Source organism: Mustela lutreola, chromosome 7, assembly GCF_030435805.1.
Source record: "Mustela lutreola isolate mMusLut2 chromosome 7, mMusLut2.pri, whole genome shotgun sequence".
Taxonomy (NCBI): domain Eukaryota; kingdom Metazoa; phylum Chordata; class Mammalia; order Carnivora; family Mustelidae; genus Mustela; species Mustela lutreola.
In genome coordinates, this window is record NC_081296.1 from 101,562,567 (window position 1) to 101,634,655 (window position 72,089).

At 35.3% G+C, this 72,089-nt stretch overlaps 1 protein-coding gene across 1 annotated transcript; it reads right to left on the minus strand.

Annotated features, from left to right (window-relative positions):
- Positions 1–28,937: 28,937 nt before the first annotated feature.
- RPL10L (ribosomal protein L10 like) lies at positions 28,938–29,729 on the minus strand. The gene has a single exon (XM_059179690.1). It carries the CDS (start codon positions 29,646–29,648, stop codon positions 29,004–29,006), a length of 645 nt encoding a protein of 214 aa, XP_059035673.1. The 5' UTR covers positions 29,649–29,729; the 3' UTR covers positions 28,938–29,003.
- Between the last annotated feature and the right edge of the window lie 42,360 nt (positions 29,730–72,089).

The window sequence follows — 72,089 nt, forward strand, 5'->3', positions numbered from 1 at the left end:
CATATAATTCTTAGAGTTGACCAAGAGACCTCGTTAATATTGACACAAACTGCGGTACAGTGCTGAGGTGATTGGTTGGTTGGACTTCAGTTTGGCACATTTGGATCAAATGTGCTGCTTATTAAAAATTGTTTAACAAGAAATATTCTTTCTAATCCCTGGTTATTTACTAATGCCCTAATCCTCAGTTACCTCATTTGTAAAACCAAGAATAATGGTAATAAGTAGCTCATTGGGTTCTGAGGAGCTTAAGTGACATGGTACATAAAAAAATTCTTAATGTGTTAAACGTGCAACCAATGTTAACTAGTTAAAAAATGTTAACTACTAATGATAGTAGTAATAAGTCACACAATCCTATTGTTTTACCTTGCAATATCTTTTATAATGAAGCACTTTCTTTTTATTTCATATTGGTGCCATGTCTGTGAAGATGTATACCTTTTTGTTTAAGAAAATAGAGGCTACATCAGACATTGGAACACCCTACACCATGGTGCATATCTGACTTAGTCTGACTTTGTGAATCAGCTCTTACTCTGACAGAGCCATGCCCATCTGTTTTTGTATTATCTCTGACTGCTTTCCCACTATAATATCCAGTACCTGCAGCAGAGACCATTTGGCTGACAAAGCTTAAAATATTTATCTCTAGCCCTTACAGAAAAGTTTGCCAACTCCTGGTCTATATCATGTTAAACATATGAATTTTTTAAAGCCTATTTCTGAAGAAAATTTTGATTTATATCTTGTACTCCCACCTCCACCCTATCTAATACATCATCATGTTTATAGAACTTAGTTCCAAAGAAATTTCCCCATATTCTTGACTTCTCTTTATACCCCTGCCCCTATTCTAACACAAGCCATTTTAATTAGATTCCTATTGCTGCTATAATAAACTAGTACACATTTACTGGCCTAAAATAATGCAAATATATTATCTGCTAGTTCTGGAGGTCAGAAATCTAAACTGGACCTCATGAGGGTAAAATCGACTCAAGAGAGTGGATTAGTGGTTTTCTAAGGCTGGGGGTTAGCAGCTGGCGTTATGTTCCCAAATCCATGAGGTAATCCATTTTCTAGAACTTTCAAGCTTCGAGAGACCCCCTTATTTCTTCAAAGCTAGCAATGGCCAGTTAATCTTTCTCATGGAAACACTGTCTCTTTCATTTTGACTCTCCTGCTTCCTTCTTCCTCACTTATGGACCATGTAAGAATCCTGAATAACTCAGGATAAACTCCCAATCTTAAGTTCAAATGTTAGCAGTCTTATTCTATCTGAACTTTATCTTCTTCTTCCCATTTAACATAAACTATGTGTTAAATACTTTAAAATTTGCTAATAAGGTAGATCTTATGTTTAGCGTTCTTATCCCAAAATAATAATAATAATAATAATAATAAAAGGATGAGAGGAAACTTTTTGGAGGTAGTGGACAGTTTTGTGGCATAAACTATTATTATAGTTTCATGGGTGTACACTTACCTCCAAATTCATCAAGCTGTATACAGTAGTTATGCATAGTTTTGGGGTGGTGTCAACAAATTTTAATAAAGCATAAAAGATTATATATAGATTTATCATATTACCCAGAAATTCTATTCCTAGGTATATACCTAGTGGAAATGAAAACGTGTGACCACAAAAAGCTTGTATACAAATATTCATTGCAGCATTTTTATTCATAACAGCTAGAAATTGAAACAAACGTCCATGAGCTAAAATGTAAATAAACAAAATGTGGTATACCTCTATCGTGAAATAATACTCATTAATAAAAAAAAAAATGAAGGGGCACCTGGCTGGTTCAGTTGGTTAAGCATCTGCCTTTAGCTCAGGTCATGATCCCAGGGTCCTGGGGTCAAGCCCCATATCTGGCACCCTGCTCAGTGAGGAGTCTGCTTCCCCCCTCTCTCTGCTGCTCCCCCTGCTTGTGTTCTCTCTCCCTCTTTCAAATAAATAAAATCTTATAAAAAGAGAGAAATGAAGTACTGATATATGCTACAACATGCATGAACCTTGAAAATATTATTCTAGGTAAAAGGAACAGGACACAAAAAACCACATATTATATGATTTCATTTATATGCAATGTCCAAAGTAGGTAAATCTATATAAAGAGGGAGTAGATTAGTGGTTGCCTAGCACTGGGGATTAGGGACAACTGCTGAGTATGAAGTTTTGGGGGGTTATGAAAACGTTGGAGAGTTGATGTTGGTAATGGTGGCATAGCTCCGAATTGTATTTTGAATGTGTGTGTTGTATGGTATATGAATTATATCCCAAGTTGTTATTTTAAAAAGATTAAATTAGCTTTTTTTTTAATTTTTAATTTTTTATAAACATGTATTTTTATCCCCAGGGGTACAGGTCTGTGAATCGCCAGGTTTACACACTTCACAGCACTCACCAAAGCACATACCCTCCTCAATGTCCATAACCCCACCCCCCTTCTCACAACCCCCCTCCCCCAGCAACCCTCAGTTCGTTTTGTGAGATTAAGAGTCACTTATGGTTTGTCTCCCTCCCAATCCTATCTTGTTTCATTGATTCTTCTCCTACCCACTTAAGCCCCCATGTTGCATCACCACTTCCTCATATCAGGGAGAACATATGATAGTTGTCTTTCTCTGCTTGACTTATTTCGCTAAGCATGATAGGCACTAGTTCCATCCATGTTGTCGCAAATGGCAAGATTTCATTTCTTTTGATGGCTGCATAGTATTCCATTGTGTATATATACCACATCTTCTTGATCCATTCATCTGATGGACATTTAGTTTCTTTCCATAGTTTGGCTATTGTGGACATTGCTGCTATAAACATTCGGGTGCACGTGCCCCTTTGGATCACTATGTTTGTATCTTTAGGATAAATACCCAGTAGTGTAATTGCTGGGTCATAGGGCAGTTCTATTTTCAACATTTTGAGGAACCTCCATGCTGTTTTCCAGAGTGGCTGCACCAGCTTGCATTCCCACCAATAGTGTAGGAGGGTTCCCCTTTCTCCGCATCCTCGCCAGCATCTGTCATTTCCTGACTTGTTGATTTTAGCCATTCTGACTGGTGTGAGGTGATATCTCATTGTGGTTTTGATTTGTATTTCCCTGATGCCGAGTGATATGGAGCACTTTTTCATGTGTCTGTTGGCCATCTGGATGTCTTCTTTGCAGAAATGTCGGTTCATGTCCTCTCCCCATTTCTTGATTGGATTATTTTTTCTTTGAGTTTGCTAAGTTCTTTATAGATTTTGGACACTAGTCATTAGCTTTTTTAGTCAGGGAAGAAATTTCCATTTAGAGACATAAAAATAATAATTTGTGTGTTGAATTATGTATAGTTAATTCTCAGTAAATACCAGCTATTATTACATTACTATTATTTTCTCCGAAAGTACTAGTCTTCTAATTTTATATTCAAGGATATAGAGGGCCCAGGAGCAAGGGAAAGGAGTGAGCAGGCATTGTGATATAATAATGGCTAATAATTATTTAGTTTTTATTATTTAATGATCACTGTATGAAGCACTTTACAGGGACTATCCCGTAGCTTTGTTTCCAATTTGACAGAAAAAGCTAACACGAGGGCACCTTGCGGGCTCAGTCAGAAAAGCATGTGGGTCATGAATTCCAGCCATGTTGGGTGTAGAAATTACTTAAAAATAAAATCTTTTTTTAAAAAAGAAGAAACTAACACTTCAAGAATCTGCAGTTACAAAGCGGTAGAGATGAGAAGGAAAATCCATGCTTTCTCTCAATCTCTGCATTATCCAACAGCATGTAGAAGCCCACAAGCTCTGTGTAAATGACTTCAGTAGCCACTTAGGGGGAAAAAATGGATTTTGAATTTTTAAGACAAACAAATAAATAACCCAAACCACCTAAAATATGAGGAAATTAACTCAGGGAGAAGAGTATTAGATGGATGGTGATTAGGTAGTGGAACCTGCTCGTATACAGTACTAAAATAAATTAGTAAACCTGGTATTCTCGGTTAACAATGACTTAAAATAAAATTCAGAAGTGGTCCATAAATGCTTTCACAAAAACCTTCCCCTGAAATAAAATTAAAATGGCTTCATCTCTGAAAAGGGCTTTCAAATAATGATAAACAAGAGGAGTAATGAAACAGGAGCCCTACGATTGTAGCAAGAAGGTATGTCAACCTTTAAAACAAAACAAAACAAAAAACAAACAAAAAAGCACCTCTAAATGCCCAAGTTACAAATTCACATAGTAGTCATTCAATAATGGATTTCATGTCTGTTCTTGAACTACATCATTTGTCAAGCAAAGAGGGTCTTTCTCTGCCTCTCTCGCTCTGAGCTACTGAAGCACTACAAAGTCTTAACTTGCGGGAAGAAACGTCAAGTGTGAACAGGTTTATGAGAAAAAAGAATTAAATGAGGTTGGACATGCTGCACAGTGAGTGGAACATAAAATGTAATAGAGAAAGGCTAATACGGACATTCTCATGATTTGAAAGGAGACCTAATAGCAAAAAGGAAGAAAAATAACATTGCAGTGTTCATCACGCATAGTCATTTGTTGTGTTAAATGTGACAATATTGATCTTCTAAGTGAACAGGACAAAAAGACTGATGTCACTATAGGAAAAATTACCATTTCAATGAAAAACCATGCATTGTCTATAGGACAACATTCGGCTTTATGAGATTTGCTTTTATGGATGCAATTATATAAATCTATAATTTGTAGATATCCAAGAGCATGGAAAAATAGACATGCAAATTCTGCCTTGTCAAGCAGCAGTTCAGTTGACTTCCCTTTCCCACTGTGGAAGAAGTTCATTTTGTCTCCATTTATACATTCATTTTAATATTTCTGATCTATAAATATTTCTATTCCTTAGATTCTCTTTCGAACCCATGATAACATTTCTTGGCTTCCTCATTAAGAATTAAAAATATATCTAGCATGCATTCATATTTATATCTGATGATAATCTATTTATATCTGATGGGAGTCATAAGCTTTACCTTCTTTGAAAACTATCTTTTTTTAAATTTAAATTCAATTAATATACAATGTATTATTTGTTTCAGGGGTGCAGGTCTGTGATTCATCAGTCTTATATAATACCCAGTGCTCATTACAACACATACCCTCCCCAATGTCCATCACCCAGATACCCCATCCTTCTACCCTCCTTCCCTCTAGCAACCCTCAGTTTGTCTTTTATGGCTAAGAGTCTCTTATGGTTTGTCTCCCTCTCTGGTTTCATCTTGTTTCATTTCTTCCTCTCTTCCCCTATGATCCTCTGCCTTGTTTCTTAAATTCCACATAACATTGAAATCATACTGAAAGATATCTCTTAACACTGATGTCACATAACCATACAAAACTATTATTGGTATAGCTAAATCTACTTGTTTTTTTCTTGTTCAAAGCATTTCCTCTCCCCTCATCCTCTAAGATGTGTGTGTATTATGTGTGTGTTGTGGAGGACAAAATGCATTAAGGAGATGATTTTATTCAGGTTTTTGCAGGATAGGGGGAACATTCTTTAATAAGAAACAACTCAAGGAAAAGAAAGGGGCCTGTGGTTTTATGGCAGCTAGTAAATAATGGAATCATCAAGTTATTTGCATAAAGTGAGAATAGACAAGTCTGTGTAGTTTAATGATTTTAGATAGAAACCTTGGTAGAAAACTTAAAAGGAAAGGAATTATTGTAATGATCAGGATGGGGAGGGGCCTGGGTGGCTCAGTTGTTAAGTGTCTGCCTTTAGCTCAGGTCATGGTCCCAGGGTCCTGGGATCAAACCCCGCATCTAGCTCCCTGCTCAGTGAGGAGACTGGTTTTCCCTCTCCCTCTGCCTTCTACCTTTGATTGTTCTCTCTCTCTCTCTCTGTCAAAGAAGTAAATAAAATATTAAAAAAACCAAAGGGGGTCCCTTTAAGGATGAAGGAAAAGATAGAATCAGTTAATGGTACATAGGTTGTTTCTAAGACACGGGCGGTGTTTATTTCTTGGGGTGATACTTCCTTCTTGCAATTAGTCTTCAGATTCTGTATATTTTTTTTAAACCTCTATGAATAAGCCCCAATTTTAAAAAGTTAATTTCATTTTTAAACTATGCACTATTAATCATTCAGTACCAGGTATTGAATAGTCCATCACTTATTCAGTGATGTCACTTTTGTAATATATCTAGTATTTATATAATCGAAAGTAGATGCTAAATTCAAATGGTAAACTTGATAGCAGATGACTATTTAGCACATATGTAGAACTACCCCAAATAAGTAAATATTTTACAATTAGCACTAGGAAAAAATGACAAAAGACAAAAACAGTTGTTTCACAGAGGAAGAAAAACAAGTGCCCCCAAATAATATGTATGTAATGTAATTTTAATCTGATAAAATCCAACATTCATTTCTTAGGAAACTGTTTCTCTAGAGCAATTTTAGGTTGACAGAAAAAAATGGAGCAGAAAGTACAAACATTTCCCATGTTCCTCCTGCCCCCTCACGCACACCTTCCCCCATTACCAACCACTGGAGTAGTATAGTTGTTAACAATTGATGACTCTGCATTGACACATCTGCATTGACAATAGCCTAAAGTCCATAGTTTACATGATGGTTCACTCTTGGTCTTATATATTCTATGAGTCTGAGCAAACATAAAATGGCATTTGTCCATCACTGTAATATCATACAGAGAATTTTCACTGCCATAAAAATCCTCTGTGTTTTGACCCCAAAAACCAAGGCAAACAAAGATTTTTTTACTGTCTCCATATTTTTTACTTTTTAGAATGTCATATATTTGGAATCATACAGTATGTAGACACTTCATATTGGCTTCTTTCACTTAGTATTAAGCATTTAAGTTGACTCCATATCTTTTCATGGCTCAATAGCTCATTTCTTTTTAGTGTTGAATAATATTTCAATGCCTGGGTGTACTGCAGTTTTATTTATCCATTTACCTACTGAAGGATATCTTGGTTGCTTCCAAGTTTTGATAATTACTAATAAGGCTGCTGTAAACATTCATGTTCAATCTCTTGTGCAAACATATGTTTTTAACTCCTTTAGGTAAATATCATGAAATACAATTGCTAGAAGTTATGATAAGAGTATGCTCAGTTTTGTAAGAAACCACCAAACTGACTTCCAAACTGACTGTATGACTTTGCATTCCCACCAGCAATGAATGATGATTCATTCCTATTGCTCCACATCTTCACTAGCATTTGGTGTTAGTGTTCCAGAGTTTGGCCATTCTAATAGGTGTGTAATAGTATCTCTGTTTTGTTTTAATTTATATTTTCCTGATGATATATGATATGGAGTATATTTTTATATGCCTAACTGGCATCTTTATATCTTATAACATTGATTCTTGATGAAAACTCTATCTTAGAATAGAAAGGAATATCTTTAATCTGATATGATGTATCTATTGAATCATATAGCAAATATAAAGCCAAAGATAAATATTTAAGTCAGACCATAAAATAAAGGACAGAATAAAGATGTTGACTTTATTGAGTTACAAGTCTGTGGGACTTCTCAGATTCCCTGACCCTCTTCTTCCCACTTGGTTAATATACCTCCATTTTCAGACTTAGGAAAAATACCACATAACTTTTGGCATGGGATCTGGCTTCCAGAGCAGTCACCAGATTATATAAACCAGGAGTTCAATCGTTAATGGATCTTGCCCAATGAAAAGTGGGTGGGGGGTGGCAGAAAGGAGCTAGATAAATTCTCCTCTTTCTCCTGGAGAAGATCCTGAAATGTTCTTGAACAGACCCACTTGCCAAGCTAACACATGTAAGGAACAATCTTCTAGGTCTCGTTGTGGCTCACTGTAATACATTATGCTTATTTATTATTATTATTTTCGGGGGTTAACATCTTACTTGCTTCACTTCCTTTTACTTGTCACTCTTCCTTTGTGAGCTTTAACCTTACATAAGGAATACCCTTTCAAGTTTACTTTCTGCAGAACCTGAGCTAAAGTATCTCCTCTCTCAGCCTCTATTTAATGTCATGTTGGAGACTCTAGTAAGCATACTCAGAATAGGAAAAAAAAAAAAATATATATATATATATATATATATATATGAAGACTGGATTGTCTATAAAACTATCATAATTTGCAGAAGACATGACTGACTATGTAAAAAACACAAAAGAATCAAAGGATAAATCATTAGAATAAACAGAAGACTTTAAAAAAGGTTACCTTTTAAAAGATAAATGTATAAAATTCAGTTGTGTTTCTCCATATCAGTAGTAAAAGATTAGAAAATGAAAACTAAAAGACATAGTTTATAATAGTAATACAAGCATGTTTTCTTGAAATATGTTTTTTTCTTTCTATTCTGAGTATGTAATGTATGTAATACAATACATACATTTGCAAACTGCGACACTGTGGCACCATTTTGGAAGGGCTCCTGCTAAGGGCGTGTTGGAGGGGGCATGTCAGCAGAAGACCATGGCATTGGGTATATTCTTAACAAATTAGGTAGGAAGTATTTGTACTCATTCCCGAATGTGTCCCTATATCTAGTTTGATGGGGGTTGGGAGGGTTGTCAGGGAGGTAGGTGGGGAAGGAAATGGGCTTGCTAGCTCTTTTGTTCTTGGCGAAGTTTCCTAAAGATCCCCAACCCTCCAGCACAGGCTCTAAGATTAATAAACAAATTTCCCTCCCATATACCCCAGGAATTTTGGAACTCCTGCTTTTATGCTGTATCTCCGCAAAGCTGTCTCATAAGGACATGGAATCCGTTTCTCATTGCCCTCTAGTTCTCACAGAGTCTGTTGATTTTTCAGTTTCTAGGTATTAAGCCCCACTGACTGTAAGAACTCAGAAGTTAAACCCCATCTGATTTTCAAAGGCAAATATAAAGGGGATTCATCTTCCCAGTGCAGATTCCCATGCCTGGGGTGCCTGGGGTGCCTAGGGTAGAGTCTTTTCCTCTTCTTTCTCCATGCCTGCGACGTTCTTCCCATAGACAGTCCCATTGGTCAGTTTGTCTCCTGACTGCATCTCTTTTCAGTGTGGGACTCCTCTGCATTTAGCTGTGGAGAGTCTGTTCTGCCAGTCATTTGGGTCATTTTCTGTGTCATTTGCACTGATGAGGGTGTTATCTAGGTTGTTATCAGTACGAAGAAGTGAGTTTAGGATCCTCCTACTCTGCTATTTTCCCCAGAAATCTATTCCATACAATTCTATCCCAAGATATTTTCTTTAAAAACATTCTTGCATTTGTATAACCAGGAAGTCTGTGCAATATACGTTATCTAAGGCACATGAAGTAGGGCAAAGATCTCTATTTATCCAAGTTTAAGGGCAGGAATAAATTCCATGATCATCAACCACATTTTGATCATTTATACCATTACCTGATCTGTTGCTCAACCACTATTGATACCAGTCTATTACTTTTTTTCTAGACCTGATGGTTTCCTCTTAGTCTTGATAATACTTTCAGGAGTTGAGATCCTGTGGTTGGCTCCAATTCTCAGGACTTGTGTCCTAATACCTGTTGATAAATGTTTCTTGCACTGAAATTACTATATCTCACTGGTCTTGAAATTTCCATAGCCTCTCTCCACCAGCCTATAAAGATGCTTGGAACTTTCTTAAAATTCTGTCAATTATAATGCCTGCTTCCTAAGTGTTGCCTGTCTCCATATTCTCTATAGTGTTCTACTTTTCAAATGGAATTGGAACCCCATTCCTGTGATTCTATTTCCAGATTTCATTCTGTCTCAGTCTGCCACTTCCCCCGAAAGGTATTCAAAATATGCATGTTTGCCTAATAAATTGAACATATTTGGTCTAACAGCACACCCGTCTTAAGACAGAATACAACTTACCTTCCATGTATCTACTTCATATTTGCATGAAGTTTTAACATGCATTAGTTTTTGGTTGGTAAAAATGAGCCTCGTTATATTATTCAGACTGTATTTTGTTACAGGACTCCTCAAGGGCATTATTGTAATCAGTTAGGAGTAAGCCTAACCAGGTCTTCTATAAATAAATTCTAATTCCTTTTTATTATAAGGTAACATTTTAGCAGTATAGTAATTCTTGTTCTCAAAGTTCAAAACATAATGCTTAATTTGTCAAATATTATAAATGCTTAAACAAATGGTTTATATGTAAAAGGTTTTGTTCCAGGAGAAGTGATTCTTTTTTTCTAACTCTCTTAGTTGATTGGAATATGATTAGATTGGATGAAATATAAAACTACTAAATTTGCAAAACTGGTGACTTGCTGAAAATCTCAAGTGTATGTGTGTGTGTGTTTGTGTATGCACAGAATGACAGAAAGGAAAAGACATTGACAAATAAGAATCTAGCATGAAGACTTATTGTAATTTTGTGTGTTAGTTGCATTGGTGGGGTTGAGTCCAAAATGAAAGATAGTGCTTAGGCTAGCACTCTTTATGATCTTATGAATGGACTCTATGTTTTTCTGTGGCTTTATTTATATAATCCATTCTTACATTTTAATATACCTCTTAAAATGCATGATCATGAATAAAAATGCTTTCCCTAACTTAATCATAACTTTCCATGATTCATTAAATCTAAAATAATATACATAATATGCTGCTATAACTTTTAAGTTGGAAATAGTAAATTATTTTTTTATCTCTTATACTGTAATAAAAATAATTACTTTTTAATATTCCTTTTCTAATACATACAAATAATCACTTATATCATTAAAATTACATCTAAATGTTTCAAACAATATATTAACAAGTAGTAAAGAGTTAAAATATGGCCAAATGACATAAATTGCTATAGTTACTTCACAGAAATTATATGTGTCTTCAGTAGAAAATCAGAATAAACATACCAGAGCATATTGAATGCGATGGCTATTAAACATTTTCACACTTGGATTCAAATACTTCATCATAGTTGGGCTTAGATAGAAAAAATAGGTACCAGGTATATTTTAAACATGAATTTTAAAGTTAATATCAAGAAATTTTGAGATTCTGCAATTAAATACAGGTCTAATCTAGATTCACTTTATTGCTAGAGTCATTAGTGAATATAGCTGGTAATACAGTGAACTCCTTTTGGGTTCTAATAAATTAATAATAAATGATGATAATAATAAGTAACATTCATTCAGGGTGTACTATGTCCCAGAAATTGTGCTAAGTGCATGTTCTCATAATTTTCATAGTACCATTTTGTAGTTGGGATTGTTTTGAAGTTTAGGCAGCTAAGCCTCCAAAAGTTTTAATAAATTGCTCAAGGTTAAAGGGAAGGTAGAGAGCAGAACCAGGATCCAAACACAAGTATATATTTCAAAACATTTGCTTTTCTTGACAACGACACCAAACTAATCTTCAATGTTTTCCTGATTTTAATCATTTCTATATTAGCTAGAGCTTGCTCAGGGAAGCAGAAGCACTAAGAGGAACAGAATAAGAAATGTATTATAGGTATTAGACTTTGCAGGATAATAAGAATGGGTGGGAAAATAGTTCTGAAGGAGACAGTGGGTGATCAGATAAAACTCAGCAAAGTCACCAATCAACGGCAACAAAGAAATTTACTGAAGGCTGTTGTCTCTTTCCTTGTGGTGGGCCTGAAGTCATAATAAGCCAGAAAGTTGAACATTTGGGGAAAAATCAAAATGCAGAGTGAAGAGAAGTATGAATAGTTACTAGAAAGAAATAAATAATAAATATTGGATGGGAAATATATGAAATAAAGACTAAAAACCCCATGGCAAAGATCAAAGAAACCAAGAGGTGGCTCTTCAAAAAGATAAACAAAATTGGTAAATCTTTAGCCAGATTCATCAAGAAAAGAGAGAACGGACTAAATCAATAAAATCAGAAATGAAAGGGGAGAGGTAATAGCCAACACCATAGAAAAATAAAGGATTATAAAAGACTCTTATGAAAAAGTATACATATTGGACAACTTAGAAGCAAGAGAGAAGTATGGATAACCTCGATCCCACAGGACAATAGAAGCAATGTGGACAAACTGAATCCTACAAGGACAATCTGGAATCCAGGTCTATCAGTGCATCAGACTCTAACAATGTGACTGAACAAAAGCCTGTGCCCTTCAGCACAGCTATTTACGTGCCCGGGCTGGGTGTCAGAGAAAGTAAAAAACAAGATCTAGCAGAAACAAAAGGGGCTGATATTAGGTTGTGCCATCCTTCAATGAGGTGAGTCCGCAGATCAATCTCAACATTAATGACCTGCAGTGATGCCTGGGGCACTGCACCAACTTTGTGATTATAATTGTTGTTGCTTCACTTCTGTCTTTCAGATTCCATGCAAATTTCCCTTATGATCAAGCACCCTATGAAGGAAGGAATTCTGGGAAACATTTTCAGCTTATGTGAGAAAATGCAGTAAAAAGCCATCAGGTTGCACACAGTATTTTAGATCAATATTTTGGAAGCAGGCAATGCAATGAGAGAGACTGATATTTATAAAGTCTGTACATATTAATATGATTAGAAGGTAAAGTTACTGTGGTATATTTCAAGGCACATAGACCAGATCAAAAAATGTCACAAGACTTCCACTTAAGTAAGGAAGACTATGTCCTTTAAGTGACCCTCCCACTAAAATATAACTAGATTTTGCCTATATTCTTTTTTTTTTTTAGTTATTATTATTTTTTTATTTTATTTTTTTATTAATTTTTTATTTTTTATAAACATATATTTTTATCCCCAGGGGTACAGGTCTGTGAATCACCAGGTTTACACACTTCACAGCACTCACCCAAGCACATACCCTCCCCAATGTCCATAATCCCACCCCCTTCTCCCAAACCCCCTCCCCCCAGCAACCCTCAGTTTGTTTTGTGAGATTAAGAGTCACTTATGGTTTGTCTCCCTCCCAATCCCATCTTGTTTCATTGATTCTTCTCCTACCCACTTAAGCCCCCATGTTGCATCAGCACTTCCTCATATCAGGGAGATAATATGATAGTTGTCTTTCTCCGCTTGACTTATTTCGCTAAGCATGATACGCTCTAGTTCCATCCATGTTGTTGCAAATGGCAAGATTTCATTTCTTTTGATGGCTGCATAGTATTCCATTGTGTATATATACCACATCTTCTTGATCCATTCATCTGTTGATGGACATCTAGGTTCTTTCCATAGTTTGGCTATTGTGGACATTGCTGCTATAACATTCGGGTGCACGTGCCCCTTTGGATCACTACGTTTGTATCTTTAGGGTAAATACCCAATAGTGCAATTGCTGGGTCATAGAGCAGTTCTATTTTCAACATTTTGAGGAACCTCCATGTTGTTTTCCAGAGTGGCTGCACCAGCTTGCATTCCCACCAACAGTGTAGGAGGGTTCCCCTTTCTCCGCATCCTCGCCAGCATCTGTCATTTCCTGACTTGTTGATTTTAGCCATTCTGACTGGTGTGAGGTGATACCGCATTGTGGTTTTGATTTGTATTTCCCTGATGCCGAGTGATATGGAGCACTTTTTCAATGTGTCTGTTGGCCATCTGGATGTCTTCTTTGCAGAAATGTCTGCTCATGTCCTCTGCCCATTTCTTGATTGGATTATTTGTTCTCTGGGTGTTGAGTTTGCTAAGTTCTTTATAGATTCTGGACACTAGTCCTTTATCTGATATGTCGTTGCAAATATCTTCTCCCATTCTGTCAGTTGTCTTTTGATTTTGTTAACTGTTTCCTTTGCTGTGCAAAAGCTTTTGATCTTGATGAAGTCCCAATAGTTCATTTTTTCCCTTGCTTCCCTTGCCTTTTGCGTTGTTCCAAGGAAGATGTTGCTGCAGCAGAGGTCGAAGAGGTTGCTGCCTGTGTTCTCCTCAAGGATTTTGATGGATTCCTTTCGCACATTGAGGTCCTTCATCCATTTTGAGTCTATTTTTGTGTGTGGTGTAAGGAAATGGTCCAATTTCATTTTTCTGCATGTGGCTGTCCAATTTTCCCAGCACCATTTATTGAAGAGGCTGTCTTTTTTCCATTGGACATTCTTTCCTGCTTTGTCGAAGATTAGTTGACTGTAGAGTTGATTTAACAATTTTAAATATCTATGCCCCCAACGTGGGAGCAGCCAACTATATAAACCAATTAATAACAAAATCAAAGAAACACATCAACAATAATACAATAATAGTAGGGGACTTTAACACTCCCCTCACTGAAATGGATAGATCATCCAAGCAAAAGATCAGCAAGGAAATAAAGGCCTTAAACGACACACTGGACCAGATGGACATCACAGATATATTCAGAATATTTCATCCCCAAGCAACAGAATACACATTCTTCTCTAGTGCACATGGAACATTCTCCAGAATAGATCACATCCTCGGTCCTAAATCAGGACTCAACCGGTATCAAAAGATTGGGATCATTCCCTGCATATTTTTAGACCACAATGCTCTAAACCTAGAACTCAACCACAAAAGGAAGTTTGGAAAGAACCCAAATACATGGAGACTAAACAGTATCCTTCTAAAGAATGAATGGGTCAACCGGGAAATTAAAGAAGAATTGAAAAAAATCATGGAAACAAATGATAATGAAAATACAACGGTTCAAAATCTCTGGGACACAACAAAGGCAGTCCTGAGAGAAAAATATATAGAGGTACAAGCCTTTCTCAAGAAACAAGAAAGGTCTCAGGTACACAACCTAACCCTACACCTAAAGGAGCTGGAGAAAGAACAAGAAAGAAACCCTAAGCCCAGCAGGAGAAGAGAAATCATAAAGATCAGAGCAGAAATCAATGAAATAGAAAACAAAAAACAATAGTACAAATCAACGAAACTAGGTGCTGGTTCTTTGAAAGAATTAATAAAATTGATAAACCCCTGGCCAGACTTATCAAAAAGAAAAGAGAAAGGACCCAAATAAATAAAATCATGAATGAAAGAGGAGAGATCACAACTAACACCAAAGAAATACAAACTATTATAAGAACATACTATGAGCAACTCTACGCCAACAAATTTGACAATCTGGAAGAAATGGATGCATTCCTAGAAACATATAAACTACCACAACTGAACCAGGAAGAAATAGAAAGCCTGAACAGGCTCATAACCAGTAAGGAGATTGAAACAGTCATTAAAAATCTCCAAACAAACAAAAGCCCAGGGCCAGACGGCTTCCCGGGGGAATTCTACCAAACATTTAAAGAAGAACTAATTCCTATTCTCCTGAAACTGTTCCAAAAAATAGAAATGGAAGGAAAATTTCCAAACTCATTTTATGAGGCCAGCATCACCTTGATCCCAAAACCAGACAAGGATCCCACCAAAAAAGAGAGCTATAGACCAATATCCTTGATGAACACAGATGCGAAAATACTCAACAAAATACTAGCCAATAGGATTCAACAGTACATTAAAAGGTTTATTCACCACGACCAAGTGGGATTTATTCCAGGGCTACAAGGTTGGTTCAACATCCGCAAATCAGTCAATGTGATACAACACATCAATAAAAGAAAGAACAAGAACCATATGATACTCTCAATAGATGCTGAAAAAGCATTTGACAAAGTACACCATCCCTTCCTGATCAAAACTCTTCAAAGTGTAGGGATAGAGGGCACATACCTCAATATCATCAAAGCCATCTATGAAAAACCCACCGCAAATATCATTCTCAATGGAGAAAAACTGAAAGCTTTTCCGCTAAGGTCAGGAACACGGCAGGGATGTCCATTATCACCACTGCTATTCAACATCGTACTAGAGGTCCTAGCCTCAGCAATCAGACAACAAAAGGAAGTTAAAGGCATCCAAATCGGCAAAGAAGAAGTCAAATTATCACTCTTCGCAGATGATATGATACTGTATGTGGAAAACCCAAAAGACTCCACTCCAAAACTGCTAGAACTTATACAGGAATTCAGTAAAGTGTCAGGATATAAAATCAATGCACAGAAATCAGTTGCATTTCTCTACACCAACAGCAAGACAGAAGAAAGAGAAGTTAAGGAGTCAATCCCATTTACAATTGCACCCCAAACCATAAGATACCTAGGAATAAACCTAACCAAAGAGACACAGAATCTATACTCAGAAAACTATAAAGTACTCATGAAAGAAATTGAGGAAGACACAAAGAAATGGAAAAATGTTCCATGCTCCTGGATTGGAAGAATAAACATTGTGAAAATGTCTATCCTACCTAAAGCAATCTACACATTTAACGCAATTCCTATCAAAGTACCATCCATCTTTTTCAAAGAAATGGAACAAATAATGCTAAAATTTATATGGAACCAGAAAAGACCTCGAATAGCCAAAGGGATATTGAAAAAGAAAGCCAACGTTGTTGGCATCACAATTCCGGACTTCAAGCTCTATTACAAAGCTGTCATCATCAAGACAGCATGGTACTGGCACAAAAACAGACACATAGATCAATGGAACAGAATAGAGAGCCCAGAAATAGATTCTGCCTATATTCTTACCTTTAATTACATTCCTAAGTTCAGTAGAAAATAAAGAAGTCTCCATGGACCAAAAACAGAAGGAAACAAATAACAGCAAGTTGAAATTGGAGCAGAGAACTGTGAATGGTTAGCACATGCAAAGGGAGTATATTTTCCAGGAATACACAACAGCGTATAAGCCTTACAAAATTAAGGGCACAGCAAACACAGAAATCTCAGCCATCAAACTCCATGTTCTTGATTCCTCATGACAAGAGAAATTGCTTTCAGGATAGTAACATCTCAAGGAACAGGCAAATCCCATTATAAATTCTCTCCGGTAGAAAAAATACCCAACATATGCTTTTGTATCCCACATAATAATTCAAGCAAAATATAGCTCAACAATAAAAATAAATGTTAAAAAATGAAAAAGGAAATAAGCCACAATGAAATAGGAAAGCAAAACCACAAATAATAAATAATAAATTTAGATCTACCCATGATCTCAGATTCTGTGAAATTATTATTATAAAATATGAAGTAATAATATATAAAAATCATGAGGAAATTATGAAATAAAGAAAAAGACCAATGAAGGGCATGTGGGTGGCTCAGCTGGTTAAGCATCCAATTCTTGGTTTTGGCTCAAGTCATGATCTCAGGGTTGAGGGATCAAGCCCCACATCTGCCTCTGCATTTGGCGTGGAGCTTGTTTGAGATTCTCTCTCTCCCTTTGCCCCTCCCCTGCCTTTCTCTCTCTCTCTCTCTCAGAAATAAAGAAAGAAAGGTCAAAATCAATAAGAAAATCAATTCTTTTTTTTTTTTAAAGATTTTATTTATTTATTTGACAGACAGAGATCACAAGTAGGCAGAGAAGCAGGCAGAGAGAGAGGAAGGGAAACAGGCCCCCTGCGGAGCAGAGAGCCCGATGTGGGACTCGATCCCAGGACCCTGAGATCATGACCTGAGCCGAAGGCAGCGGCTTAACCCACTGAGCCACCCAGGTGCCCGAAAATCAATTCTTTAAAGAAGAAACTAAGTATAGCTTCTGAAAATAAAAATGCAATTGCAGAAATTAAAATCTCCATGGGTGGGTTAAATAACAACCCAAATCAGCTAAAGAAACAATAATGAACAGGAAAATAGATATGCAGAAACTATTCAAATGTCATGCAAAGAAACAGATATGGAAACATGAAAAGAAGGTTAAGAGACATGGGGGATACAATGAGTTCGACCATATATTTAATCTGAGTTCCAGAAAAAGAGAACAGAAATTAGAAATTAGAATAGAAATAGAATATAGAAAAATATAGAATATAGAAAAGTAGAGATTAGAACAATAATATCAGCAGAAATTATAGATGAAAAATTTCCAGATTTGACAAAAGAGCAGAATCTCACAATCACCAATATAGAAAGGTAATCTCAGCAACCAGGATTATATAACAAAGAAATAAACACAGCCCTGAGACAGTGGTAACAGAAGACAAGGGATGCACTGACATCTGTACCTGATGCTCATTTAGGTCTGAAAACTCCCAAGTGGCTGTAAGCTGGTGGTGGGAAGCAAGCCCCAGTGCTGGGCTGAAGGATGCTGCCCCCTCTTTGATGACTCTTTCTGCCTACTGCAGTCCATGACGATTTAGGAGAGGATGGCCCACGAGTGGTTTTCATGGCGGATTTGGGACATCCATATGTTGCAGCGGCCAAACAGCAGGCCCTGGATTTCATCTCTGCTCCAGGATGACAGGAAACATTTCCCATTCTACAGTCATTAAGAGTGGCACAGAATCAGCCTGGGCAGACTGGGAAGCTCCAGCCCCACCTGTGTTATGATTCTATGCTCGGAAACTTGACTCAATGGAGAGGTCTATTTGGGATTTTTATATCAGTGTTTTTATTTGAGTGTGGCTTTCCTTTGGTTATTAGTTTCTGTAAATGGAAGATTTTCAACTTCTATTTCCTTAGCTATTTTTTTCTTCCAATCCTTTGTTTCTGCATTTCTTCCTGACTAATAGTGCATTACTTTGCTCTATTGTGACAAGAGCGTTGGTACCTCTGTAATCTATGTCACGCTGCTTACTTGGTATTTTCAGTTCTCTGAAGAGTAGCCAAATGGTTAAAAATAAAAATTAAAATTAAGAATACCACAAAATATACAAGAAGTCAGAATATTTCCATAATCACTAAATAAATTAAATCAACAGTTAAAATCTTCTCCCAACACACAGAAAACAACAATCATCAGGGCCAAATCATTACAAAGGATTTCTAATAAACATTCGAGGAAAATGATTTCAGTATCCTAAGTTTCTTCTAAAATAGAAAAGAGAGAATCATATTAACCTATATATGAGACAAGACTATCCTTGAAAGTAATATGATAATAATAGTAAAATGACAAACATTTCAACCAAGCATAAAAAAATTACACAACCAAATTAGATTTATTCCAAGAATGCAAAGGAGCTTATCATGACCAAAAAAACAAACAAACAAAAAAAAAAACGCATATCACTTTTTTTTTTTTTTAAAGAGAGAGCACACAAGTGGGGAGGTGGGGGAGGCAGGGGGAAAGGAAGAAGCAAATATCCTGCTGAGCAGGGAGCTTGATGCTGGACTCAAAATCACAGGACCTTCAGGTTATGACCTGAGCTAAAGGCAGACACTTAACCAACTGAGCCACCCAGGTGCCTGTAATATGTATCATTCAGATATTACTATAGAAAAACTTAATGTCATAAGATACACAAAGACTTTCCATATATTCAACTTCTAGATTTGAAAGAAAAAAAGAAGAAAACAAATTTTTAAAATAAACTATTTTGCCAAAAAGAATGTTGGTGAAGCTTCCGTTAGTCTGTAAAGAGTAACAGTTAAATAAACCGGGAATATCATCTTTACACATTGAGAAATTAGAGGCAGTTCTTTGAAATTCAGTATTAATGTAAGAATTTTGTTTGATCCAAGAAGACATCCAGATGTCCAACAGACACATGAAAAAGTGCTCCACATCACTAGGCATAGGGAAATACAAATCAAAACCACAATGAGATACTACCTCACACTAGTCAGAATGGCTAAAATTAACAAGTGAGGAAATGATGGATGCTGGCGAAGATGTGGAGAAAGGGGAACCCTCCTACACTGTTGGTGGGAATGCAAGCTGGTGCAACCACTCTGGAAAACAATATGGACGTTCCTCATAAAGTTGAAAATAGAGCTACCCTACGACTCAGCAATCGCACTACTAGGTATTTACCATAAACATACAAATGTAGTGATCCGAAGGGGCACATGTTCCCGAATGTTTATAGCAACAATGTCCACAATAGGCAAACTATGGAAAAAACCTAGATGTCCATCAACAGATAAATGGATAAAGAAGAGGTGGTACGTATATATACAATGGAATACTATGCAGCCATCAAAAGAAATGAAATCTTGCCATTTGCAACAACGTGGATGGAACTAGAGGTTATTCTGAACGAAATAAGTCAGAGAAAGACAATTATCATATGACGTCCCTGACATGAGGAATTTGAGAGGCAAAGCGGGGGTTTTGGGTAGTAGGGAAGGGAAAAAATAAAACAAGATGGGATGGGGACAGAAACATACTATAAGAGACTTTTAATCTCACAAAACAAACTGAGGGTTGCCAGAAGGAAAGGGGTAGGGAGAGGGTGGTTGGGTTATGGACATTGGGGAGAGTATGTGTTATGGTGAGTGCTGGAAGTGTGTAAGTCTGACAATACACAGACCTGGACCCCTGGGACTAATAATACATTATATGCTAATTTTTAAAAAGTTTAAAAAAAAAGAATATTGTCTGCTCCTACTATTTATGTTCACTTCATATTTAAGATATTAGCACAGTAATAATAAGAAATATATTAAAATATAAATATTGGAAAGCAAGAGATAAAGTGATGAATATTAGCAGATGATGGGTCTATGTGAAATACGCAAGCAAATCAGGAAAAAGAGTTAATGAAAGAGTACACTTAAAGTGTAATAAATAAGATGATTTCAATGGCAGCAAAAAAAATATCTCAACAAAACTTCTCAACAAAATAAAAACGTCTCAACAAAATAAAGCATCTCAAAGCAAATCTAATGAAAGACATACAAAACAATAATGGATAAAATTATAAAGGAATTATTGCAAAACATTAAAGGAGACCTAATAAATTTAGAGATTTACTTCATAAACAGGAAGACTCATTGTCATAAAGATGTTATTTCTCATCAGATTACTCTGTAGAGTTCATATAATTTCAATAAAAATCGTATCAGGAATTTTGAAAGTGCAATTGAATGTGGTGATTTCACAAGCTGTTTATCAAATTTATATGGAAGGAGAAAGTTCCAAGATTAGCCCTGACAAACTAAAGATAAAGAGCTGCAGGGACTTGCTTTATAACATAGTTCTCAGAGTGACATGCCATCCTTTTGCTATATTTTATGAGTTAGAAGCAAGTCACAAGCCCCACATACTAAAGGAGAGTTTACATGGACATGACACACCTGGGAGTAAGAATCAGGGCTACCATAAGGTCTGTCTACCACAGATTTTTCCATTCTGAATTGTGATAATAAAATTAAATATCCTTGAACTCTCCAAAATATAAATCAGAACAACCCCAATACTATTGAGTCTAATCCAATCTGTGTACCCCCTACATACACACCCTTAGTCCTTCCCTGCCATGCTATGTCCCACCAATGAACCACTAGCCTTTATTTTTGTGCTTTAGCGTTCCCTTAGAAAACTAAATTTATCACATATTTCTTTGTAGTCACACAATATTTCCTCTAGTTTTGCTTGTTTTGAGACTTCAAAGAAGGCATTACACTGTTTAGAGACTTCCTTTTTTCACACAGCATTTTATTTCTGAGACTTCTTTGTGTTGTTGGTTGTACCTATAGGTTATTTATTTTCATATAGTGTCTCCCATTGTAAATATATCTCAGTTGATATAATTATTGTCCTTTTTATGGAAATTAGTTTTGTTTTTTCTTCTGCTTCTTTTTTTTATTATTATGAACAATGACATGAGGGCTCTTGCATATGTCTCTTGTTCTGTACAATCAGAGTTTTCTAGCATAGATACCTGAAAGTGGTACTACTGGATCTTAGAGCAAAAGCCTCTTCAAATTTATTGTGTAATTTCAAATGATTTTCTGAACTTGGAGTGTCTACACACCTCAAACTCACTAAATCAGTAAGTAAGTATTGGTCCTATTTGCCACATATATTTGTTTTCAGCTGTAGTTAAGAATCACATTTCCAAAATTTAAGGTTCGCTCTTAGATAAAGTAGGTTTGGACTTTACAGACTGTTATATGTCTTTCAATTATTTTCTACTATCTTAAAGAACATGTGAAAATTACATTTTTATCAATAATCCAGTTTTGTCTCAAAACTAGTATGCAATCACATAGTAGTATTGGTATACATTGAAGCAGTTCATTGTACGTGTTAGTCAAACTCCTATCAACTGGATGTAAAATTTGACTAGGGATGGGAATTTAATTTATGATTATATTTAAAGTGCTTATACAGGGTAGAAAAGTAGAGGGACCATAGCTAAGTGGTAAAGAAGCTTTTTGGAAGTGGCATAGAAGTCTCTTTATGTTGAATGGGGTTTTACTTTGGTGAAATTTCAGTATCTTCTAAGTTTGGGTAATTCAGACATTTATTTACTAGAATGGTTTGTGGAATTGTTTTTCGGCAAAATGGTTATATAACTGGTTTGATAGGAGCAAACACTGAAGTGAATGTGAGCTTTTGTTTTCCAAGAAAAACTACCACCTGTGCTCCATTGAGGCCCTGTTTCTTTTTTTTTTTTTCTTTTTTTTTTTATTTTTTATAAACATATAATATATTTTTATCCCCAGGAGTACAGGTCTGTGAATCACCAGGTTTACACACTTCACAGCACTCACCATAGCACATACTCTCCCCAATGTCCATAACCCCAACCCCCTTCCCCCAAACCCCCTCCCCCCAGCAACCCTCAGTTTGTTTTGTGAGATTAAGAATCACTTATGGTTTGTCTCCCTACCAATCCCATCTTGTTTCATTTATTCTTCTCCTACTCCCTTAACCCCCCATGTTGCTTCTCCACTTCCTCGTATCAGGGAGATCATATGATAGTTGTCTTTCTCCGATTGACTTATTTCACTAAGCATGATAGGCTCTAGTTCCATCCATGTCATCGCAAATGGCAAGATTTCATTTCTTTTGATGGCTGCAGAGTATTCCATTGTGTATATACACCACATCTTCTTTATCCATTCATCTATTGATGGACATCTAGGTTCTTTCCATAGTTTGGCTATTGTAGACATTGCTGCTATAAACGCAGTGATCCGAAGGGGCACGTGCACCCTGTTGCTTTTTAAATAGCATGTTTCCTTAATGACACATAAGTCTCATCTATAACTTCTCACTTTTAATTATTAAAATTGTCACCTATCCTATTCAAATCTCCTGTCTGTTCCTTCAGTGTAGCCTAGATTAGTAGTTTCAGCTTCTTAGAATAAGAAGAAATCACCTCCTCTTATTCCTCTTTTTTCCTCCCTTATCCCTTGATACATATACTATTGAAAATGGTATGTGAGCATAGACAATATTTTCTATGTTAAATGACTCTGAGTGACAGAAAACAGGTTTCCTTTCAGCTGTTGCTGCCTCTCTTTTAATAGTGCTGACTACCTTCTGGTTCTCTATGTATCTGGGGTCCAAATGCTGATTCTCAGGGGGTCTTTTTAAAGTTATTTAGAGGGTACTGGAGTTCCTCTCCCTATTCAATCCCCCTGAGGCAAATCTGGCTAAGGCATGGCTTTTTTTTCCTGGTGAAGTTCCTCCAGACAGCTTCCTGCTGCTATGGCTCCTTCCCGACAAGCAATGCTCTTAGGAAAGGGGGCATAGTCTCATCAATGTTGCTCAGACTTAAAGCACTAGGATGGCTCTACACCAAGGGAAATTTAAGTCATATCTTTACTATGCCAGAGACTGGGGATGAGGGCTGACCCCTGACACTCTTTATCTCAGTTCTGCCATCTTCTTCCTGTTCCCACTACGAGAGCATAATCTTGGTGGTGGTGATGGTGTTCAATGACTCATAATATTTAGGCAAAAGAAAATCACCATTTGCTAACAAATCGATGTACTGTCCCCTGTCCCCATCTACCCACCTAGAAAGGAAAAAAATAGTTGGTCCTTTAAAGATCCTGCATTTCCCAAAAGATACCATGGTCCTTCACAATCTTTTATATTTCTCTTTATCAGTAACCAGACAACTTGGAATAACAGAGAGTTTCATGAATAAAACCCTTGAAGAGTCTAATAGTATAATTCTCAAACTATGATAGTTTCTACTATAAACATGATCTTATTCTTTGGAGCACAAAATTATCTTTTGATCAATTACTCTCAGAAGCCTATTTAACTTCTATAATATGAAGAATTAATTAGTTAATTATTTATAATAAAAATTATCAAGATTCTGGATGGACACAAATACAACATTAATGTTTTTAGATTTTATATTAAAAATTCTTCATTTTGATAGAGTAATTTTAGCTATAGTTATTAGAGATCCACACCAATAAAAGATAACTAGGAATTGTTATAAACATGTAGAAGCGTATTTTTTACATGAATTTTTTTAAAGTTAAAATTTCAGAAGTATTTTTATTATAACATTAAGAGTATTTCTGGGTGAATAAACTGAAGTAAAACAAGACAGGATCAAAGAATCTCCTTGCTAACACCTAATGAAATGAAAAAATATGGTAAAAGAAATACAGCCAAAAGCCACCAAGGAAAAGGTTATGTCCTAGGCATATCATAAATTTAGGAAGAAAAAAGGACATAAAATGAAGACGTATTCTCATATAATAACCAGAGCCTTTTTTTTAAATTAAAGATTTCTGGGGGCACCTGGATGGCTCAGTGGATTAAGGCCTCTGTCTTCGGCTCAGGTCATGATCCCGGGGTCCTGGGATCAAGCCCTGCGTCCGGCTCTCTGCTCAGCGGGAGCCTTCTAACCCCTCTCTCTCTGCCTGCCTCTCTGCCTACTTGTGATCTCTCTCTCTCTTTGTCAAGTAAATAAAATCTTAATTTTAGTATAATTCCTTATTTTGAGGGATGGAGAGAGATAGTAGATTATTTAATAACCATTTATGTAATGTGCCTCTTCAAAACTTTCCAGACTCCTAGAAACATTCCTAAAGAAACATAAGATTTTAAAAATGTCTCACTATTGCCCTAATATGGGAGGAAGTGTACTAAGTATAAATTATCCTTGTGTAACTATTCAAATTGTATAAATTTTTTTTTCAAATTGTATAAATATTGACAGGTAGAACCCCTATTGATATTTCACCAAAGATGCTGACACTTGGGCTCACCGTTTTCCAGTGAAAATGGAAAGCACTACACAGCAGAAGGAGTAAGGATAAGAAACACACCACAGCTGGAAGAGTAGACTGCATGCCTGACCTTGAGGAGTGAGCCTAGCTGCAGGATAATTAATGGGATCCCAGAAGTTGAGTCAAAATCCAACATCCATCCAAGGATATATTTGACCCCTCATGTTCCCTCCTTTCCCTAGCTTCTCATCATGAAACAACAGAAGAGTTGGTAACCAAATCCAGTCCTCAAACTATAGTACCCAGAACGAGGACTAAGTGAAAGAAAATAACAAAAACTTTGTGAAAGCGTTACTGGAGAAAGTTCCCTACAATCTTTCAGGTTAAATTGAGCTGGTAGAACAGTCTACTATCACACATCAACATTATGAAAATAATGGTATGATAACCATATAATTTTTCTTTTGAAAAATGAGAAAAAGGAGAAAAATAAATAAATAAATATTTAATTAAAAAGGTAAGGTAGATAAAAAATCCAATCTGTGGGGAAGAAAAAGGAAATAAAGCAAATCTCTGTGAGTAATATGTAAAAGATAATGGGTAGAGCACAGTTAAATTTTTGAAAAGGAGCTCCAAGAATAGACGACCAACTAGAATACTATGAATGTAAACATTACAAAACTAAAGATAAAAAATAACAAAAACTCAAATCAGAATATTGAATCCAATTAAATTAAATTAAAATTAATCCAATTAAACATAGAACTCAAATTAGACAACTGAAGGGAATAATAGTTGCAAAACACAATATTAAATATATAAATCATGAAAGAATAGTAATACTACAAGCAGCAAAAATCAGAAGCTGAGAAGCAATGAGGCAGAAGCAAATGGAGTAGTGATAATATTGATATCATAAATTAACACTAATTTTATGCACTTAATATGTGCAAGGCACAATCCTACTCATTTTCTCATCCTAAACACAAATTTGTGATCTATCGTGTCTTAAGCTTATTTTATAGTTAAGAAAATTAAACAATGGTGATACTAAGTAATGTGCCCAAGTATGTGGAGAAACAAAGATTCAAATCCAGTCATCCTAATGGCAGAATTTCCCTTATTATCTACTGTTAAGCATGGCAATGACTTCACTTTGAATTATTATTGATGGTATAATTTAATTCACTTTGACTTTACTCATTATTTTCTGTATTACTTACATTAAAGAAAGGTATTTTTGTGAAAAGACTGCTCTAAGAAAAACCCCAAATGTATGTCATTAAAATAAAGACAGAATATGATTGGGCTAAATGATCTCCCAGCTTAATCCTTAGGTCCCTGATGACATTCTAAGAATCGGAAAGCCCTACCTGAATTTTTTTGAGGTAGGCAGTACCAAGCTGCTAAAGTAGAAATAAAATAGCTGCCAATGCTAGTGACAAGTCAATTCATGCCAGAGCTAGTGCATACTTTTATAAAAATTAAGGGCTTCAGGCTAAATATGCTTGGTGTAATTGCATATTTTGAACGGGGGGAGAAATGGTGGATTATATAATGATAATTTGTGGAATGTGCTTTTCAAAACTAAATTGATAATGATGCATGGTCCAATTGAAGTTTTCATCATCTTCTGATTCAGTCAGTATTTTCCATGAAACGTGGAGACTCCATCAACCAAATCAGAGTTTTATAGGGCAATATTTACTTGAATTTAGTAACTGTACTTCTATTTTTTAAAGAGGAGATAGTTCTGTTTCATTGCAGTAGTGCATGAATATATGAATACATAATATATTCCCAAATTAAATTTTCCATTTTGAATAGAAATTCAGAAATAATGACAAGCTCTGCAAAAAATATAATCAAATTATCCTTCAGCACAACTGTCTTCTTATCAATTTATTAACTAAAATGACCAGAAAACAGAAAAATGCTGAAAAAACAAAATCATAGCTTAGAGAATATAATAGGATTTTTGTTTTAAAATAAGTGAAAGTGTCCTTCTATCAACAGTAAAGGAAATAAAATTTATGTGATAGATTATAATAGAAAACTGTAGAAAAAATAATCTTAATGACACCTACCAGTTTTTAATGTAATAATTTTGAATCTTTCATTTTCATCGACATGTCTATATGCATAAACAATCATATTTACCAGTCTCTACCAGACAAGGACATTCATGGGCTTATCACCTACCTATATTTAGGGAGTGAATACAGAGTTCCAAGTTTGAAGGTCAAGATACATGAGAATTTTGAGAGCAAAAAGAAGGGTAAATAATAAAGATGGAAAATATTTTCAAAACTGCATTATATTAACACGGCAACTAAGGGACTGTTCGTTTTGTTGTGTTGTGCTTCGAATTTTCATTTGAGCTTGAGTTCTTGTTTTTGAAAGTCTTTGTAGCAAAAAGTAAACTAGACGGACAGGAGTCAGAAGATCTAGGTCATGGCTACCCTAATTTTTGAATATACAGGATTTAATTTCCTAGAAAAGTTCAAGAGTTTTAAAAGCATCTGATAAAAGACATAAAGGAAAGTACTTAGAATTCTTTCTACATATTTGTATTATTTAGTATTTATCTTTCTCATTTATACATAATATGAAAAATATTGCAGCTTAATACAACAACCTTCTTGAAAAAGTAGGACATCTCTTCCAGTAGTAACCTGAATATTGTCAGATGCAAACTTTTAGATTTGACGGGAATTTTTTTAAGTAAATGGAATAATTGAATAAGCATATGTCTCCACACTATTTAGTACTCCTTTTGTTGCTTTCATTCAAAGCAACAAAAATGGTTAGTTTTAAAGAGGTGAGGACACTGTTGACAAGATTGAGATTTGGAAGACTAAATAATTTAAAGAACCAGAATTTTAAAATGTAATACACACCCAGAAATTTTAGCCTATGTGGTTTCCAAAACAAAAACACCTGTATGATCAATGTAACTCCAATGTAGGGCAAGCACCTACAGATGGTAAACTCTCTTTCGGGTCCTTGTAGAGCACAGATTGTTGATTTGGTGTCATTTTCTCTTTTCTGTTGGGTCTACTGGGACTCAGATACAAGTAATGTGAACTCTGTTATCAACCTATGACCTTTAGGTGATAAAGAAAAGACTGGACTGTTGTCTCCTGACTGTGAGATAATAAAAGGCTTATCTGAGGAAACCTTTTGCAGTTATAGCCAGTTGTCCAAAGGCTGATAATTGGAGGTCATATGAAATTCTAAAATCAATGTGCAGAAATGTATAAGGAAAACATAAGCAATAAGTTTAAGAATGGATTTTTTAGTTCCAGAGATTGTAGTTGAAATGTCACTCATGCCTATCATTATTTTCATCCCTATTGCTTGTTTTCCATAAACAAGAACGATATTTTTTCCTCTACAAATCTTGGATTTTTTTCTAGCTATTTTTTATTCAAGGTAAGAATATAGCTACATAATTTATTATGTAGCTTCACTACAAACAAAACTTTTTAAATTTTTTTTCCATTTTTTAAAAATTTCTTTTTCAGCTTAACAGTATTCATTATTTTTGCACCACACCCAGTGCTCCATGCAATCCATGCCCTCTCCAATACCCACCACCTGGATCCCCCAACCTCCCCCCCCCCCCCGCCCCTTCAAAACCCTCAGATTGTTTTTCAGGGTCCATAGTCTCTCATGGTTCACCTCCCCTTTAAAAGATTTTATTTATTCCTTTGACAGACAGAGAGCACAAGTAGGCAGAGAGGCAGGCAGAGAGAGAGAGGAGGAAGCAGTCTCCCTGCCCAGCAGAGAGCCTGATGCGGGGCTCGACCCCAGGATCCTGAGATCATGACCTGAGTTAAAGACAGAGGCTTTAACCCACTGAGCTACCCAGGTGCCCCCAAACAAAACTTTTGACATAGTTCTCTACTGTCCCAAGTTAAAAGTTTTTGGATTAGAACTGCAATAACTGTCTCTATAAATCACATACGGATTGTTTCATTCCCACTCGAAGGAAAGTATCATTTGCCATTAAAATTCTGTTTTAATATAAACACTCTTTCTCTCATACTCTATATTCTAAAAATCAGATAAACACTTACAAATATTTAAAATATTAAAAAAAAAACGTTTATTTTTTGTCAGTGAATAATATTTATTGGTAAGCATATCAGACCAGAAAAGTCAATGCTGTCCAAGATCTCAGGAGTGCAGAGCTCGCCACTTGTCCAGAGGGCCGCGACTGGGAACGTATTGGACTCCACAGCCATCAGGGATGAGGCGCTTCTTAGCCACTTTGTCTTCAAATTCATTAGCGTTAAACTTGGTAAAGCCCCACTTCTTGGAGATATGGATCTTCTGGCGTCCAGGGAACTTGAACTTGGCCCTGCGTAAGGCTTCAATCACATGTTCCTTATTCTGAAGCTTGGTCCGGATGGACATGATGACTTGGCCAATGTGGACTCTGGCCACTGTGCCCTGGGGCTTTCCAAAGGCACCGCGCATACCCGTCTGGAGCCTGTCAGCCCCAGCACAGGACAGCATCTTGTTGATGCGGATGACATGGAAGGGATGAAGCCGCACTCGAATGTGAAAGCCATCCTTGCCGCAGCTTTTCACCATGTACTTGTTGGCACAGATTCGAGCGGCCTCCAGGGCTTCAGAGGAGAGCTGCTCGTATTCATCAGACACCATGTGGCCACAGAGTGGGAACTCGTCCACTTTCGCCTTCTTCCGACCCAGATCAAAGATACGGATCTTGGCATCAGGGACACCGCGGCAAAAACGAGACTTTGGATATGGCTTGTTCTTACAATACCGGTAACAGCGAGCTGGTCTGCGGCCCATGGCAACACCAGGAACCTCGGGCGCCGGCGACGAAGAGAAAGAGGCGCGCTCTCACACGCCTGCGCATGCGCCTTATATGCATTTGCCCATCTTCCCCTTTGGGAATCATAGAGTCCTGATGACGTCAAGAAGACGCTCTTTCTGGACATCCCACCATAGATACAGCGACACTCTATGCCTCTGTGGGTCCAACTTGGCACATGCGCAGAGCAGACAGTGGCTAGATATATTTTCGTGTTGCCAGGTAACGAATTGGGCTTTGTCGCAATAGCCAGAGAAACACTTCCTGCTGTACCTCTTGGGCATAGACTTACATTCCGGGCGCCTGGGTGGCTCAGCAGGTTAAAGCCTCTGCCTTCAGCCCAGGTCATGATCCCAGGGTCCTAGGATCGAGCCCCGCATCAGGCTCTCTGCTCAGTGCAGAGCCTGCTTCTCTCTCTCTCTCTCTGTCTGCCTCTCTGCCTACTTGTGTTCTCTGTCAAATAAATAAATAAAATCTTAAAAAAAAAAAAAAAAGACATACTTTCAGTAGAGTTTAAATAAGGAAGGTGTCTCCAGCTATGCAATATACTTTGTGTCTAGTTTGTCTAAATCAATTTTCCAGAACTCTTATTTCCCACCAGCATTTATAGAAGGATTGCTAGTTCTCAAAGAATATGTGGTTTCCTTCTTTAGGTAAAGTGGTTTCTTGGCATAGTCTGTCTGATAAGGTTCAAAAAGAGATGAGAATGAAAACATATTTATTGTATTTATTGCTTGATAATCGCTTTAGAAACATGAAACTTTAGCAGTTTTATTTGGCCATATGGAATGATCTTATCAAAACGGCATCCACAAAATTGAAATACCAATTGAATTTTTCAACTGAAGGCTATTTGCATTTTCAAGTGTTACAGCTGCTAGAAACTATAGAAGAGGAACTATGCCTTATTAATCTTTTACACTTGAGGATGAGTTTAATACTTTTCTCCTTCTGATATGAGATTTTGTAAGTCTCATGATTGGGATCGGAATGTGAGAAGGAGGAAAATGAAAGAAAAAGAATTTATGAATAATCTATAATCCCTACTTGAATTTTTATAGTTTTGTTTTGATTTCTTAATGCTGTTTCACAAATCTATGACTCATGGAACAAAGTCCTTCCAATGTGAATATACTCCACTCATGCTTTCTCATTAAAAGGGACACAAATAGGGTCACTGGGTGGCTCAGTCAAGTAAGCATCTGACTTTTAATTTCAACTCAGGTCTTGATCTCAGGGTTCTGAGTTTTAAACCCCGTGTCAGGCTCCATACCCAGCACGGAGCCTATTTTAAAAAAGTAAAATAAAAAGAGAAACAAATAGGTTGTGACAAAATAATTCCTATCTTTAAAGTGAGTAGGGTTTACAAAGTATCCATATCAGGATAGAAATATTAAAACTTCCAATTTAAAGAACTTTTCTCTACTATATTAAAGCTTGCTTATTCTCCTTTCTTCCTTTATTTCTATATTCCTATTCTTTTCAAATAGCTCTTATTTATTGTGTAAACCTGAATATGGAGAGAAAGCAGCAAGGAATGTTGTATTGCCCTCACTGAGCTTATAAAGTGTAGGGAAGGATTTGAAACTCCTCAAATAATATATCATCATATTACTAAGTACAAAATGTGCCAAAAAGGAAAAGCAGAGTGAGCCCTGAGAGCCTGGGATAAAGCCCTGAGCAAGCCTGAGGCATGGACAGGGACAACTTTATCAGGAAAGGGATTTCATATAGTGACTGTAGTATGCAGGGCTTGGCATATGCAAAGACTCTCAAGCAGGCAAAAACTTGAACCATGGGGCGCCTGGGTGGCTCAGTGGTTAAGCCGCTGCCTTTGGCTCAGGTCATGATCTCAGGGTCATGGGATCGAGTCCCGCATGGGGCTCTCTGCTCAGCAGGGAGCCTGCTTCCTCCTCTCTCTCTCTCTTTGCCTGCCTTTCTGCCTACTTGTGATTTCTCTGTCAAATAAATAAATAAAATCTTTAAAAAAAAAAAAAAACTTGAACCATTTAAGGAACTAAAGTAAAGCCAGTATGACCATGAGTGAGGGGATTAGTGGCATAATATGAGAACAGTGTAAGACAGGGGCCTTGTGTGTCATGCAGGGCTCATTTTACCAAATTAGGGATTCTGCTTTTTGTTTAAGACCACTGAAGAGCATTACACAGGTTTTATTACTCTTGTATATAATACAGTTAATATCTCTCTTTTTAAAAATCTATTTTATTACTCTTTTTTAAAAGCTTTATCTTTTTTATCACTCTTATGTATAGTATGGTAAATATCATTCTTGTTGTATATAATATGGCCAATAGACTGGAAATGGATGTGGGGAGGTTAGAAAGAAAAGCTTTGCAAGACAGAAGAAAAGAAATGAGGATAGTATAAGCATGCTTTTAATATCTTTAACTTTATAAACATGTTTGCATCTGTTTCTACTACTGCATACCTAGATTCTATCATTATTCTGGGGGAAAGGAGTCTGTGAGGTAAAAAGAATATATATAGCCAAACCGAGTTCATGTGCCATCTCAGTCACTGACCCTTTTCTAGGTCATGCTTTGGGTTTTCAAACCTCTGGAATTCTCTAACCAAGAGATGTGTTATCAGGGTCTGTTTGCAAAATCCTTTTTCCTTAATCCAAAAGGTGACCAATCATGGCTTGCTGGAACTATACCAGTTTTAGCATTGAAGTCCTGTATCATCCAAAACCCCTTAATCCCAGGCAAAATGGTTGGTCACCCTGTCACATTTATGCATGGGGCCCCTCACAGTTGCAGGACAAAGTCAGAGGACAGGTAGAGAAGGTGAGAGCCAGACTGGGATACTCCACTTAAACTACTTTCCCTAGCCTTGTTAAGTATTGGGGGTGGGGCAAAAAATTCTAAAACTTGTCTGCTTTGAAGTTGCCTGAAATATAGTCAAGAAGATAATACATGGAAAATCAGATTTTTCTTATTTGCTAAATTTATTACTTTTGTAAGTACAGTAAAAATTTAGCAAAGGGAGACACTGGTGTCATATAAAATAGAGATGGATTAAAGAATGAGTAGAACATATGTAGGTGAAGGTAAGGAATAAGACAAGAAAGGGGCATGGCAATTACATAAGCCTGTTAAGTGCTGTGAAAACAAGAACCATGTCTTTTTGGCTCACTGCTTTGTCACCTGTTTTTGGTAAATCATGTGACCCATAATAATAAATGTTTGAATGAATACACAACACTGCTGAGGTGCAGTGGTGTGTTGGTAAATATTTAATAGCCTGCTCATTGGGGAGCAGGGGCGGAGAGAGGAAAATCACAACTTCCAGTGTTAACTAATCTTTGTGGTGTAAATACTCTATCATCAATTTCAGTCACCAATGTCGTATCAATGAAGACGATGATGGGAGCAGATGCACACAGTCAGCTTTTGTCAGCCAGTATTAGCTGGCTTTAGCATGCCACCATTTAGCTGTGCATACCCAGGAAAAATAAAGATGACAAACTTGGCTAAAGCTAATAATGCATAATCTGGAAAAATAAATTTGGGGATGGGTCAAAGAGATCATTTTCTAGGAATCCTTAGAAAGAAGGTAGGTAAATATGTTGAAGCTTGATGATTCAGCTTCGACTCTGAAAAATTCTTTCCTCCATGGTTTCTTTTTCCTATTCTGCAACTCCTATGTAAGAAGTCTGCAGTATTCTGTACAGGCATACCTCAGAGATATTGGGAGATCAGTTCCAGACCACTGCCATAAAGTGAATATTGTAATAAAGTGACTCAAATTAATTTTTTGACTTCCCAGTGTATATAAAAGTTATGTTTACACTATACATTAATACAGTATACATATAGTGTACTATGGTGTACACTATACTATTAAGTGTACAATGGCATTATGTCTAAAAAAAAGTACACACCTTAATTTAATGATATTGCTAGGAAATGCTGACCATCATCTGGGCTTTAAGTCTATCATCATCACTGATCACAGCTAGCAATAGGAAATATAATAATAATGAAAAAAGTTTTCAATATCCTAGGAATTACCAAAATGTGACACAGAGACACAAAGTGAACAATGCTATTAGAAAAATGGCACCAATAAACTTGCTCAGCACAAGGTTGCTGCAAACTTCTAATATATAAGAAAAGGTAATATCTGTGAAGCACAATACAATGAGGCACAATAAAACAATATATACCTGTACATTTTAATTAGGTGCCTTGTGCATCAAGGCAGACTTTATGTACTTGGAATTAACACTAGACAATCAAATTACTGCTTTCATGCAAAGACTGGAAAGGAATAGTCTTATGTATCAGTTCAATGCAGCACTTTCTTTCCTTCTTTAATATCACAAAACAACCATTTCACAAAGAGCTAAACCTGGACTTTGTTCTGAAAGAAAATTATGCATTGAAGTTTATTATACTAATACTAATATACTGATACTGACATGCACCCTGGATGTCCTCTCCTGCTGCTGAAATCATCTGCATTGTTGATCACTGATTCATTATGAAGTGTCTCATCACATGGTGTTGGATGGTATATTGTGATTAAAAGACATGTTCCTGCTTAGGCTCTCAGTGAAGTGTGAAAGTTTCCACCAATGATGAACAGTCATTTTCATCTGTGTTTCGTAGTAACTTCACACTGGAAAGTGTAATCTCAAAATGTTTGATAGCCTAGATGAACAACTTGATATTTTCCTAGAGTTGTGTAATGAATGTAGGAATCATGGTTATGGCTGGCTTTTCTTCAAAGTCAGCTGATTGTGTCTATTGTCATGGCTAATGGGTGGTCATGCTGCCTGTCTTTGATGTACCTGTTTCACAATGGTCCCCTTATCTATTTGACAAATGCACATTTTCTAAATAGAAGTGTAGTCAGATGGTTTTACGTGTTTAGTCCCAAGTGTCTAATGAATGCATTTTCTTTTTTGGCTGGTACTTCATTTTGATTTTTTCTTTTGGGGAATCTTTATTATTATTATTATTATTATTATTATTTTGGATATGGGAACTGAGTATGTACACTTCATGCTTTGGTAGTACAGCACAAGTTTCCCCCAAATGAGTTATTTTTTTTATATTGTTCCAGAAAATTAGGGAAAAAATAGGTGAGGATGAATTCAGAGAGAAGTAACACATAAATACATGCATTAGAATTTGATTGGTTTTAGTTTGTAAATTTTTACTTGTTTAGGTTTCATACTTACACAAAATTTATAAACCACTTTCGTCAGTTTTATATAGTGAGCAATAAGAATTGATGCATAGTTTTTTAAATAAATATTTAAGTAATGTTATAACAGATATAATTTATAATAAAAATAATGAAGATGCTATAATAAAGCATAATAATAAAAGTGCTATACTAAAAATGACTCAGTACAAAGAATCTATATATGTTTTTGAAATCCCTTTTCTCTTAAAAGATTTAGTCCAATCTGAAAATTCTGATCTTGGGTTGGGGTGCTATGGGTGAGGCTTGTCTTCCCATATATTGAGTGCGTGGGCTTCCTGTGTTTTATATTTAAGTACTGTCCATTTATTTAAGAGGACTAATGTTGGGAGCAACGTTATTTTTTTCCCCTGCTGCCCTAGTCATTTGCCAATAAAATGAGGTTTATGTGGTTTATAGACATGCATGAGCAAATATTTAATTAAATGTTGATATTATTTAATCATTTATACCAAAACACCCCATTGTATTTTAGATTATGTTTAATGGACAATCTCTTTATCCACTAAACAGATTTTTTTATTAATGAAAGTGAACTGTCAACCTTGGGAATTAGATATAAGAGTTCTTTAATTATGAAATAAGTATTCCAATTGAAAAAGCACTTTGGAAGGCTTTTTGAAAGTTCTTTTTTGAAAGTTCTGTCTCATCCATCAGACATTTTAATCTATTTGCATTTTGATCTTCTCTATATCAGCAAATACTGAGGACTAGCTCAGAAATAAAATGCCATACTATTTGGGATACATGGTAAATCACTACATTATTGATCGGCTTAGTCCCCGTGTAAAGGAGTCAACCTTGCCCAAAGCTTCTAGGAAGTAATTTCTAGGGCTTTCTCTTTACCTAGGGAATTTGGTGATACTAGATAGTCTAATAGTATGATTTAGGTTGAGGGCTGACAATGCCAGAAAGATCAGCATTGTGAAGGAAGTCTTTGGGTCAGTGGTACTATTTGACCTGGAGACTTTCGGTTATCATAGCACAGTCAATCAATCAGGGCTACATAATGAATTCTCAATAAAAACTCTGAATACTGGGGTTTGGACAAATTCTCCTGATTAGTTTCTATGCCTGTTGTCACAAATTAATGTTAAAAGAATAATGTATCCTAACTTAGGAGGGAGAGGATAAGGAAGCTCCATGGTCTGGTAATCCTCCCAGACTCTACCTATTTTCTTCCTTCCTCAGCTGATTTTAATGTCTTCCTTCCCTGTAGTTAACCATAACCATGAGTATAATTGCCTTCAGTGAGTCCTGTGAGTCCTTACAGTGAATTATCAAATCTGAAGTTAGTTTGTGGAATCCACCAAACTTGTAGTCAATATCAGAAATGAGGAAAATCTTGGGGACTGTGTCTTCTAACTTTGAGGGTATCTCAAACTCTGTAATTTCCATCCTTCACCCCAAAGACCTAATAAACCATTTATAAATGGTGGAGACACTGCAACATAAAAGAGAATAGAAATCGAGTTTATAGTACTTAGTAGAGTTGAAATATAAAAGACTAACAAGAACTAAAAATTGTCTCAAAAAGTAATTATTTTCCTGCTTAAAAATATAATGCATATTTATTGAAAAATTAGCATATATGCATGACAAAAATATAAAGATATGAAAAATAATAAATATTATATTTAATACATATTAAACTTAATAAATATTAAAATAACATTTTAATATTTAAAATATTACAGATTTGGACCTTTTTTTATATGTACCACTTTTAAGTCCTGATTTTTATATTACTTTAAAGCATTTTCTGTAAGAATAAATGTACTTCATGTTATTTTAATAATGACAAAATACATGTGATTGTATGCTAAGTTATAGATCCATATATGGACAGATATATTTACTTCTTGGTAAATATTTATTTTATTATTTTTAATTATTTTATTTTTATTTATTTTAATTAGTTTTATTTTATTCTATTTATATATTCTTTTTATATTATTTTATTTTTTATTATTCTATTTATTTTATTTTATTTATTTATTTTATTTATTCTATTTATTTTTATTTATTCATTTTATTATTCTATTTATATATTCATGAAATACTACTATAGAGCTCTGGCAAAAGCAGCTTCAGCCTATTTATTGATTTACCTGGAGGTCAACATCCAGGAGCTAATTGGTCATAAATAAAGGCTGGCTACTTTGACAAAGTGATACTTTATAGTGAGTCTTCTCATCAGTCACTCAAGCAGCAAAATGTGGATTAACTACAATAGTGCCAGTGACCCACATAAAAAAAATTATGCATGTAACGACATGAATTAAAATGAACAAAATAAACCCACGACCTGCCAATTTTTGCTAAATCTTGATTTCAAAGAAATAAGAATTCTTAATTCTTTACTGGACAGTAGAAGGGTTTGTAAAATTCTGACTAAATCTAGAAGATAATTGTTTTTTATTTCTCCTTGGGATTGCACAAAATAGTATTTTAAAATAGTTCTAAAGACAATTTGAAGGAATTCAGGAGCAGAACATATACGAAAGCTTTACTTTCCTTTATCATCTTAATTGAAATTTGCCCAAATTCTTTATGGAAAGAGGTAGATTATTTTTGCATATGTTTTAATTTTTTAAAAGTGTGTCTTAACATTCATTTGAATAGGCCATTTAACATAATTAAATGGTATTACCAAGTTGTTTCTGGAAAATTTAGTAAGTTTTGAGGTTCACTGAGTGGAAGTTCACCTTATTACTGCAACATATATACACAAGATAAAGTAAGAGTAAAGCTGTGCTCAGGGATGACATGTATCTCATTAATCTATAAAAATATTTCCCTGTACATCACTTAACTCAATTCTCCAAAATAATTATCTTAAAAGGCATACAAAAACAAGTTAGCCTGATTTTCAAAATGAAAAAGTAGCATTCAGAAACGGTACATGACTCACCCAAAAATAAAATTTGGCAAGTGATGGATCCTGAAGAAAATTCAACCCATATGTGAACACTTTTTCCGAAAATTTTCTCTTTCAAAATTTACTGTCAGAGGTCAGCAGAACTGTACAGGCTATCACTTAACATCTGAAAGTTAAGCTGGCTCTAAGATGAATTATGAATCAATTTTGTGGCACATCCAGGGTCTGTGGGTCTGAAATCAATACAATTTGAGGGTCCTCTTTAAGAAAAAAAAGCACATTTTCAATTCAAAATTAAAGACAGAAAAAATATTACTTAGAATGAGAAAATAAATTATGAATTATGAATAACTATTAAAATTTACAGAACAGAGTTTTTAAAATAATATATTTCCATTAACCTCCTGATCTACTTTTAAAATCTTCCTTATATTTTCTGGATACATATTCTTTGATCTCCTCTCCATAGACTACTTTTTTAAAAAGATTTTGTTTATTTATTTGAGAGAGAGAGCTCAAGTAAGTGAGAGGGAGAAGCAGGCTGAGCAGGGAGCTCAACATAGGGAGATCCTGGGATCAAGACCCAAGCTGAAGGCAGACACTAAACCAACTGAGCCACCCAGGTACCCCAGTTGACTATTATCTTTAATATTTTTATGAACAATAGAATCTCAAGTCCATTTTTCCTCCAGTAATATTGTCGAAATCTATAGTAATAACATATAAAGTTTCTCTCAATCTCACAACTGAATATTATTAATGCCAAGTACATTTTTAGGATTGTTGTCAAGTTAAGAAAACCCTTATCTCTTTCCGTATATGAACTATAATATTTCAAGGAATTTCAGCTTTCCTGGGCAATGACTACTCTTAAATTAACAAACAACACTTGAGTACCAGATTACAGTGATACAATTCATGTCATAGAGTGATGAGAAGGCTGGAAACCACTCATCTAAGTTGTACTCATAAAGCTGATTGTGTGCGTCTCTGCCCAACTTTGAGTTTAGTGACATGATACTGGTAAATTAAAGTGGCCATGGTGACAGTATTTATACCCTTGGCAAAGCTAGAAGTTGGGGTTTTTGTATACTTTTTCTTTCTTTCTGAAGAACCAGGTAGTAAACATGTATTAACACACCACTGTTAATCCTTCTCCAAAGTTTAATTTTTACTTCATTGGTTTAGTGCTTCATGTCAAGTCAGCCTGAAATTTAAATCTTTTCTGATGGGCTCAAATAATTCATTATTCTCCTTTACTTGCATTGTAAAACAATCCAAAGGGCTATTTATAACTTCAATTAAAAGTTTTGCTTAATTACATCTATTGATGTCATCTGAAATTTGTTTTGGCACTAATTTGGTTCTTGATTACAGAGTATTTTTATTTATATTATTTATCTTCATTGCATGTGTTTTGTAATCCATCCATCAGTTTTTACTCATTTTTCTCAGTTATTTCATAAATAAATTTGAGAATATTGCCAAGAAAGAAGTGTATGTTTTTCACTTGTTCTAAGTGAAATGCCCAAAATATCTTTCCAAATTGCAGTAAAAATGGTATATTTCAGCTTTCTCAGTTATTTAAATAAGCACTTACCTCTTTGACCATATATCTTTGGATCACAGTGCTGAATGAGTAGTTGCAGTGAGTAGGCAGTATACTCTTGGAAGCAATTTCAAACCAGAACAACTAGCAATAAATTATCCTTATATCATGTACCTACAAATCATATAAATATACCCTACCAAGCCCATATTAAATGCCTTCTCTAATAACTTTCTTTTAGCCAGATCCCCATATTGCCAAGGCTACTCCAATGCTGTCTGACCTCAAGGAAAGTGTGAAAGACCAGGAGTAGAAATGCAAAAGAGACTGCAAATTGTATAAAAACAATGTCTGACCTCATAGCTGGGGCCCATCCTAGGGCCTTGGAAGGGCCCATGTCAGTGAATGTCTATGAATCTGAAGCTGCATTAGTTTTACTAGAAGTCTTTCCAATTCTGAGCAGGTAATACTACTTTCTGTTTCTTAATACCTGTTCTCACTTTTACTCCTTAAGTGATTTGCTTTGTATAGTCCCAAGGTTTCAAAGTTTTCCAACAATATTTATGCCATAACTATGCTCAGATCCTTTATTAACACTAAAATGTAGATAATAGCTTCCAATTTAAAATTTTTCTCTCACAGCTTTCCAAGAGCAAAGCCTTCCGAGAAAAGAATGAAGTAATAAAAATACAATTTGAAGCACAAAGAATTAGGAAGACTTTAGCACATGGTACTATTGCAGTTGCCTCTAAATTCATGGTTTACATGCTAATTACTTGAAGGAATAAAATTATTCAGTAGATGTTGGCTTCCTGTGTTAAAAAATATGGACCCTTATCAAATGTCTTATAACAAAAGAAATTCCAGATGGATCAATGATTTAGACATTAGGATTAAAAAAAATACTGGAAGAAAAGACACATGACTTTATTTATAGTCTTGAAGTGATAAAGTCTTATTTTAAGCAGAACACAAAGAGCAGAAACTGTGAAGGAAATCTTATGGCTTCAAAAAAATTTAAACTTTTGTAAGATTAAAGTAATTAAGTCAATAAGTGTATGTGTGTGGGTCTTTATAGAGACACACACATGCAACCGCATGCACACACACATTATATATATATGTATAGAGAGAGGGAGGGAGGATATGTGTTATGCAAAGATTCCATACAAAAAATAATGTTAAAGGAGCCCTGGTTATCCATTAATATATCTGAAACCACCCCCAATTTAGCGATGTTAAATTTAAAAATTCATTTATTGTATCTGTTATGATTCTGAGTATTGCCTGCTTTCATCAAGTTAGTTCTTTCCTGACGTCTGTTCATGACATTGCGGTCAGATAGTTGCTGTGACCGAATCATCTTGAAGCCTGCATCACTTCCATGTTTGATGATCTATGCTTTAGGCAGGATTTCAACTGATGTACCAGCCAGAAAATGACATGTGCCTGTCCCTGTGTCCTGGAATTCATCACTGCATGGTAACTGGGTTCCTAGAGCACACATCTTAAGAGAGAAATCCAAGTAGAAAAATCTATCACCAAATCTCAGAAGTTACATAATACCAATTCCATTGCATGCTTTTTATCAGAAATAAGTCACAAATACCAGCTCATATTCAAGGGAAGAAGGACTAGACTCCTTTTCATGATAGAGATTGGTAGACATACTTTAAATCCACTATAATCTTCCTTCTGGCCACAAATAATTTACATTTTCTTATAAGCAAAGCACAGCACCACTGTAGCCTTCTAAATTTGCATCTGTGGCACCATTAAGTTCATATTTGAGGTCCAGATTTTTGTAATCTAAATCAGGTCCAAGCATAGATGAATTTCTTTCTCTCCATCTGAAGATTCATGAACTAAGAAGTAATCTGTCCCCCAAATATTCAAAATACAATGGTGGGCAGGCATAACACAACTACCAAAGACACTGGCATTCATGAAGCAGTGGTCCACAGAAAGTCTGAAAAGCATTCAAGCACATGTTGCCAGTTCTTTGATTATGGCTAAACCCTACTTTTGATAATAATTTTGTACAAGTCTTGGCTGCACCCTCTGAGATCTTAATAATCAACCTTCAAAACATTGTTTCATTTCCCACCAAAAGAGTCTTGTGCTTGTAGCTGAGTATTATTCTAAATATGCCTCATGTCCATTGAAGTTCAGGTATCTAAAGGCCTATTTTCTTTTGGTATCATGCCTGTCTCCTTTAGTCCAATGTGACAGTGTTTCCAGTGATACATTTTCCTTAAAGATTTTGTAGGGTTCTGTGAATTGTATTGGTGGCTTTGTCATTGGTGAAAACCCCATTGACAAATCTCTTTGAGATAAATCCTGATCTACCTTGGACTCCCTGAAAGGCTGTGTAGGGCAACATCTTAAGATGCTTAGAACCTGGTGTTCAAGAAGACCTGCAAGGAACACCCTTAAAATTCTTAGAGGGTATTTTTGTCTATTAGAAAATCTGAGGCATCAATTTAAGTCTTTCTCAGGCCTTAACAAAGAACTTAACAGTCAGGCTCTCTTGGCTTTGTCTATAGAATATGTTTTCCTGACAGTGTCTTGGGTTTGGTCTTTGTCAGGAAGCTAGTTTTTTCTTGGTTGGTTGGTTGGTTGGTTGACTCTTTTTTATTGTTGTTGTTTATTTATTGTTATTTTTTTCAATGCAGAGCCTAAACTCAGGACACTGAGACCAAGATCTAAGCTGACACCAAGAGTCCAATGTTTAAGTGACTAAGCCACTAGGTCCCCTGCCAGAAAGCTATTTCTGAATTTGAAAACTGTGTGCCATCTGGAGATTCTGGAAATGAGAAACAGTTTTATTTCAAAACCAGCAAATTTCAGCTCCTTTATATCTAACCATTTGTTCACCAAACAATCCCTTTCCTTCTTAATTTATTTATTATTGCCAAAAAAGGAGCCAAGTTGCACTTTCAACACTGCCTAGTAATTCCTTTTAACGGATCTCTAGTTCTTTAAGTACATTTTCTATATTACACAGGCAACAATGTTGCTAAACTTTCTTCTAGGTCAAAACAATGGACTTTAACTCCCCGTAGTACTTTTTCTCACTTTTTGTTAGGTACCCACCAAAAGAATGCCAAGACCTTTTAGGATTATTATATAAACAGTCTCAAGCCCTACCTACCAGCATTTTTCAACCAAAATAAGCCCTTTTATTTATGAGTGACTGGTTGTTGATAAAAGTGCCAAGCAAATTCAATGGGAAGAAAGAATAAACTTTTTAGCAAATGGTTCTGGGACAATAACTATATGTAAGTAAAAGAATAACATTGGAGCCCTACCTCAAACCACATGAAAAAAAAAAAAACCCTCAAAATAGATTGTTGTGGACCTAAACATATGAATTGAAAATCCAAGGCTCTTAGAAGCAAACATAGGACTAAAACTAAATGGTTTCTTTTAATAATACCAAAAGCACTAAATGGTTTCTTTTAATAATATCAAAAGCACAAGCAACAAAGGGGAAAACCAGATAAAATAGGCTCCATCAATTAAAAAAAAATGTGTTTCAAAGGACATCTTCATGAAAGTGAAAATATATAGAATAGGTGACAATATGTCATATCTATCTCTCTATCTACATATCTATCTATCCACACTGATAAGCGTATTCAGTTTAGTTTTATACATAGATTTAACTATTATAGTGTGCCCCGAAAAAAATCTTTAAATGACCTAAACCAAACGTTAGCATATATTGGAAATGTGTCTAGATATACATTGGAATAATTCTAATAATTGCTTTTATGCAGGTTTTAAAGCAATTTAAAGATGAACAGAGAATCTTCATGAATAGCACACCACAATAGGAACTGGCCTGGATACTTTGCCTCTCCTTTCTGCTTTGACATATTCAATAAAATAAAATACATATATTTAACAAAAAATTAGTACTTTGAAGAACTCTGCATGATGCATATTTTGTTCAGGATTAATTTTTTTCCTCGGAATAAATGGTAGTGTGTCTGTTTTCTTGAGTACTTTTAAAATAATAAAATGTGGATAGAATTAAATCTAAGAATAATTTTCTAAAGAAATATGAAATATTAAGGAAATAAATTATTAATGACCAATTAAGGCTAGTGTACAATAATACTCTTTTTTAATATAATTTTTTATTTTTTATAAACATATATTTTTATCCCCAGGGGTACAGGTCTGTGAATCACCAGGTTCTACAATAATACTCTTAACAACTTTTACTAATTTGCTAATGCAGCTCTTACTAATTTTGAAAAAAAAAAATCCAACCAAGCATTTCAGGACATGTTGTTTTCACAAAATATCATTATTAAAAGATATAATTCTTAATGTTCTAGATGTTGCAGCATTTAGATGTTGTAAAAATTATTTTATCACTCATATAATCAAGTGACAATTAAATTATTTTAAAACCGTTAATTGGCTCATTCAGCTGAATAATATAAATATTTAGACTTACATCTGTAAGAAGATAAATATTAGAGCATATTAATATTTAATTCTCATCAGTTATCCAATGTTGCAGATCCAACTCATTTTTATTGTGTGACAGATAGTTTCATCCTTCTGGAAAATGGCTTATGGAAAGGATTTCACTGTCTCGTACAACAAGATTCACACATTCTTTCCTAATCATAACAGTGGCAGTTCTTCATCCAATCAGTGGCACAGTAAATCAGACACTATCTCCTGAGTACAGCTGCATGGATCTGTCAGCTCCAAACTTGTTAAATCTCAGTATTCTGAGTGGTATTTCTTTCTCCATATCTTAAGCACAGTTTTAATTTAGATTTAAAATAAGGTAAAACCTTCGTTATGACTTGCATGTTTTTCACCTTATTTAGTTAGTCAACAGGCAACAGGAAAATAGTTTTGAAATTTTTTGAAAGATCAGAGGACCAATGTTACTAAATTAATACTGTAGATATGTCCTTACACTGAAGTGTTTTCATAACATTCTGTCTGCAAATACACTATATTTCAGCTGACTCTACCTGGATCAAATTTAAATCAGAAAAAATTTTTCTATGGAATTAAAATGATTCAGTCAATTCATCAACAACAATCTATTGAGTGCCAAATACTCAATCCTACTCTACATTGTGCCAGATGTATGAGACAATATAATGAAAATAAATGTGGGGAAATCTAATTTGAGAGATGGGATGTGTGCACATGGATAGTTGGTATGCACCAATTAAAGCTATAAAAATTGTGAAAGTAACAGTTCCTTAAATTTAGGTGGTGAAAATTGTCTTAATGAAAAGTTTATCATCCTATCATGAATCCAAGCACAGTCGTCTTTTGCTTCCTCAAAGAAGCACACATCTGAGTGTTATCTGTTGGGAAACTTGTTTTTTTTTGTTTTTTTTTTTTTATAAACATATATTTTTATCCCCAGGGGTACAGGTCTGTGAATCGCCAGGTTTACACACTTCACAACACTCACCAAAGCACAGACCCTCCCCAATGTCCATAATCCCACCCCCTTCTCCCAAACCCCCTCCCCCCAGCAACCCTCAGTTTGTTTTGTGAGATTAAGAGTCACTTATGGTTTGTCTCCCTCCCAATTCCATCTTGTTTCATTGATTCTTCTTCTACCCACTTAAGCCCCCATGTTGCATCACCACTTCCTCATATCAGTGAGATCATATGATAGTTGTCTTTCTCTGCTTGACTTTTTTAAATGTTCTGTATTTCCGGTCATTCTTTCTGTTTTCTTTCCTGCCCTTCCCAATTCCCTACTATCTGCTGAAATGGTTGAGAACCTCCTTTATGACAGAATTACCTAGACATGTCTAGCTATTAATCACCAAAGAGGGGCAAAAACTCGATTTTCAACATATTTAGTGATAAACAGTTGTTTGGGCACACACATATACTCACTTTTATCCACTTATTTCTGGAAGCTCAGATTGGAGACTATTTAAAAAGTCCTAAATCTAAAAGGGAGAGAAGTTAGAGTCAGCTTTTCTTACAAAAAACATATATTTGCTCTCTGGGAACAAATAAACTATGAGTCTTTTCTATCATTTCTGGGAACTACCTTAGCTAGATAAATATTACTTTATATGTTTGACAGGTATGAAGTTCTGTAGCTCATGGTAATATTTTTTCATCTCAGCACATCACCTCTTGTGGAAGATTACAGACTACTTCTACTTTTTGCCGTTGGTCTTACCTGACATATCTTATACTTTCAAGAACTTTGGCATTATGCTCAAGTCTTTCTGAGAATGGATTGAATAAACATCACACCTATTATTTGTTCTTTTTTCACTTTAATGTGTTATTAACAACTCATGGTGATTTTAATTATCATTACTAATAATTACTAATATATCCCATATACCCTATACCCTAAGAAGGTGTGGAAGGAGTGATTCATGAATAAGATTCTCTACATTTCATTCAGGCTCGTGTTACCTAGATGAAAGGGGTGAGGGGAGAAATTTGCCTGGACTTAGTGCTGAGCAACTAAGAAATACATCAGTAGACTTAAAGTCAAATCTGGACAAAGATCATTTTCAACCTTGTTGGTGGGATAAGTTTCACTGACTGGGGAGATTCAGTCAGCCATTTGGGAAAGAGGAAGAGCACAGGGCCTGCAATACGCTAGTGACAAAGGGAAGGAACTTCAGATTTAGGATGCTGGATCCAATCTGCCAGCAAGTTTTAAGGTAAATGATAAGGAAGTGGCCAAATAAGACAGTACAGAGTAAGAGAGACCATATCTAGAAAAATGAGAATCCTATGTAAGAGCAAGAAAAAGTAATCTGGGCTGAGGAACTTATTTAAGAACTGTGACAGAGTGCAGAGTCGAACTATGGTACTATTAGAAACATTTTTAATTAGCATATTTTCCATTTAAATTAATAAGTACAAAAATAGGCAAAACTAACCTATCTGTCTAGATGCTAGAATAATGGTTACCCTTTTCCCAGGGGCAGTTAGTGACTGGGAGATATACAGGGTACTTCCGCAGGGTGGTAATGTTCTATTTCTTATTCTGAAAGCACTGGCAGGGGTGTGCTCCTACGTGTGCACTTTTTAACATGAATATTATACTTCAATAAAAATTTTTCTAAAAGTAAGACATTGGGTAGGTTTAAAAGGAAACTCACCTCAGCAGTGCATCTACTTTAAGTGAGTGGCTTTGTAAGTAGCTCTCAAGCCCTGCTAGATGAGCCAATGCAGCAAAACAGCTTCCACACCAGCTGACTAGCTTGCAGAGATCCTAAGTTCTCCCCAGCCCATCTCCACATTTCCTACTATGTTAGCCATGTCAGCACTCTTGGCACCTAATTAAACACTAATGTGAAGAAAGCTTCATTATCGTGTGTTGGGGCTTGGGTGTATAAATTAACGACTGTGATGACACTGATGCTTCTTCACGCATGGTGCCCAACTAGGATATCTTTAAATAATGGGTCATCCTTCTCAAAGTAGGTCCACCTAGCCTCTATATTTGAAACCTCAGATGGATCAGAAAGTGACTATATTTTTTATTGTTTTGTACGTGTTGTTTTTACTCATGGACGCCCTGAGAGGTTAAGGTTCAGGTGGGTCTAAGCAACTACATTCTGTAACCAGGATGTGAGTTTTGTTTGTGCTCTTCCTGTGTCCCCCACTTGTCCACTGCCCACCCACTCCCTCACCTCCACTCTGACTTATCTATGGACCTTTCCCCATCCATCTTCATTCTTTCCAGACCCTCTTCCATCCTTGCCAACTTCCACAAAGTAAGACTTTAGTTTTGGCAAAATAGAATTGTGCCTTTTAGAAACAATTATAAGCATAATATGAAGCCATTGCAGTTATCTGGCAGGAGCTGTAAAGATAAAAATTAGTATGTGACCAGTATATGAGTTAATATAAGGGCAGGAGTTGGAATGGGAGAGACAAAAAAGATCTGTCACGATGTGACTAACTGCCACGAGTTAAGCATAATGCACTGATATGCAAGAAATCAAAGTTGTGTAGTCCACGTATAGAGTTATGAGGAATGCTGCAAGGAGATGATCATCACCACACAAATTTGTATCAAGTGTCCACCTCACTGTTATTCTGCCTCTAACAAAGCAGTAATAAAAAATAATCACTTACTGGGGTGCCTGAGTGGCTCGGTTGGTTGAGCACCTGCTCTTGTTCTGGCTCAGGTCATGGTTTCAAGGTCCTTATCCCAGGGTCCTAAGATCAATACCTAATCAGTTCCATGCTCAGCAGAGAGTCTACTTGAGATTCTTTCTCTGCCCCTTCCCCCATTGATGTACTCTCTCTTTCTCTCTCTCTCTCAAATAAATAAATCTTTTTTAAAAAATCATTTTCTTACATCTTTTATGTACCAAAGTATGTAGCTAGCTATTTTACCTTTTCTATCTCTAGTCTTTACAATAGCCTTAAATGCTAGATATATTATCTCCAATTTACAGAGAAAGCTGTTGAAGCTACTAGAGGTTAAGTTATTTGCTGAAGATCACACAACTAGCAGATGGCAAGGTTGGGTTAAAATCTAGTTTATACCCAAAGCCCTTCCATTGTGCTATATTTTCTTCCCATGACCTAACAAAAAGGCTTAGAGATATTGATCTCCTGACTTCCTTTGATAATCTGCCTTCCATTAATTAAGATAACAAGTCTTGAATGTTTTTTTAATTTTATATTTTCACTAATGTAATAATGTTGAAATAACACTTGAGCATATACAATGTCCACATTTCTCAGGGTACTCAAATTCACTTTCTACTGGTAAAAATCCCCCCAAGGTCCAGCTATATCTGTATACATAGAAAGAATGAAATGATACATGTCAGTTAGGCGAGTAGCACCTCCTTGTATTTGCCTTAAAATTACTTCTTCAAGATTCAAACCAAATCCTAGTTTTGCCTTTTCTTCCTAACAATTCCTTCTAGTTTATAGTTGACATAAATTCTATTTACTCTTCCAAAAATGAGGAGTCCTAGATTTTCAACACAGCCTTATTAAAAGCTGCTCTGTTACCTTGATTCTTTTCAGTGTATTTTCCTTCATAAGCTTTGATTGCCTTTTATAATATATTAGGACCAGAACTTCATACAGTCTGTCACATTTTATATAAGAGCAAACAAAAAAGGCAGGTATAAGAAAATTCCTAAAGTATCCAAAATCTATAAAGAACTTATCAAACTCAACATCTAAAAAACAAATAATCCATTTAAGAAAAGGGCAGAAGACATGAATTTTTCCAAAGAAGACATCCATAGCTAACAGACATGTGAAAAGATGCTCAACGTCACTCATCATCAGGAAAAACAAATCAAAACTACAGTGAGATACCACCTTACACCTCTCAGAATGGCTAAAACTAACAGAAGAAACAACAAATGTTGGTGAGGATGTGGAGAAAGGGGAACCCTCTTACACTCTTGGTGGGAATGCAAACTGGTGCAGCCATTCTGGAAAACAGTATGGAAGTTTCTCAAAAGGTTAAAAATAGAGTTATCCTACAACCCAGCAATTGCACTACCAAGTATTTATCCAAATGATACACAAATACTGATTCAAAGGGATACATGCAGCCCAATGTTTATAGCAGCATTATCAACAATAGCTAAATTACAGAAAGGCCCCAAACGTCCATCAGCTGATGAATGGAGAAAGAAGAGGTGATGGTGTGAGTATCACACATACACATACATACATGCATACATACATACATACATATATAATGGAATATTACTCAGCCATCAAAAAGAATGAAACCTTGACATTTGCCGTTTGTGGCAAATGCCATTTGTGGATAGAGGTATAGTGCATTATCCTACTCGAAATAAATTAGAGAAAGAGATATACCATATGATTTCACTCATATGTGGAATTCAAGAAACAAAACAGATGAACATAAGAGAGACAAACCATAAGAAACTCTTAACTATAGAGAACAAACTGAAGGTTGCTGGAAGGAGATTGGGGGGATAGGTTAAATGGGTAATGGGTATTAAGGAGGACACTTGCTATGATGAGCTCTGGGTATTGTATATGTAAGTGATGAATCACTAAATCTACTCCTGAAATTAATATTACACTGCATGTTAATATGTTAGCTAGAATTTAAATAAAAATTTCAAACTAAAAAAACAACAACAACAACAAATAAAACTTTCTTCACATCAGGGGTAAAAAGAAGAGTGATGTCCTTATTTCCTGTTAGATTATTTATTCAGGCCAGATGAGATATGGTACAGTGATTTGTTCTATTTGTCAACTTAACTGGGGCACAAGGTGCCAAGATATTTGTGAATCATTGTTCTGGGTGTGTCTGTGAGGGTGTTTCTGTATGAGATTAACATTGAATTGGTAGACTGAATAAAGCAGACTGCTTTCCCTAATGTGGGTGACATTCACCCAATTAGCTGATGGCCCAAATAGGGAGAAAAAAAAAAAAAAAAAAGAGACTAACCATCCAAATAGAAGAAAGAGGAACTTGTCCTCTGACTGCTGAGCTGGAACATCAGTTTTTTTTTTTTTTTTTTTTTTTTTTTTTTTTCCTGCCTTCAGACTATACTTGAAACTCTGGCTCTCCTGGTGTCTCAAGCCTGCCAGTTTTCAGACTGGAATGTACTATCATCAGGTTCTCAGGTCTCAGGTCTTTGGACTCTGACTGGAACTACACCCTAGCTGTCCTGGGTCTCCATCTTGCCATCTGCAGGCTGTAGTGCTTCTCAGCCTACAAAATCCCATGAACCAGTACCTCATAGCATGTTGTGGGTGGGAGGAGGGGCAATGTAGAGCAATAGTTTGTAGTGGCTAAAACAGAACAAAATCAAAATATTATTCTGGCTGGATTGTATTAATTAATACTGATAATTTTTTATCCATGATATCTTTCTTTCTACTTAAAACACAATTATCTGAGCTGTTTGACAAAAGGAATAAAATAAGAATATATTTAATAGAGGAAAAATCTTCCACACAGATTGACACTGCTGTCAAATTTATGTCTTTTATTTCAACCGAGCTTAGATAATCACAAACAGAATTTTAAGAAAAAAAAAAATTTTTTTTTTCTCTAATGGAGATGCTGGAGAGGGAGGAATAACACGGTATTTCTGGCATACAGTAGATGGGTGTTTGGTCATCCCTGTTAAAGGGAGGTAGAGTGACAGGTGGCAGAGTGACATATTTGAGAAAGTTTCCTTTTTAGTTAGAACTAAGAGCAGGGTCAGGAAAGGACTCTGCAGGTTATTCAGACCTGACTACCAGGGAGAGTGAGACTTTTTCTTAGTGGTGATAGCTATCTAATTCTGATAAAGTCAAGTACTTTCACTTGGGAGCAGACAGTATTTATTCTGTCATTTAACAGTTTTAGAGTGAATGGCTTCAAAGAGTTCTTATTCAGGAAAAAGAGAAGTCAATTTAAAAATTTAACTTATACTGGAAAGACTTCAGGTACTGAACCTAAAGAACTAGAAAGAAAAAAATTGAAGAGATGGGACTTATACCTATTTGAAATAAGTTATATAATGGGAGTTTTGAATTCTGACTTTTGAATTTAGAGCTTATTTTGTGAATGTGTTAGCCAACTGAAATGAAGGTATATATTTATAAGAAGTGGTACATTATCTTGTTGGATTATAAATGTTTTGAGCGATATATTAATTAACTAACTCAAGATTAATACTTTATGCTAACTGCCTTGCTTTAATACTTAACCCAGGTACAAAAGGCAGAGAAGATCCACAAATAGAACCTAATCTGTCTCCAAGTGCATCTAACCAAGACTACTTAATTTTAATGATATCAAATGTCACACCAGTTTAATAAGATTTATTCCTTTTTGAATGAATAGTAATCATACATTTTGATAGAAACTTCCTCATTGTCACAGGATATTTTGGATGGTACAACTCAAATTAACAAAATAGTTCCTAGGGTGTACAACTTTTAAGATATATCCCCAACAAAACATAGTGTTAAAATATTTCTTGTTAATTCGGAAACTTTCTACCCACAAATGGTAGGAAAACAGATTGTTCTGAATGTTCTAGGGCACCTGGGTGCCTCAATTGGCTGAGTGTTGGAGTCTTGATTTTGGCTCAGATCATAGTCTCATAATCATGGGATAAAGCCCAGCGTAGGGCTCCACACTCATTGGGGAGTCTGCTTCTCTCACTCTCTCTTTCCCTCTCCCTTTCCCTCCCTCACTGTAAAATAAATAAATAAAATCTTAAAAAATATATCTGAATGTTCTTAAAGCTTAGGAATATGTTAGAGTTTAAAAACGTTAAAGCAAGTAACTATTGCTTGGATACTGTTTGCAAACATCCCAGTGAAATAGTGGCATATATTCACACTAGTGATTAGAAATGTTTCTGTATCATACCCATGAATAAAATCTTAAAGCAAAATTTTGATCAGTGCCTAGAAAAACACATTTTGCATTGAATTTTAAAAGTATACAGTTGTAAAAGGTGTAAGACTGAAAACAACAAATGTGTCTTGGGTGTTATTTACCTGAGGATGACATCTAAGCTTCATCTACATAGTCAACTTCAGCAGCACAGGAAAATATAGATGACTGGTATTAAAAGTGTCAAAGGCACTTTGGGGTTCAGCAAGAGACCAGCTGGCAAGATCAGTCATTAATGTTTGCCTTGGGAGAGTCTAGCTAGAGAAAGTGTAGCAGCACCTTTTCAAATTATAGATGAAGATACTGAATGTCAGAACCATGGCATTAAGCTCTTCAGATTTTATAGGACGTCATCAGTGAAGGCACAAGAGTTTCGTCAGGGCTCGTACAGAAGAGAAACCTAACATCCTGATAGATAACTTGGTAACAGAATAAATGAGCAATTGGCCTTTCATCGTATGACTAAGTACAGATTTAAAAGAAAAAAGCAGGCAAGGTTTAGAAAGGTTGATAAAACACACCAATGGGAAAGATGTGGGGAAGCAGGCATTTAATTGTTCTATTAGTGGGAGTATATACCAGTACATCTTTTAGAATGGGTAATGAGAAAATGTTGGTCAAATTTATAATGTGCAAACTGACTCTATACTATTGTATAGAAATACTATTCTACTTCTAAGGTTTAATTCTAAAGAAATGATAAAAAAAAAAAGACATGATAAACAAGTTGGTGTATTGTTAATTAAAAAAATAGCAAATTTATGGAAAAATTATATTTCCTACAGTAGCGACTAGAAAATACATAGTATAGTAATATCCTGTTATGAAGCTATTATAGTGATAAGGATGTTAAAACTATATTAAGAAAAATAAGGCTATACTGATACAAAAGCTTATACAATTAATCAATATAAGAACAATTTGGATTATCGTAGAGGTATACTGGATTGCCCTTCCCCACCATCATCGGGTACTGTCCAGCTGATTTCTCCAATTGCCTGAGGCCTTTCTGTGGCGTCAGGAATATGCAGGGCAAGTCTGGAGTGCCGAGAGTTCAGACCGTTGAGGGTAGCCCACAACTAACATTGGGTGAGAGTTTGTAAATCAGTACTCCTGGTTACACACTCATTGTGGGGAATAACTCTAAGCTATGTTCACTACAGTTCCCAGGAGGTTCCCAGCAGGACTGACACTTGGTCTCCCACAGTGATAACTTACCCATTAGTTCCCCCAGTAGAATTTCCTGTCCCATGTCTCTTCTCCTCTATGGGTACTCTTGGGTTCTCCTTCAAACTAAAATGATTTATTCTCCAAATTTCAATCAGGGTCTGTTTATGGGAGAATCCAACTTAAAGCAGTATTTTGGGGTATATGATATGACTTGTGTGTGTTTGTGTGTGTGTTGTGTATATATTATAAAGAATAGGAATATGCAACAAAGTAGTAACAGCGTTTCTCTGTGCAGTAGGATTAGAAGTATAATATTTATACTCCTCTGTGTTATATGATTTATTTTTGAGGAAAATGTGTTATATGTGGAAGGAGGATTTGTGGCCTAGAAAGGCAATACACTAGGCCTACTGGGTACGCGGAGTCCTCAGCTGAGGAAAGATGTACTTTGGATGGAGAAAGGGAATGTTTGCAGTTTATATCCTGCCTTCCTCAGTAAGCTCCCCTTTCTGTTCTAGGACTTGGCAAGATACAGGCTGAGTGTGAGCCCCTCTGGTGGGCCTGTAGTGAAAACCTGGAACAGGCAAAAGTAAAGGAAATGAGCTGGATTCTATCATAAAAAGAAGATTCAGCCAAGCCCCCTGACTTTCCTATAGCATACCAATTTAGCCCACAGTAAGAATGATTTATTCATTTTTTTTTTTTCCTGGCTAGAATACCTTTTCTGTCATCTTGACTGCTGTTTTTCATAATTGCTTTTAAAAAGGCCTAACCCATCTGAAATAACAGACATCTGTGGGGAGCCTGGGTGGCCCAAATGTTCAACTCTTGGTTTCCACTCAGATTGTGATCTCAGGATCCTGTGATTGAGCCCCAGGTGGAGCTCTATACTCAGTGAGGGGTCTGCTTAAGACTCTCTCTCCTTCTACATCTGTCTCTTCCTCTCCCTCCCCGCTATCTCTCTCTCTCTTTCTCTCAAGTAAATAAAAATCTTTTAAAATACAATGTAAAAGAATATGCATATCAAGGGGGCATATTTACTAGTGATGGGGCATATTTATCAGTGTAGCAGAAGTTCACATGAAGGAATGTCAACATTAAATAATTATTATGAAGAGAACACAAACATTAATATAATTACAGATTATTTGGACAACATTTTTTATTTTGAAAGAATGATTTATTATTATATCTCTATACATAATATTTGTTTGAATAATTCTCTACTTCTTAATAATTGGGGTAGTTTTTCTTATGAAAATTAGACATTCTGCTCAAAATTTGATTTTCACTAATTAGATTTATAAACTACAAGATAAATAAAAGCCATACAGGGCGCCTGGGTGACTCAGTGAGTTAAGCCGCTGCCTTCGGCTCAAGTCATGATCTCAGGGTCCTGGGATCGAGTCCCGCATGGGGCTCTCTGCTCAGTGGGGAGCCTGCTTCTCCTCCCGCCCCCTGCCTGCCTCTCTGCCTACTTGTGATCTCTGTCTGTCAAATAAATAAATAAAATCTTAAAAAAAAAAAAGCCATACATTTCTATTGTGGCCTTCATTAATATCATGGATTGGTGATTTTACATTATTAATCATTAAGTGCCATTATTACATTTAACTTGAAATTGAATAAAAGTTTGGCAAGATTTTTTGTTAACTAAAATTATACATAATCTTAATATTTATCTTTTTATATTCTAAAAGTAGGAAATACCAGGAAACACAACTTAATAATGAGCCACACTTTCTAGTGCATTTTCTGTCCACCATATACACATTAGGTCAACTAGACAATGTTTGAACATTTTTATAAGAAAATATAGTAATATATATTTTGGTAATTTAATTATGAAATAGAAAAAATGATTAACTGTTGGATCAAATTTAATCACCTTTGGGGGTGCCTCTACCTTCAGCTCAGGTCATGATTTCAGGGTCCTGGGATCGAGCCCCACATAAGGCTCTCTGCCTGCTTCCTCCTCTCCCTCTCTGCCTGCTCTCTGCCTACTTGTAATCTCTGTCAAATAAATAAATAAAATCTTTAAAAAAAAATTAATCACCTTTGTCATTGTGCTACTTGCACTTTTCTATTTGGTCAAAGGAAGTTAAAGTTGTATCTATATGACTACTGAATAATTATAAGGAGCAAAATTATGTTTTAGAAATGAGTCATAAAAAATGCTTTGGAATTCTCTGTGAGGTTTAAATTTACATTATTTGCCAAAATTGAATCACATTCATACATTTAGTCTAATCTTTAGTATGAAACATAAACTGATATTAGGCATAAACTAAATCGAAGTTTTAAGAAAGTATAAGCATAAAATACAGTGCATGGATAGCCTTGGGTACCATAGAGGTTAAGCAGGATTTATGATTAAGAATAAATTATTCCAGTGTGAACATGGGGTTTTGTTTACTGGTGTTTTTGCAAAATCTGATCTGATGTTCCACTAATGGAACTGAAAGGCAAAAGACTCAGCAGATATATTAAAATATAGGCTAGACAACATATTCTGTATAGGGCATTTTTATACAAAGCTCTTTCATGCTAATATTAGATAAAATTTTAAATATTTCATTTTAGTAGAACTCAAAGACTGAAATGTTTACAGTAAGGAAAAAATACTGTGGGATTGACCTACTCGATGTCATTTTTGTTAATATGTACAGATTGAAATATTCTTTAAAAAACCTATAAAGCATAAAGATAAAGCTTAGTTTGGGGAAATATTAACTGCCAATCAAGTCTGTTTATTTAAGTATTTATTATAGAACAATCTGTAGAATAATTTGGTGAAGTCTACTTACCTATGTTGTAAACTGATATGCATTTCAGTAAAACTTAAATATCAAATTAAATTTTCTTATTTGGTCCAAAATATTTTTCTTTTTTGGTACCAAAAATTCTCCAGTCTATGAGAATGAACTAATTTTTTTGTGTGTGTGTTTTGTGCATGTTAAAATATTTTATTGGCCGAGAGCTCTTTGACCATGTCATTCATTATTACCTATTCTTCCCTTAATTTTAACATTAAAAAATGAATAAGAAAAATTCAGTGAATGTAATATATTTTTTTAGTGTTTGTATTTGTTTTTTATTTTGTTTATTTTTATTTTTTTAATTTTTTATTTTTTATAAACATATATTTTTATCCCCAGGGGTACAGGTCTGTGAATCACCAGGTTTACACACTTCACAGCACTCACCAAAGCACATACCCTCCCCAATGTCCATAATGTAATATATTTTTTAAATTGCATCTTGGCTTATGAGTATTCTCCTATCTGCATATCCATGTTTAAATACAACAGAAAAATAAAATAACCACTTATTTTATTGTTTTTAATTATGGTGGTTGTTTTAATTGCTTACTATTTGTAAGGTATTTTGCTAAACATTCAATAGATTAACTCATGGAATTGTCAATAAACCCTGTTATGTAAATTAATTTACTGTTCTACTTTAACACATGAACTCATTGAGACTAAATGGCTCATCTCAGTTCACACAACTTTTAAGTGGCAAAGTTGGGATTTGAGTAAGTTTAAATCAAGACCTGGATTTGTATTATTTGGTATAACTAGGAAATTCTTCTATTGATTCTTTATAAATATCACACATTTGCTTTATTCTTATATGCATAACTCTTTACAAGAATTTGACATTTTATAATGAATTTGTTATTTTTAATGCACACTGTTTGGGGCACCTGGTTGGCTCAGTCAGTTAAGCATCTGCCTTTGGCTCACCTCATGATTATCAGTTCCATTGGGGTTCTTCAGTGGGGAGCCTGCTTCTCCCTCTGCCTATCATTCTGCCTACTTGTGTTCTCTCTCTCTCTGTCAAATAAATAAATTAAAAAAAAAATCTTAAAAAAAAAAAACACACTGGGGAGCCCGGGTGGCTCAGTGGGTTAAAGCTTCTGTCTTCTGCTTAGGTCATGATCTCAGGGTCCTGGGATCAAGCCCCACATCGGGCTCCCTGCTCAGCGGGAAGCCTGCTTCCCTTCCTCTCTCTCTGCCTACCTCTCTGCCTACTTGTGATCTCTGTCAAATAAATAAATTAATAAATAAAAATACACAGATTTTTTTCTGTATTCTTGGAAAGATGTTATATGAGTACCACCTAAAAAGTACCAGTAATGTACAATTTATGATCATGCTTGCTTCCTAAATTTCTTAGATTTGGATAGAGTATATATTTCTAAAATAAGTTTATATTATGGACAGGCAGTGATCAGGCCCATCATTGTAGAGTGGTAAAAAAGCATCTGTCCTGCAATTAGATTGGCATCACGTCCTTGTTCTGCCATTTACTGACCATATGTCACTGGGAAAGTTAATTACCTGCTCTTTGTCTCTGAGTCCTTATTTATAGAATGAGCCAGCCATTATTTAACACTTTGTGGAATTGTGGTGATTAATGTATAAACAATATTTTGAACGGTGACAAGTAGAAAGTGCTCAATTAATTTTAAGTATTATAATCAAAGTAACGATAGGTAATAAAATATATAAGATGCTCATGTCCTTTTCCTCCATCACTGGTCCCTATTCCTCTTTATGTCTTACTTTAATTTATTTCTTCTTCCTTAAAAATCTTGGTGACTTTCTTTTGAAATATTTCACTTTTTCATTGCATTAAATATATAAGCTCCCTTGATATATATTATATATAAAGAACTTGGTACTTTGTAGCAAGTTTATATTATTTCTGTTCTTTTGGCCCAGTGCACAGAGTATAAATTCAGTTACTTTCTAATCAATCACTACAAGTATGTGGGTTTGGCATTGCATACTGGTTGGTTAATAGCTCTAATGATGTTCTCAGCAGTAGGATGGCTTTTTTAGCAGGAGTTTCAATCTTCACTAATATTCCTGTGCAACATTCTCTTTTATCATTTTGTCATTTTCCTGATGGATTTCCATACACTGAGGTATTTGTAAAATCAATCAACTGTCAATTTTAGGATTACATTTTCGTTACAAAAGGTAAGCTTTTTAAATGTTTCATTTCAAGCTTACAAATGATCACTTCTTTCCCTTTTATGAGAATCATTTTCTTCCCATTATAAAACTGCTTATAAAATCCAAATTCATCCTAAATTTCTTCTTCCATAAAGGTAGACAATAAGAAATGTCTCACGTATTTTCAAGTAACTGTATGCTCCTCTAGGTTCCATATTCATCTATTATTTCAGTGAATTAATAAAACCAAATTTTGAAACTTAAAGGAAAGCCTTTAAAAGTTCTCAGAATCAGATTAAGAGGATATATCTGTAAGAAATGTCTACTTAGTATACCTCTTCCTATATCATCTTATTATAAACATCTAATGGATTTCAGAATTAACTTCTTACCCAATTAATTTAAATAAAGGAGAATATAGGAAATTATTTGATTCAGATCCATTTTCAATAAGATACTTTTGGGCAGTTTCCGATTAAATATATTCTCATAAATAAACACTGCATGTCTCATTAAAATTTGATGTTTCAAAAAAAATGTGACTTTTTTCCCTCTTACAAGTCTAATGCCACGTTTCTGGAAAAATAAAATTGACTGCTGAAGAAAAAAAGAGCAAAACAAATATGTCCCAGGCCCTGATCAAAATTCCTTCTGAAACCTTTCAAGGGTAACTAATAAAGCTACAGCAGGTAATAGGTCACAGGCATGAAATAAGATATTTATAGTCCATATGCAGAAAAATCACAGATATTTTGGAAACGAAATTTTCATTAAATACAGCCTCATCTAAAAATCAAGTTCAGTCTTAACATTTTGGTGCATATAAAAGCCTTCGAATACCTGATGATAGCTATGGCTCTCCCCAGAAAATGCACATCTGTAAGTCTATACAAGGCGAACCCAAGGTTAAGAACAGTCTTGGTTCTCTTAACACATCAAATAGCAGGAAACTTAATCCGTTAACTTCATCAGTATATGCCCACACCATTCTCGAGACAAACCGGGATTTTCTTAGAGCTTTTGTTATCCTAATTTTTTTTCACGTCCATATTCCAAGAACCAATAACAATCTCCTCTAAAGCCAATTTTCTCATCACCATCACCTTGTTCTACAGAACCTAAGTCCCTTGATTTCTACACATTTTCACGTTTAGTCACCTTTGAGCAAATCTCCTCTAGAGCCTAGTACTATCGTCAACCACTTAAATTAGCTGTCTCAAAGTACTTTCTTTCTGATTTCACCACCTCTACTCTGAAAACAACTCACTCTTAAATCTATCTTAGAATCTATCTGCATCACTTCGACTCCAGGTTGGGTAGTGCTGCTAGGGAAAAAATACAGATATAAGTATAGATTATAGATATCCCCAAATACATAGTTTATAGTCACCACAAATTGATGATACTACCAGTTATCCTCTGAAATTCTTTGCTTTGGTGAATTCTCTCTCCCACCCAGCATTAGTTTTTCAAAACATATGTTTTCTTTATGCTTTCTAACCAACTTTTACCTTATTTACCTATTGGATGACAACTGTTCTTCAGAGAAGATGAGGCCTACGAAATTGGAAATAGGAGCAATGAAATAGGACCAATAGGTCCAATGATATTGGAAATTGGAAATTTCCTATGAAATTAGGAATACCTAGTGGTCTAAATGCCAAATTGCCCTCAGGATAATCTGAAGAAGGAAAAAAGCGCAACCATTTCCATATTCTGGGAGGTGGTGGCAGGAAGAAAATTGGGAACCACTTTTATAATTGTAAGGAACTGAATTTTTCTGACAACTGAATGAGTAATTTAATAAAATATATCCGGGTTGAGATGTCCGATAGTAAGTTGGAGATTTATATTTCATAGCCTTTGTTTTCTAGGTTGAAGCTCAACAGAGAAATTTATTTAATACATAAATCAGATTACTATAGATCAGAAACTTGATGAGCATGTCATGAGACTGGAATAGGAATGATTTCTGAGGACATTCCATTTCTCAGAGACAAAAGGAAGGGTGTTGTTGAGAGGCAAGGTGGTCAGTATGCTAACCTAATCCATTAAGAAGTGACATCTATCATAGAAAAAACAGATGGCTTGCACGGAACTCCCTTCCTGCTCAGTAGTGTCGATGCTCTTGACTCTTTTAATCCCTTGCTAGAGTATCAAACCTGATTGGATTTATGGTAACATTTTGACCTACAGCATAGTGGACATTTGTTTTGTTTTTAGTTACCACGCATATGAACATCTTCCTTGTTCTGATAGAGTAAGCAATCAGGACAATTTTAAGAGGAAAAAATATAAGCTATTAAAGAATTATTGGGACGCCTGGGTGGCTCAGTTGGTTAAGCAGCTGCCTGCGGCTCAGGTCATGATCCCAGCTTCCTGGGATCCCACATCGGGCTCCTTGCTCCGCAGGGAGCCTGCTTCTCCCTCTGACTCTGCCTTCCACTCTGTCTGCCTGTGCTCATGCTCGCTTGCTCTCTGACAAATAAATAAATAAAATCTTTAAAAAAAAAAAAAGAATTATGCCAGCCCAGACCACATAAGCCAGGACATCTCTGGAGAAACTGTGTCATGCAATAACTCTAGTTGAGTGAATTCCTGTGAAACTAAATAATTTAATATAAATCAGTTTAGACTGGAATCATTTCTCTTTAAGGTTTTTACATCCTGGAGGAGCTTAACTTGAAGGGCTCAGTAATCAACGTTTAAAATGAGATCACTATCCTTGTCCTTTTTCCTAATCTTTCAGGATTCATTTTAGGGTCTTGGAAAATGTCTAACACCTCCTAGAAACACAAAGAATGCATTCTGCCCCTTTTTGGTAGAGTTTGACCTCCCATCAGCAAGAAGCCTTTCTCCTTACAGCAGAACGACAGCACAATAGCAATCACCAAAGAGCTTGTTTACCTTTTTTTTTTTTTTTTTCAAAGACCTGGCTACTCTCCTAGAATAACAGTTAATCCATTTATTCTTTCCTTTGGATTCATTCTCTTCTTCTATCTCCTTAAACCAGCAAGCGTGGATAATTTTTTTTCTCTCCTGTAACAGAAACAAAATAAAAAAAAATCTATGAAATCTTTGATTTGTCATTCTATCTCACTTCTTAAAATGAATGCCTTCACCCACTGTGGCAGCCACTTTTGGTTGCCAACCCAGTAGGCATACCCTCTACTTTTATTCTTCCTCACTGGAAACACATGAATTTTGTGTGGGTGGTCTTCTGATATGTAGTCAGTGTTTCAGAAGAGACATATAGGGCTCACCTATCCTGAGGCCCTGGAGTGAATAAGGAATGATCTAAACCAATTGTAAAGATCTTCTTAGTGTAGCCATTGATTGGTTCATGCATGAATATGTATCCAATCCTTAACAATGAGATGAGATTGAAATCTTCTTCTTGGAAATGTTTTTCTTGCTAGATAAAAGAGATAGGTGAGGGAAAAAATTCCCAGTACCCCACTGGATGATGTTACACATGCATGTGATGCCTGGAATTGCCTGGGAGCTTATTGTACAATAACAGAGTAAGACATCACCGGTATGCTGGGTATGGCAGAAGAAAAAGGTAGAAACACTGGAACTTCATTGAGCCCTGAATTAACTCATGCTGCAATGACCTTTCCTCTGGACTTCTTTATATGAGAAAACAAAGACTTATTATTTAACCTACTTTCAGTTGGGTCTTTGCTTATAACTGAAAGAAACCTATCCAACATATCCAACTATCTTATATAGGTAGTTTTCAAAATATATTTGTATGTTGGCTAACTGAACATAAAAAATAAAGATTAAAAATATATATTTGTCTAGTTATAGTGAACATTAAAATATCATATATTTATATAAAACATTAAAAATAAAACAAAACAAGGGGCACCTGGGCGACTCAGTGGGTTAAGCCTCTGCCTTCAGCTAAGGTCATGATCTCAGGGTCCTGGGATCGAGCCCTGCATCGGGGTCTCTGCTCAGCGAAGAGCCTGCTTCCCTCTCTCTCTCTGCCTGCTGCTCTGCCTACTTGTGATCTCTCTCTCTCCATCAAATAAATAAATAAAAAGATCTTTTAAATAAATAAATAAATAAAAATAAAACAAACAAATCCACTGAAAATGAAACAAACCAGATCCATTCAAGCACCGGTTATCTGATATATAAAACCGTTTCTCATTTGAAACCAGGTTATCTGGTATATAAAACAGTTTCTCATTTTCATTACCAGTGGAAGGGAACGAAACATTCCTCCTCTGCCCTTCAAGGTCTTCCAGCTGGAGTAAAAATTAAATTTACATAAAAAGGATTAACAGGAGCAAAAACATCAAAGTTTTATTACATGCCCATGGAAGCCCAATATTGAAATTGAGATCTAAAGAAATAACTGAGGCAGGCAGTTTTTATGTTTTTTAGACAAAGAGACAATAAATCTGTAAAGAATTAACAGGACAAAGAAAACTTAACTTTGGGAGCTTTAATTAGTAAGAAATTTTAAACAGAATTCTGGCTGGGCTAATAAATTAATAAAAAGTAACAGGGGTTGTTTATAGAACCTTCTTGGCTCAAACTTCTTACCTCTGGTGATAAAGATGTCTCTTTAACTCTTGGTACAGGGAAAGTACCTTCCACATGAGAGGTTTATTTCCTGCTTTCACGCGGACAGAGGAGGGTCTCAGTGTTTTTCTACAGGTGCTGCCTCTTAAATAACTTTTATTTAAAACAACCAGTATTCCAAAGTGGCACATTATGGGTTAGATTGCTCTTGGCCCCTATACCAGAAAATCAGATTATTTTATTTTTTGGAAATACTTACATATCCAGTTAAGCATTCAAATTACCAAAAATATCCATCCCATTTATCTAAGTGTTTACTTTTTCAAACAAGATGTGACCACATTGTAAGCTGCCTTCTCTGGCAATTATTTTTCTTTTATACAAGAGTTGCCTTGTTTATTTATTTATCATTTATTTATTTATTTTTGGGCTACAGTTTTGATTTTGTTTTGTTTTGCTTTGTTTTAAGTAGGTTTCCCCTCCCCAACCCCCAACATGGAGTGCAACATGGGACCTGAACTCAGGACCCTGAGATCAGGACCCAAGCCGAAATCAAGAGTTAAATGCTAAAATGACTGAGCCTCCCAGGTGCCCCTTGGCTAGTTTTTTTTTGTTGTTTGTTTGTTTGTTTGTTTGTTTGTTTTTTTAATCATTCATAGAATGTCAGGGCCCCCATTCTCTGTTCATTTATGTTCTGGAAAATCACCTTCTTTTCTTTGCTTGTTTTTCTTTTTTCTAAAGCATCTCTTACCCAGACAAGGCTGTTATCTTAAAAATCTTCTGACAGTGGTATGACATTCTTCTGCCTAGCTACTGTTCTGGTTATACATCTCAATGCATGTTCTTATTAAATGTCTCAACTTTCACAAGCAAATGCCCAGCATTACATCCAGTTCAGCTGTCTGGTGAGTCATTTAATCACACAGGAGAGTTAGATTCTATTCTCTTGTCAGAGCTATTGCCTCCAACCCCACTGCAACTTAACACTTCATTGAGAGAGTGAATGCTAATGCAGGATTGCCAAAACATTGCAAAAACTTCACACGATAAGAGTTTAAAATTTTACCCTTGGATTGAACAGAGCATAAGCTTCTTGCTGATGTAGTTATTGCTAAGGTTTTGGCCAGGATGTTATTGCTGAATTATAAAATATCCTTTTTATAGAGATCCATGGACAGACTGTCATTTGGGTCTCAACATCAGGAATTCTTATGCTTCTTTGAAAGAAATGATTCACTTTTAACCTATAAATTCTGAAGGAATTATGTGGTTCTTTCTTTGTGTAGTTTTCTAAGAACCTCAGAGGTAATAATATAGTCCACATCGAGAAAGAGGCATGGACCATGCAACCTGTGTGTAATTAATCTCACCCTTTGTTTCCTATTTTTGTTGTTTTGCTTTTCTTGTTTTTGCCACTTGTTTTTTCCCTTGCTGAAATTTCCTCCATAATTTACCGTATCTAACACCTCCAACTCACTGTCATTCAATCTGTCATCAAATTGTAAAGATTTTTGCCTTTAAATCTCTCTTAAACTGTTTCATTTCCAATAAAATCATTTACGACAGTTTTCTAGCGTCCCTCTTTTAAAACTGAGTTATCCACATTCCCTCTGGGTCCTCTAATCCATTATGCTCACTGCAGGCAAATAATATTTTCAAAATGAAAATTTAATTGTGTGCTTCTATACTGTAATTCTGCCAAAACAAAACAAAGCACACACACACAAAATTGTCAATCTCTTCTAATTACCTCAGAAGAGATAAAACCACCAAATCCTTGAGGACTCTAAGGCCAAAGGGAAACCATTTCCACCCTCCTTCATTACTAGCTAAGTCTATAAAAGAGAAACGTCCATCCTGTGGAAGATGAGAGGGTGGTTTCTACCCTCACTTCATTCTCCTTCCCTTGCTGTTCATCAAGGATGAGGTTTTTATCTGGTTGAGAAGATTGGAGATGAGACTGAGTGTACATATTTCACATCTGCGCACTTTTTTGATTCTCTCACAAACAAAATAAATGCAATTCTCCCCTTATGGGAAAGCCAGAGGTGGAGACTTAGCAGACTAGAGAACTGAATTAGATTCCTAGGGCTGTTATAAGAAATTACCACAAAGTAGGTGTTTTTTTTTTTTTAAAGATTTTATTTATTTATTTGACAGACAGAGATCACAAGTAGGCAGAGAGGCAGGCAGAGAGAGAGAAGAGGGAAGCAGGCTCCCTGCTGAGCAGAGAGCCTGATATGGGGCTCGATCCCAGGACCCTGAGATCATGACCTGAGCCGAAGGCAGAGGCTTAACCCACTGAGCCACCCAGAGCCCCCTAAAGTAGGTGTCTTAAAACAATATAAATTTATTGCCTCAAGCTTCTGGCAGCTAGAAGTCTGGAATTAAAGGGCTGGCAGGTCCATGTTCCTCCTGAGATCTATAGGGAAGAATTCTTCCTTGCTTCTTCCTACCCTCTGATGGTGGCCATTAATCCTTGGAGTTCCTTGGCTTATAGTTCTATGGTTCCAAATGTCTACTTCTGTCATCCCATGATGTTCTCTGTGTGTGCCTCTATGTCTTTATATGGCGTTTTCTTCTCTGTATCTCTCTTTCAGATAAAGACATGAGTCATATTGGATTAAGGACTCATTCTATGCCAATAAGACATTATTTTAACTAATTATATCTGCAATGATCCTATTTTCAAATAAATTCGTATTCTGAAGTATCAGGTTAAGAATTTTGTGTAGCTTTATGGAGGGTACAATTCAACATATAACAGGTAGAAAACTGGTTCAAGCTGTGTTCTCCAACTGGTTATTTAACAATGAAGTTAATATCGTATCCATATCATATTTGTGTGCATGTTTCTCAATTGTTTTATCATTTTTGAATGAAGGAGTATAACGAGAAAATCAGCAAGTACCCCAGAAGGTGGGTTTGGCGCTAACTACTTTAGAATTATCCCATAAAATGGTATACCTTTCTCTCTATTCTGCCTGCAGGGTTCTTTAATTCCTCAAATGTATCTTGTTTCTCTCTTGCAATCCCTTCCTCAACTGCCCGCTTTTTTCCTTAAGCAGCACAAGACCTAGGGCATAATGTATCATTGATTGGGATAGTTTCCCTCATCTTTCTTCACTTAATTAAATCCAACTCTTTGTAGTTTTAAGTATTTCTTCCTCAGTAAAGCCAATAATCCATGACTCTGGTCAGATTCCTTTCTTATATACTCCAATACACAAAGTTCCCTTGCCTTAAGAACTATTATGTCAGTGTGATATTAGACATTAATTAGAAGGTGAACTAATATCTGTCTACTCTAGCTGCAGTTTTCATAAAGGATGCTGCCTGTATTTGATCACTACATTAGCATCCATGGCTGACAGAATACCTGGAAAAAGGTAGACTCCAAGTAAATATTTGTTGTGTGTATAAATCAATGCTGAATTATTTTGAAGTATTTTTTTATGTTAAATTAAGTGAATGGTTGAGATCCCTTCAGTGTACTTTGGAATAAGATGAAACAGAAGAAACAATAAGAGAATGAAAGGGAGAGGGTGAGAAAAAAAAAAAAAAAGAAGAAGAAGAAAAAAAAAGAAAAAGAAAAGAAAGAAAGATAAAAAGGAGAGAAGGAAGAAAGGCATAGAGAGATGAAGGGCCAGAGGGAAGGAGGGAAGGAAGCAGGGAAATACTACAAAAGAAAGGAATTTCCAAGTTGATAATGAGTTGTGGCTCATTACCATTTCAAAATGATAAAAATAAATAGTTATGTATGTTGTGCTTTTATTCCTTGAATGCTTTTTCACATGTTTGCTTTTATCATCTGCACACAGCTATGAGTTCTAGAGTTAACACATATGCTTGGCATTTCTAAAGGCATCAAATTTGCCCTTGATAGTGCTTTCTAAGAATTTTCATGAAGCCAGTATGAGAGTTTTAAGTGCAGCTGTTTCCCTAAGACTCAGTATGTAATTCCATTAATTTAAGAAGAGGAAAATTGTCATGGCTGCTATATCAGATATTCTTATTGGATGTGAATATGCTATATCAAAACAGAAAGTTACAAAGTTAGATACATGTAGGAGTTTTATTTTAAAAAAATATTTCACATAAAAATAGTGCATGCATGATTTTAAAAAAAAGACAAAACAAACAAACAAAAACCATGCTCTTTGATTATTTGGTATAATTGCATGTATTGTTTTGTCTGCCTTGACTGTTCTTCCTCTTTTTCTCAAGCTAAAAAATATTTTGTCATTGTTTGTGATAATGGAGAGAGTAAAATGGAATAAGCATTGTTAAGGTGGTTGTTTAAAATATTTTTTGGAAATAATTGTCCAAATTATTGGACAGTTGAGCAAGTGGGGCTTATGCATGGCTTCTGTCTCAAATTCTCAGAATAAAACTGAACTCAGATAAAAGTCAAGGTATCTGCTGTATGTTAAAATGAACATAAATGACTTTCTACCTAACACTAGCCCTAGCAACCAATTACAGATAATGTAACTGTAGCTATACCAACACCAATCACATTTCATTCAAAACAATTTATGTAAATTCCCCCTTTCCTCTTTAAGAACTCTAACCTTCTTTGTCTCACCAGAGAACACTTTCAAATTCAATCAAGTCTGTGTCTCTTAGATTGCAATCCCTAACACCCCAAATAAATGCACACTTTTTATTTTGCAACTTGTTTTGTCATTTGTTCATTGGCTGATGTTTGTGACCAAGATGAGGGAAGATTGAATCTTACCTTGCTACTCGAGTTTGATAGTGTATAATTGTACCTTGCACGTAGTTCTACAGAAATATTTTCATTTTATTCGAAATGGAGTTTTGTATATTTTTATGAATGTTACTCCTACTTTGGTTTTTAAAATGTGAGTCGATCATTTTATTTTCATGTATAAGCTCTTCAATATTTTCTTCTTATATAATGATATTAGGATTTCCTCCCTGGGACAGCAAAAAAGCAACTGTATTACCTTGTCTTCTCCTACTTCTTATTCCCCAAATGGAATCACTTACTACAATGATGGCTTTTGTTCTGCTCCTCAAGCTACCTACCTCACTTATGCCTCAGGACCTTGCTGGTTCCTTGGGTAGGTCCTCCTCCCTGAAAAGTTCTTTCACAGGCTGTTTACATGGCGTCTCTCCCTCCTCATCTCTTAATCACACTTAATCACAGGGAGAAGTCTACCTTGATTGGTCCTCAATAACACACACACCTGTACATTGCTTTCACAACACTTAAAACAATCTGAAATTACGTTGTTTAGAGATTTTATTTGTTGATTTTTTCACCTTACTGAAGTAGAATATGATCTCCATAAGGGCAAACTTTGTCTGCTTTATAGACCATTTTAACTCCATGTGATGATTGAAAATATGTCCACACGTTTTTGACACTGCTTCAAAAAATAGAGTTTCATTCCTTTACTTTGTGTGTAGACTGGACTAAATAACTTGATTCTAACAAATTTTTTAAAGTGGAAATAATGGTGTGCCACATATTATGTGAGATCATAAAATTAACTAAGGTCCTACCCTCTCTCCTTTCTCATCTCAAATAGCCTGCTTTGGGAGGAGTTAGATGTACTTTTTTCAGTCCAGAATGCTCTGGATTCTCTCTCTGTCCACCAGACAAATTTCTTCACATCGATTACATCAGATGTTACCTTTTTATTTATTTGTTTACTTATTTGAGAGAGAGACAGAGAAAGAGAGCATTCATGTGCACGAGGGGGGAGGGGCAAAGAGAGAAGCAGACTCTCTGCTGAGCAGGGAGCTCCAGTCAGGCTGATCCCAGGACCCCTAGGACCCTAACCAACTGAGCCATCCAGGCATCACCAAATGTTACCTGTTAAGTAAAGTTATCTATAGTTCTTCCAGGAAGAGCTTGCACTTATGCACTTTATTGTTTACTGTTCAAAAGAACTTAACTTCATTCTCATGTAACTTGCCTGCAAACATGTATGCCTTTTAACTGGAAGGTAATTCTGGGCAGAGGACATATATTTCCCCCATAATAATAGTGCCCATTCCAACTCCTGGCGCATAGCAGGAGATAATTGTTTATTGAATAAATGCATATTTACCCACAGAGAAGTACAGAATTGAAGTAAACAGCCACAGTAAGCCTCCAAATATGTGTCTTCGATACATAGACATAACTGAAAGGAAGAGGCATGAAGGTTTCATGTAGTTGGATAACCATTTTCACATTCTATCTTACATAGATCAAATTACTAATTAAGATTTCTTAAATACAGAAATGATCTTCAAGATTCAATTTTGCCTCAATACAGAAAATAGATGTTTTCTAGGTAAAGAAAATAGATGTTATAAACATAACTAAACTCAATGCAGTTGGGCATGAAATTGCATGGAAATACACTTACCCTGTTTTTAAAAATATAATGTCATTTGTATTAGTCTTAATATCCTCTCTTAAAGAAAAGGAAAATGATAAACTGGTTTGTCAGTTACAAGTGATTCTATTTGACCCCTGTGACTCTATGATTGTCACTATCACTGTGACATTATGCTACTCAAGAATTTCAGAGTTCATGTGTCCTTTCGTCATGTCAGTTAATGGTTTTTAATGAAATTGTATTATTTTGACCAATTATTTAATGTTTTCTGGTGTATGCCAGCAGCAAAATGCCTAGGGAAAAAAAGATAATTTAATCTATTTGATAGCTCTGATTTATGCAAGGTCTCTGATGTGATGTGGAGAAGTTACAATATTTTTATGGAATTCCTTCTACTTTCAGTAAAATTTCAATCTCTTAAGGATCTATCCAGGGAGGGAAATAAGCAAGAACAAGAGGAACTAGTTGAACAATATATGATCAAAGTTCAAAAAATAAAATTTGAGGGGCACCTGCGTGGCTCAATTTGTTGAGTGTCCAGCTCTTGCTTTCAGCTCAGGTCCTGATATCAGGGTCATGGGATCGAGCCCTGTGACCAGCTCTGCATTCAGTGTGGAGTCTGCCCGGAAGGCTCTCCCCATCTCCCTTTGCCCCTCCTCCCCACTGCTCTCCCTTTATCTCTCTAAAATAAATAAATCTTAAAAAAAATAAAATTTGAAAGCATAGACAATGTCTTTTTTTAATATCACAATAATCCTTTAAGTAAACTAGAATGAAGACCCAAGCCACTGATTTATTTCGAATCTAGATGTTTTGTAGTGATCTCAGCCATAGGATGAAATTTCAGTTATGTAATAGGTGCATTTTAGCCCTCTATGCAATCATTTGTAACTAAAAACATTTTCACTGAAATCTGGCCATCAAATTAGAACTGGTATCTAAAATATGATTAAATTTTTATTCAATTTTTTCTATAAAATTTTTTTGAACCGTATACTTTTTATCAAAGTTTGGCATCTCAGCCTTTCACTGCTGAGCTTATTTTTCTAAATGTTAGTTTACTCAAACTAAGAGCAAGTTTCAAATTATAGTACATTTGCAGTATATTTACTTTAAAAAGAAAAAAAAAACAGAAATTCTTGTAGCTTATTCTCTGGTATATCAGCAGCAGGGAAGCTATATAACAATATTTTAATTATGTAAGTTTTTGAAAATAATCTACTTTTTAAGTGTAAATAAATTCATGTAATTCAGAGAATAGTATGTAATAAAGATAGAAAATCACTTCTCCAAAAAAAATCAACAAGAATATATATTTTTACTAAGAAAATAGTTTTCCCTAAGAAAGAAAGTATACTATAATCTACACAATAAAAACATAATTCCCCCAACTTTAAATCTAAAATGGCAAATTAAATTTTAAAAAATTAAATGAACATTTAGTCCAAAAAACTCCAATCCAGACAAATTCAGAATTTTTAAAGTATAATCTAAAAGTAGAAAATTGTGTGAATTAGAAAACATAACTTCCAATGGAAAATTTTTCTAAGAGATGACTAGGGAAAATATTCTTTATGGGAATATAAAAGTCTGAATTAAAATTGCATTTTCCCCCATAGGATCATTAATGTAATAATTGTGAGACAATGTTTTTTTCTTAATTTGTTTTATAATGACCAGTATAATTACTCCTTACAGTAAATGTAATAACAAGAAAAGATACCAATGGCCTAATATTGTAATTTTTGCTTAGATATGTTTTTCAGTTGTTAAAGAATACCTTTTGTTATGCATTTTTAATATGGGAGTAAAATACAAAGCAATGCTATTGTGAATTCATAAATACCTTCTGTCAGAAATTTCATAGCAAAAATTCCCAAATTAAGAGGATTTCCCCCTTCTTATGTAGATACTTCAGTAAGTAAAGGTGATGTCATCTTTGTAACTTGTATAGAGGGTAAATAGATGCCTTTCAAACAGGCAGGAGTGTGATTTCCTACCTTTTGATTCTATAGGGATTTTGACATTTTTTATATATTTAGAACATAATTTTAAAAAGTACCAATCATACATAGGGAATCAAAACAATAATTTATTTTGTATCAGTTCATGCTTCAGTAATTTAAACAAAATAATTAAATTATGATTTTCAATATGCAATCTATCTATAAAATGATAGCCAGATATTCTTCTCTGAAATCATAATAAGAAAAAGAAAGTGCATACCTAAAGGGTTTCTTTTACATATTTAAAAGGTGTATTTTCACTTTTATAACAAGTCTCATTAAGGATGAAAGTAAATGATCAGATTTTAACAATGGCATGTCTAAATTTACGCTACTACAAACAGATATGTAGACAAGATACAGATTTTTAAAATATAGATCTCTTCTAAAATCAAGGGAATATAATTCCATGATGAATCAAGAGTTGTTGTAAGTGAATAGTAATGCTGATATCCATAGAAGAATCTTTGTACTGTATAAAAGCAATTTAGTCATTGTGTATCAAGTTAAGATTTCCCAAATATAGGAGTGCTTGGGTAGCTCAATTATTAGGCGTCTGCCTTCTGCTCAGGTCATGATTGCAGAGTCCTGGGGTTGAGCCCCACATCCTCCCTGCTTATCAGAGAACCTGCTTCTCCCTCTCCCACTCCCCGTGCTTATGTTCCCTCTCTTGCTAGGTCTTTCGCTGTCAAATAAAATCTTAAAAAAAAAAAGACATCCCAAAAATAAAGTGCATGACCAGTCAAAAAGGTAAGTAGGAAGAAGGCTGATACAGAACTAATTTCAGAACTAGGGAAGATGAGAGACTTAGATATTGGGAAAAGTTTATCCATGATTAGAAAAATTATCCTTTAGTATGATATAAGATACATTCAGCTGCAAACAAGAGACTGATTAAAAGTTGCTTAGACACAAGGTATTTATTATTTTTCATAACAAGGAATCTGGAAAAAGGACAGTTAAAGCATTCAATAACTCAAAAATTTTGTCCAGAAACCAGGTGATTCCTGCTTTTACATCCTGCCTGCCACAATTAATTGACTTTTTGTCTTCAGTTGACCCCTTCATAGATGACCTCCATAATTCCAAACATCATATTATAATATTATAATAATGTCCAGAGACAGAAAGAAATTTTCTTCTATTGAATACCTATTAAGTGCAAGGATAACCTACAAGAAGCCCTCCAACCTTGATAGCTTGTTGGCCTGAATTATGTGGCACTAAGTGTCTAAACCCATGATTTAACAACAGGAGTGAGAAAGCTACGATTAGATGAAATTAAGCGAAGTTCATTCTGTAAGGCT

Bases quoted from the DNA above. Each gene is read 5' to 3' on its own strand.
- RPL10L (XM_059179690.1), bottom strand. From the start codon at position 29,648: ATGGGCCGCAGACCAGCTCGCTGTTACCGGTATTGTAAGAACAAGCCA.